The 60,948-nt window shown below is 37.6% G+C and overlaps 1 protein-coding gene across 2 annotated transcripts; it reads left to right on the top strand.

Moving 5' to 3' along the window:
- Window positions 1-36,451: 36,451 nt before the first annotated feature.
- Window positions 36,452-59,353, top strand: LOC127420061 (uncharacterized). 2 transcript variants are annotated; one of them, XM_051662011.1, is made up of 5 exons: window positions 36,452-36,633; window positions 49,560-49,724; window positions 52,480-52,691; window positions 54,004-54,141; window positions 57,245-59,353. In XM_051662011.1, exons 1-5 carry the CDS (start codon window positions 36,552-36,554, stop codon window positions 57,431-57,433), a joined length of 786 nt encoding a protein of 261 aa, XP_051517971.1. In that variant the 5' UTR covers window positions 36,452-36,551; the 3' UTR covers window positions 57,434-59,353. The 2 variants fall into 2 exon arrangements, with proteins under 2 accessions (XP_051517971.1, XP_051517972.1); XM_051662012.1 differs by having other exon boundaries at window positions 49,560-49,709.
- Window positions 59,354-60,948: the final 1,595 nt, after the last annotated feature.

Here is a 60,948-nt window from a genome sequence, read left to right on the forward strand (position 1 = left end):
AAAGGACAGATTGGTATCAAATATAACACCTAATTTCTTTACTGTAGAAGAGGATGTAACAGTACGTCCATTGAGAGTCAAATTATATTTAGCAGCTTATTTTTCGAGGTTTTTTGTCCAATAATTAGTACCTCTGATTTGTCAGAATTGAGTAGAAGGAAATTTCTTGCCATCCAATCTTTGATCTCATTGATACACTCTGCTAATTTGGAGAATTGTGAATTTTCGTTGGGTTTAGAAGAAATATAAAGTTGGGGATCGTCGGCATAACAGTGGAAACTTATTCCATGATTCCTGGTAATATCTCCCAGGGGAAGCACGTATAAGGAGAAAAGCAGAGGCCCTAAAACTGATCCCTGTGGCACTTCATACATAACTTTTGTTTGATTTGACAGTTCCTTGTGTAATGGAACAGTATGTGTGCTAGGAATTAAATTAAACTGTCCGTATATGTCAATTTATAATGGAATTAGCCACGTTCAACAACCATTATAAGAAAGATAAATGACAAATAATTAGTTATTTGTCTGAATAAAATTCTCCACCATTAAAATCATAATACAACATCTTGTTGTATCCGCTCACAATTTCTATTGTAAGGAATTAGCTTTAGTAAGGAAATTATGATTAATTCACTTATTGGAGTAATATTATTCTCATGGCTTTTTGAAAATAATATCACACATATTTTTGTTATAGCTTCAGGGCCGGATCTTTGAAAAAAACTATCAGAGTATACCACAGTCAAATTATCTTTGAATACAAACAAAACTTTATTGCTATTCTATACATAAAAACTAATCTAACAAACATGAAACAGGTTGGTGAATAAAGTGAATGAGTGACATGGATGGAAATTATTTATAAAGAGAAAAGGAACTATATGGAGTCTGTACACAATGCCTTGAGAACCATTAATACTTAATTCAGTCTAACTCGATTTGCAGTCGGTTAACCCGAATAATATTAGAGAGACACCAGCAATTTCATTGTGTTACCTTGCGTTGCTTGGTTCATTGGCTCTTTGTAGAAAGTTCGGGTGGTTCCGTCGATGTTTTGGACATCTGTTAAGATTGTGTATAGTTTGTTGTCTGTTGCATAGATGGATGATAAGGGCTTTGAAGCGAGGCCTTCTGCAGGGAGGACCATCACATGTGTTTCGTAGCGCAGAGAAGCGAAGGGCTTCCTCTGAGCTTTACTCTGAGCCTTCCTGGATTTCTACATTGCATGAGGCTGCAAGCCACGAGGGCAAGAGCAAGGAGGAATGAGGAGCTGCAGAGGAAGTGGAAGAAGCAAGAGAGCCGAAGAAGAGGAAAGAAGCCTTCCTCTCTAAGCCAATCAGAGGTGGCTTTTCAGAGTCGCATGGTCAACTAAAGATTCTAATCATTGATTTGTCAGTTATAAGTGATTACAAATCACTACACATATTTTAAAATGTACATCAGGTTATAATCATTATTTTTTCAGTTATAAAAGTGATCATAGGTCATAACATCAATTTCAGAATTATCTAGCAAGGCTAGATATTGTATATATTTTTGCCCAAACGCATTCTGTGCATTTTATAGGGTTAACTCAGCGAAGTACTGTGACTTTGTGTGAAAAGTTCGTGGAGTAAGATGAGATGTCTTCGTATTGGAATCATGCAAACACGAGGGTCTTTAGCTCTGTGTCTTGGTAATGAGTTTTTTTAGCATGTGACAGGAAATGTCTCATTTTAAGTGCCCGTGTGTTACTAAATGAATGAAACAAAGGGACTTCTTTTTTAGCTGTTGTTTGCAGAATACTGATCAGAGAGGATCTCTCACAAGGAAACCTGCTTGAGCTCTGTGTGGAAGTTCAGAAGGTCATGCTGAGTCTGCCCCATGTCACCGTCCCATGGGTTGAGGGGCCTCTCTGACCAATGGACTTTTTTGTTTTAAATCATGCTGTTTTAGTCTCCTTGACCATTTTATCATTCAAAGGCAGGCCTCCACTAGACTCCTTGGCACCTAGTCGAGTGGAATCTTTTAATTTATAATGTTGAGAAATTCCAGGATTAAAAGGTTGGGTTTTCTGGATTCAAGTCATATTGCATAGCAATTCTTTCTTCTGCACCTAATATACCACACTCATTTACACATCCAAAGTGGTAGTGGGCTGTTAAATAGGACCTAAACCATGCTAATGCAAGTCCACTAATGCCAACATAATTCTCCAGCCTATTCAAGAGAATGTTGTGATCTATCGTGTCGAAGGCAGCACTAAGATCTAAAAGCACTAGAAGAGAAGTGCAGCCATGATCAGATGATAAGAGCAAGTCATTTGTAACTCTGATATATGCAGACTCTGTACTATGATGGGACCTAAATCATGACTGAAATTGTTAATATATACCATTTCTCTTTAGAAATGAACACAGTTGGGAGGACACTACATTTTCTAGTATTTTTGACATAAATGGTAGATTTGAAATCGGTCTGTAATTAGCCAATTCTCCAGGATCAAGCTGTGGCTTCTTAATAAGCGGTTTGATAACTGCCATTTTAAAGTTTCTTGGGACATGTCCCAAGGATAGTGAGGAGTTAATAATATAAAAAGAGGTTCTGAGATTACAGGGAATACCTCTTTTAAGAGCTTAGTTGGTATTGGGTCTAACATACATGTGGCTTTTGATTTTTGATAAGTTTGTTAGCTCTTCATCACCTATGACAGCGAAGGATTGAAGTTGCTCGTGAGGAAAATTATGAGATACTGTTTTCTGAGGTGCTGTGACAGTTGATTGCATAGTTCCAAATTTATTTCTGATTATTTAAATTTTATCAGTAAAGAAATTCATAAAGTCATTACTAATGTGCTGCGACGGAATAGCTGGTTCAGTCGATGCTTTATCCCTAACCAATTTAGCCACAGTACTGAATAAACACCTAGGATTGTTGTGGTTATTTTCTATGAGTTTGCTAAAATATGCTGACCTGGCAGCTTTTAGTGCCTGTCTGTTGCTACAGACACTATCCTTCCATGTACTGCAAAATACCTCTAATTTTGTATTCTTCCACTTGTGCTCCATTTTCAGAGCATGAGTGTGATCATTGTACCATGGTGCAGGGCTTTTTTTCTTACATTTTCTTTAATCAAAGGGGGACGACACTATCAAGAGTGCTAGAGAAGACTGTATTTATATTTTCTGTTATTACATCAAGTTCTTCTAGACTTTTTGGCTTACTGATTATGGGAGACAATTCTGGAAGATTATTAGTGAAGCTATCTTTAGTGGTCAAAAGAACAGTTCTACCTGAACGATAGTGTGGTGTAGATTGAGTGACATTAGCTGATCGCAGCAAACAAGAGACGTGGTAATGTTCTGAGATGTCACCGTTCTGCGGTATAATTTCTATAGTGTGAACATCAACACCATATGAGATATTTAAATCTAGCGTATGATTATGGCAATGAGTTGGTCCTGTCACATTTTGACTGACTCCAAGAGAGTTGAGAATAATGATAAATGCTAATCCCAATGTGTCATTTTCATTATCTATGTGAATGTTGAAGTCACTAACTATTAAAGCTCTACATTAACTGCTAGATCTGATAGAAAATTTGCAAATTCACCAAGGATACCGGAGGATGGCCCGGGTGATCTATATACTGTAGCAAGGGCAAAAGATGACAGATATTTTTTATTTATATCTGACGGTGTCACATTAAGCATTATTTGTTCAGTAGACTTAAACTTATATCCTGTCCTCTGAGTAACACCAAAAATGTCACTGTAAATTGTAGCAACACCTCCTCCTCCACCCTTCAGACAAGGCTCATGTTTATAACAATAACCTGGGGGAGTAGATTAATTTAAACTAATATATTCATCCATTTTAAGCCAGGTTTCAGACAAACAGAGCACATCCAAACTATGAACTGTAATAATTTCATTTACAATTAGTGCTTTGGTAGAAAGAGATCTAATGTTTAGTAGCCCTAACTTTATATGATGTTTATATTATTTTTTCAAGTTTGACCTTAATAAAAAAATGTCTAAATGATTTAGTGAGAGCTTTGCATTTGGTAGTCCGGATAACAGACACTCTATAGTCTCTATATGATATCTAGGTGATACAGCCTCATTTTGTGATGTTTCAAGGCAGCTAGAAGATGTTCAGTTTAACCAGTTTGTCTGCTTCCTGACCTGGGCCCCAGTTAGTCAAATACTATCACTATTAAGACTATGAGCCAAATTACTAGAGAGGAGAGATGCACCTTCCCTGGAGGGATAGAGTCCATCTCTCTTTAGCAGGTCAGGTCTACCTCAAAAACTCTTCCAATTGTCTATAAATTCTATGCTATTCTCCAGACACCACTCAGACATCCAGCCATTCAGTGACATTAATCTACTATAAACCTCGTCACCACAATGAGCAGGGAGGGAGCCAGAGCATATTACAGTGTCTGACATCATTTTTGCAAGTTCACACACCTCTTTAACATTATCTTTAGTGATCTCCGACTGGCAAAGCTGGACATCGTTAGTGCCGACATGAATAACAATTTTAGAAAATCTATATTTAGCATTAGCCAGCACTTGTAAATTTGATCTGATGTATTTCCACGTTCCTTAAAATAGAATCACCAATTACTAAGGCTCTTTCAACATGATTCTCAGTGGGTGCATCACTGAGTGGGGAGAATCGATTGGAAACCCTAACAGGAACAGGAGAGTGGTGTCGCTTTGCTGAGCAAGAATGCCACTGAGACATCACCCAAATGCCCTGCTGCAAGTGCTCTTGAGCCGGAACCAAAGTGTGTGTTTTGCTCACTGTACAACCCGCATCCGAAACAGTATCTACCGGCTTCTCTTTCTCACTGACCTCCACTAGCGTTCGGATGCATACCTCTGACTCATTAACCTTCTCCGTCAGCCTGACTAATTCCTTACATTTATCACATGTGAACTGCTGATGGAAGAAGCTATAGTAAACATGTGGCATGCAATGCAGGAAGAAACCACATGAGTGGATACCATAACTTACTGCAATTGTTTGTTGTTGTTGTGGTTGTTCTTGAGCGGCGAGGGTTTGTTGATCGATGTGGTTCGATGTGGTTCCTAATCAGCAGATGTTTAAGACTGATGCAATAATCCGTGTAAAACACAGTGGAGAAAATGAATGCACACAGTCGAGACGCGAGATATAGACAAGCAGAAAAAAGAAAAGAAAAAAGGAGAAACGGGTGCATGTGGTAAAATACATGCAGTTGAAACAGTAGAAAAGCAGGAAACCCGAAGCACGCGGTAAAATGTCAAAGGATAAAACGATGAACATTAATAAGCAAGAATAAGCAATGCTAAGCAGGCTAGCAAGCTACAAACACAGACTCGTGCAGCATGCCGGCAGCAACCGGAACAGGAAGTCACAACAACATCAATGATTTTTATTCCCTTTCACACAAATCATGAGTAAAACAGCAGAATATAAATTCAGAAACACTTTTTGTCCTGTTCCTCACACAATGATATCTTATGGCATCTAATCACTTTTACTGTAATGCATGTCATGTAAGGTAATAATACATTTTAACATTTGCATAACAAAACCAAGTACATTTACACACTTGTTTGCTATTTAGTTTTGCAGTAGCTTAATTGATAGTGTTGCACTTGCGATGCAAAGAAGTGGTACAAGTCCTGAAGAGCACAATTTTGACACAAGCTAAAAGTGTCATAGAAGCACCATAAATGATGTGGTTGCTTCAACAATAGCATTTTTCATCTCACATTTGCTTTTGACACTATCAGTTACGTTTAGGGTAGTGAGGTAGGTTTTGATGATTTAAAACTCTATAGAGCATTAACCTTAAAAACCTCATCAGTTTGGGAGAAATTTTAACTTGCTTTTAGCACCACACAGTGGACATCTGTCCTCGGAACGGCTGTGATACTTGTAAGGAACCACATAATATAACATTTTACAAAAATGTCACAGCAGTCGCATAATTTTCATGAGATCAGGCTGTCAGGATGTGCAGAGAATGAGAGGCTCAGGACCCAAGTGCAGAGTGAAAAAAACATATGTATTTATAACAAAATGAAACAAAAACCAAACCATAAACGGAGCAGACATAACTGAGAAACCAGGACCAGCCAGACCAAACAGGATAAGGGAAAAAAGGACCATTTTGAGACTGACATGAAACACACAAGACGAACTGACACTGGACAGCACACATGAGGAGACTAATATAGGGAGAGAAATCAACAGTTAACGAGACAGGGCAGGTTTGACTAATAAACTAATAATGGGCAAACAAGGAGGCGGCGTATGACGCCAGACAGAGAGGCATGCGGCAATGCAGAAACAAAACAAAGCCACGTGCTCTCACCAGACACAAAACACCCGAAGGGCATGAGCCCTAGAGTGACAGCTAAAGACTTGAAGGAATCGTTGGAACTGGTTTATCACTGTTCATGAGTCTATTATGGAAAACATTAAACAGGCATGATGTCCATGGCAGGACACCAAGAAGGAAGCCACTGCTTTCCAACAAAAACATGCTGCATGCCTGAAGTTTGCCAAGGACCACCTTGACACTCCACAACGCTACTGGGTAAATGTTTTGTGGACTGATGAAACTAAGTTTGAATTGTTTGGGAAGAACACGCAGCAATACGTATAGCGTAAAAAGGGCACCACATACCAACATCAAAACCAATACCATCACCATCCAATGGTGAAGTACGGTGGAGGGAGAATCATGATTTGGGGATGCTTTGCTACTTCGGGGCCTGGATGCTTGCAATCAGAAGGAAAAATTAATTCCAAAGTTTATCATGATATCCTACAGGGAGGCTGTCAGGGTGGCTGTGCACCGGCTGAAGCTCATTAGAAATTGGGTGATGCAGCAGGACATTGACCCTAAACATTGAAGTAAATCCACTAAAGAATGGCTTCAAAAAAAGAAAATCCACCTTTTGGAGTGGCCCAGTCAGAGCCCAGACCTTAACCCAATAGAGATGCTGTGGAATGACCTCAAGAGAGCCATTCACACCAGACATCCTAAGAATATGGCTGAGCTGAAGCAGTTCTGTAAGGAAGAATGGTCCAAAATTCCTTCTGAATGTTGTGGAGGTCTAATCCGCAGCTACCGGAAATGCTTGGTTGAGGTTATTGTTGCCAAAGGACGACTGACCAGTTATTAAATCCTAAGCGTTCACTTTTTCCACAGCGCTGTGAATTGTTAATGGGATGTGTTCAATAAAGACATTAAATATTATAATTGTTTGTGTTTTGTTAGCTTAAGCACATTGTGTTTGTCCATACTTGTGACTTTGATGAAGATGAGATCACATTTTATGATCAATTAATGCAGAAAACCAGCTAATTCCAAAGGGTTCACATACTTTTTCTTGCCATTGTATGTAAACAGCGCACAAATTAAATATGGGAACTTCAAACCTCATTGGTTCTTGTATCATGACTTTTGGACACAAGGCACTCAAGAACCAAGGTTTGATGTCATTTACGTGTCACCATATTTGATTTGTGGACACAAATTACATCAGTAAGACATAAGGAGTTCATCTGCCTAGATCAAGAGTCTTTTGCTTCTAAAATGCAGCTGAAATAATACAAAATATAGCTGCGAGCAGCAATACAGATTCCTCCTCAAAATGGCAAATCATTTAAAAATTGATCAGTAGAGGGTTGGGGTTAAACCCTCCCGATGGAGGAATCCTAAAAAACATGTCTTTCTGTCTGAATCCTAAACAAAAATTTATGGATATGGTTGGATTTGACCCTTTACATCCCAGCACAACATCTTAGCCAAGTTAGCTATTCACATTGCTGAGTACTTCTGCTTTCAGTTTATGTATAAAAAATAACCAGTGGCTAGCATTTTCAGATTTGGCCCAAGTTCAAACAACTGTAATTCATTCATCTTTTGACATATCAAGGTGAAATTCTGCACGGTACTTCAGAGTGATGTAATCTTGAAGCATGTTAGGTTTGAAAAACCATCAGTCAAAATTACATTTGATTTATTGACACATATATATTGAGGCAATGTGGAAATTTACATAAATATGCCCCTTTTAGCCATTTTGTATTGTATTCATTTTTGCTATGTAACAAATTGAAAGACATCAATTCTACACATGGGTACCAAATTTCAAGTCAATTGGATCTATGGTTTAAGAGAAGAAGATTTTTGTATGTTTTCCCAAATTTTCACTGTACAGGAAAATCCATCATGGCAGACCTTATGGGTCCTTGAGGCTTTTTTGTTCCCCATGAGAAATGAGGCATGTACACCAAGTTTCAGAAGAATAGGACAAATGGGGTGGAAATGCCATCACTTTGAAAATGGGACATTTGGGCGTGGCCTGTAGCGCCCCCTAAGGGCGAATGTGGGCCATTCTTGGTGTGGGGGTACCCGGCGGCCTGTAGTATCAATGTGCCAAATTAGAAAATTTTTGACTGGTGACTTTGAGATATTGGGGCGCAAGGAGAATAATAATATAATAATAATAATAATAATAATAAAACCACCAATAACAATAGGTTTCCTCCAGTAGGAGGAATCCTAATAAACTGTATCTATAAACTGTATCTATTTTAATTAATAAAAATATAATTAAGCAATAAGGTACGAGACTATACTTTTGTGTTATAGCTGTCACTATGCGTATTTTAGCCTGACTGGAGACTGTTCATCCAGTATGGTAACTATCCGTTTTTAGTAACAAAACATACAAGCTACACATTTCTGCTTTTAAACCCTTAAACTATGTCACAGATGATGTTGATAAAGCTTAACTCATTTTGAACCAGGAATATTCCTTTAAAACTCAGATATTAGTGTCTGCATTGTCCCAACATGGTTATGTCACCATTCAGAATGTCAACACTTTATACTGTATACTTGCTTTCTGTCAGAACCACTGAGTGTCAGGAAACCACAAAGGAATTTTTACTAGTTTTACGTTCCTCCCAAGGTTATACTTGTCTCATTAGGCATGTAAGCCATTCCAGTGGCTCTGAAGTACATATGTCAGTACACTAGACTGTACCAGCGCTGTGTTTTGTGTGCCTCTCCTCTTTTCTTCTCGACAGGCAGAAAGAGTGTAAACTAATACACTTTTTTGGCCCTCAATGGACCCTCATGCTCCCACACCATCTGGGTTGTGGTGTAGAGGCAGCGATGGTAGTTTAGGGTGTGGTAAGTTCATGTGCTCATGGATCCATTAGTATTCATCCTCATACATAGTTCATGTCCATATATCGTTCATGGAAATACCTTGCATTTACAGTATATAAGAGCTTTTTATCTGCAATCTTTTTCGTTGGTACACACATACACCCTGGTTTTAGGCATAGATGGGCATTTGCCTGCCAAGTTTGTATTTCTGGCTTGTTTATTAACATATAGCAGATGTTTCCCACCACTAATTCTCCAATGGCAATCATTAATTAAAACCCCTCACACTCCACCTTACACTTCTATACCTAATTCAGCACCTGGCTTCTCACCCCTTCATGACATCTCCCAGCACACCCTTATAAAATTAACCATAGTTTTTGCCAAAATAATGTACTGTAGTATAGTTATTCTTCCCTCTTAAAAATGTACTATGGCATTATCCATGGTAGAGTGATGATATTGGATGGTGATGCAATGCTGTAATCAAAGGTATTTAAAAAATATAATGGTATTACCATAGTATTAACATGGTACATGTCCAAACCCTTACAAAGAGATTGAGAGAACATTTGCACACTAAAAAAAAGTCATGTTTTATAACGCTTTCCAGAAAGTTCTTATAACAAGTATTTTGGGTTTAGAGAACATTGGCACAATGAGAAAATGTAATGTTCTAATAACGTTGTCCAGAAAGTTACTTAAATCAAGCAACGTTCCTGGGAGAACAAATAAACAAGAATTAGTTCAGAAGTAATCCAAAATTAATATAAAAGCAATACAATTATATTACCTTAAAATGTAGTACAAGACATTACTTTACTGACTACAATTTTAGTCATGTAATTTGTAATCAGTACCAGATTGCAATTCAGAAGTAATCTATCCAGAACTGGTAATAAGATATTCATCAACTGGTTTGATCAGCTGAAAGGTCTCCCTTGACCTGGTTTAAACCTTCCTTGCAACCTGCAAAACTGTAGTTTTATAAAACTAACTTGTGTGGAACATTCATTCTTAAAAATAATTGTTTAATTCAAAAGGGCATTTAGAAGTAATTGAGAGTTATTTGTTTATTATCGTATGAATAAAGGGATTTTTTTTTTTTTTTAATAATACTTAAAATGAGATATTTTGAAGATTCTCCAAACTGCTCTTTTCCAGACGATGAAAAGATATGGTGACCAGGAGTTTTCAAACTCCAAAAATGGCAAAAAAGCATCATAAAAGCAGTTCATTCAACTCGTACACTATATTCCAAGTCTTCTGAATACATACGCCAGTTTTGTTTGAGAACCAGACCGATATTTACATCATTATTTACTGAAAATCTGGCTGTCTGCTGTAGCTCTCAAATCTCATTCACACTTGTGCATATTCAAACCTGAAACGTGAAGATATGTTGTCAAGATATGCAACGCAGGTGACTCGTATTCTTTCACAACGCGCCAAGTTTGCATATCGCGTAAACACTAAATTTGGGGGGAACTATTCCTTTAACGTAAGGAATGTTAAAGAAACAAGTTTCTTTTTGTACCCATATGATCCATCACACATGAATGCAAATGTCAGTTAACTTTATTACGACCACACAGAGAAGTCTCTTAAACCTTAAAACCTATGAAAGATTTTAGTTTAGCTGAAGACATGCCATACTAAGTAAAGCATATATGCCTTAGTATACATCAGTTCTGTTTTGTTTTGTTTTTTCAATATACCATCTATTTTTTCTTCTCTTCTTCACTCTTTCTGCTTCCTTGAATCCATTGTCCAGGTTGAAGCTTATCTAAGGTGGTAAGGGCTTTCTTTTGGTGCAGTTCTTTGAGAATTATTTAAGGCATATGTTACTGCAGGATAAATATTTGATACATAGAACCTGAGAGTCTATGCTCAAGCCCAGAGAAAATACATCAGAGGCAACCAACACACACACACACACACACAAACACACAAACACACACACACACACACACACACACACACACACACACACACACACACCTGAAACGAACAAGCTTATAAACTCCAAAGGCATTCTTTGTGCATTTCGTGTCTGCTAAAACAGACTTGGAAGCATATATAAAGAAAATATCAGTAGCATAGAGGTTTTAGTGTCTCTTTACTGTCTCGCTCAAGCTCAAAGCTTTAAAATATGTCTCATGCATATCTAATGTATATTGAAAGTGACCATCTATTGTGCGCTATGAAAAATCTTAAAGGTGAAGTGTGAAATATCTAAGCTTCTGAGACACCAAACAGAAATGCAAAAAAAAAATAAAAAAAATAAAATAAAAAATAATGATTTTCTCGAACAGTCCACCTGTCTTCCATCATTTGGCCAAACAGTTTAATGTTCTGAATATTTTGCTACAGAGCCACAATATTTAAACTTTTTGGGGTGGCTTACTTACAGTTGACTTTGTATATTAGGCTAGGGTAGGAGGAAGTATTTCCACATTAAAAAAACGACACACTTCACCTTTAAAGAAATACTTTTGTGATGTTAAATTGGTTTTAGTGTATCACATGGTTAAGCAGAGTTTTATGACACATTAAAAGATTATGAATGGTTGGGAATCAAAGAAACAATCTGTTTAATGTTTCCCCAGCAGTCTTTGCTATTTGCTATTGCTTTCTTATTAAATATGGGGTGCATGACAATTAGTCTTAACATCAAAACATGAGCTTGTGTTTGAAGACTTTAGAAGATATTCAGTCTGGCCATTAGAGGGAGCCATTGTAACATGGTACAGCTTCAATGACTACTCTAAGAGTTCAGACTTAAAACAGGTCTTATGTTGCCATCAAGTGGCTGAAAGCAAAACTGGCACTAGGCTTGTGGGGCCTGTAATTGAAGTATGCTAACATCCAGTTTCCAGACACAATTATTAACTACTATTAAGATTATTCTTAACATTTAAGATACGTTTAGTTTTAGTCTTCTTGTAAATAAAATGATGCATGAGTGCTGCTTTGCTTTTGTCATGATACTTAGTAGGCTTATGTGTCTTGTTTGCGTTTAGCTGTGCGCAACACCTTCTTTATGGTATTTTGCAATTTGAATGAAAACTAGACTTAGGTTGGAGTGTTTTGAGAGTGAAGTAGCCAGTCAGATCAGCAAGTGACTGTTTGCATATTGTCTCATTTTAAAAAGGCTTTCATCCTCAAATTAATGGCACTAACACTATGTACAATGTGTACAATGCAACAACTTGCACACAACTTTGTCAACAACTCCATCATATACTATACATATACACATGAAATTAACCTTACTTGAACAAGCACAATGCATTTTCAACAGAGAGGCTGCGGTTGCTTGCTAGCTAGTCTTTATAACTTTAAAGTTAGTAGACAAACGTACCTTCAGTATCGGTGATGAACGCCGGTTGTTGCTGTATCCTTATCCTTTAAAAACAATATTGCTCTTTAAATTTAACATACCTGCCAATTTTTCACATCAAAAATAGTATATATTATGGTAGCAGCTTCACATCGTTGGTCGAAGACATTGTTGTTTACTTCCGGGATTTTCCCTCCTGAGCCTAACACTGGATTTAAAAATGGCTGCCATGTGAAATTGGTTAGATTTTGAATAGTGAACTTTCCAACAGAGTAAGGTCACATCCACACTAATATGCTTTAGGATAAGAACTCAATTTTCCATTTTCTAATATCACCTTTTTTCTTTTTTATGTATGTGGATATTGAGAGCATTTTTAAAGTCTCTGTTTTCAGTGGAATACTAATGTGGATGAGCGTAAAAATTGCAATATCAATACGTTTTCAACCAAAAACACAGTGTGGGTGAATGAAAATCGTTGGAAGATGTTTAAACTATCTTGTATATCTTAAAATGTCATTTGTATGGTAAGTTTATAAAAATGAAAATGTGCAGCACACCTAAGACTGAAATTAGGGCCTGGGTAGCTCAGCGAGTATTGACGCTGACTACCACCCCTGGAGTCGTGAGTTTGAATCCAGGGTGTGCTGACTGACTCCAGCCATGTCTCCTAAGCAACCTAATTGGCCCAGTTGCTTGGGAGGGTAGAGTCACATGGGGTAACCTCCTCGTGGTGGCGATTAAGTGGTTCTCGCTCTCAATGGGGCGCGTGGTAAGTTGTGCATGGATCGCGGATAGTAGCATGACAGCGAGCCACGTGATAAGATGTGTGGATTGACTGTCTTAGAAGCAGAGGCAACTGATATTTGTCCTCCACCACCCGGATTGAGGTGAGTAACTGCACCACCTTGAGGGCCTAGTAAGTAGTGGGTATTGGGGAGAAAAGGGGATAAAAAAAATTTTTTTTTTTTAAAAAAAGACTGAAATTACATTCAAAACAAAGTCTACATGTTAAATTTAGAGGTTTAAGCTCAATTAATTGCAGAAAATTGTGTAGAAGATATAAGAAAAAAGGGAGTTTCAATACAGTCAGAATTCATAAGAGTTTTTGTTGAGTGAATTCTATTGTTTATCAGATTGCTATGGTTGAATCACATTTCTCAGGATATCTGTACTGGCAAAATGCTTATGTGAGAAATCTATCAAAGCAAAACAAGACAGTCCAACATTATGAGCTTAGTTTAGATATGATTCTGATATAAATACAATGAGAAACATCTGCATGCCTTCCATAATGCATCAATCTCATGAGCCTTTGCTGACAAAACCAATTTTACCCCATTCATGCTTTCTCAAGCACTTCCGTCTCTGTAAAACATACCCAAACACGCTTCTAAAGATTTATGGTAAGAAGAGATTCTATAACCCTGACATGCTTAACAACACAATGTCAGTTGAAGCTGAAGTGATTGAATTTACATGCAAAATCCCTTGTTTGCTTTTCCTCAATTCCTTTCCAAGTACTGTCTCATGTACATTTCATAGACAGACCTCAGTCTGATTTATTAAATCAACCATACATGGAAACAGAAAGAGAGAATGAAAGAGATAGGCAAACCAGACCGAAAACCACAATTATGTAGAATAACATCAGTATGTGTAAAAATGTCATGGTTTTCAGCAAAAAGCATTTCTGTGAAAAGACTGCACTTAAAGGGTCAGGAATTACTCTTTATTCTTCTTAATATCTCCCCTAGGTCTCACTTTAAGGGTTTTATTGATGTCTGAAAGGGGGTTAGAGAAATTTACAGGGATGAAACAACCATTATAAATCACTTCAAGATGTCTGCCAAGCCACCCAATCAGTACCAATTAGGACTGGTCATGTGCTGAATACTGTCCACTTCAGTCGGCTTGTTGTGCTAAAGACAGTGGGATGCATTTATAGAAATGGGTTTAGAGACAGTGAGACAGAGAGATGAGAAGATGATGAAATGAAGGATGTGGTTATATATCCATATTTGAGTATATACAGATAAATGTAGTGTGCTTTGCTCCAATATGCAGCAACGTTAATACAGAGAAAAACGCAGTCAATGATGAGAGAATTTGTATGTTCCCTATCTGTCACTCACTCGACGTTGTGTCGATGTAGTGACACTAGGTGTCACTCTTGGGAGCCCGAGACACCTCTGGTCTTTGATAAAAGCCAATGAAAATTGGTGAGTGGTATTTGCATACCACTCCCCCGGACATATGGGTATAAAAGGAGCTGGTATTCTCATTCAGATTTCCCTTCCGTTTGTGTGCTATTCCTGGTTGCGGTCGTTTCCTCTCAACTTCAGACGGTCACAATCGCTGTCTTTCATGTCTGGGCATGACCCATGCGGAGACAGCGTTTGTGGATGGATCATGTACTCACTGCGAGAACATGACCATGGCAACGTTGCGGTCGCGGCTTGCTTTCGTAAGAAATGAGGGGTATGAGGCCAGCACGGCTAGCACTGGGGGCGATATGGGGACCCCAATGGGACCACCTCTGCCGGGTATCCCCCCACGGACCTCCCATTCCCCAGCACGCTCATCTGCCCCGATCATGTCACGGTGAGTTTGACCTCTTGTTCGGAGCCCGCGAAGCTGATGAGCTCTCGAGCGCAGCATCGGAGGACGGGCTCGTCGAGTCAGACGCAGAAGCCTCAGCTGGGCTCCCCCCCTCAGTCACAGGCTGATGCGGAAATGACGGACATGCTTTCCCGGGCGGCCACACCAGGATCTGACAAATTCGTGGGAGGCACCTTTTACTGCCCAGTCCCGATCTTTCAGCTCCCCCGCCATCACTACCCTCGATGGTGGGGCGGCCAAGGGCAATTCTGCGATTCCCCTGGTGGATAAGGCACTCGCGGTGCACCTATGCCCGCAGAGCGCCGCCACCTGGCGTGAACGCCCAAAGCTCCCGTCCAAGGCCTGTAGGTTCATGTCGTCCCTTATGGGGGAGGTTACGTGTCAGCCCGGTGCGCTGGCTATGAGGCACACAGTGGTCTGCCTGTCACACACCGCCAGTTCACGTAACACAGTTCAGCCAGTTGCACCGTTTTGTATAGGGACCCCTAGTGTCACTACATCGACACAACGTCGAGTGAGTGACAGATAGGGAATATCCTGGTTACTTGCATAACCTCCGTTCCCTGATGGAGGGAACGAGATGTTGTGTCCCTCCTGCCTCAATGCTGAACTACCCGCTGAAATGGCTGGGACCTTGTCTCGGCTTCTCAGCATAAAACCTGAATGAGTCGTTGAATACCAGCTCCTTTTATACCTGTATGTCCGGGGGAGTGGTATGCAAATACCACTCACCAATTTTCATTGGCCTTTTATCAAAAATCAGAGGTGTCTCGGGCTCCCAAAGAGTGATCCCTAGTGTCACTACATCGACACAATGTCTCGTTCCCTCCATCAGGGAACGGATGTTACGCAAGTAACCAAGACATTTGCTGAGCAAACTGTATTTTAATGGTTTGGAATTGTTTTGAGTAAAATTATCTCACTGTTTACTCACCCGTATTACTTTATTTCTTCTGTGTATAAAAAGGTGAAGTTTTGAAGAATGGTCGTTCTCTTTTCAATACAATGCAAATGAATGGGAATGAATGCCATCAAGCTCCAACAATGACAAAAAAAGAATTATAAAAGCATACTAACAGTAGGCTACTCCATACGACTTGTAGGCTATAGCCTATTTCATGTCTTTTGAAGCCATTCAATAATTTATGTGAGGAACAGACTGACATTTAAGTCATTATTTGCTGAAAATGTTATTGTTTGTGTAAATCCAAATATGGAAATCCATAGCCATAGAATGGTTTTGTGTGAGAAATAGACTGAATTTTAAGATATTATTTGCTGAAAAATTATTTTGTGTATATTAAAAAATGGTGGGACATTTTGATGACATCAAGCAGCATTTGTTATCACGAATCTTGTAACGGATTGACCGATAAACAATTTTACTGTAGTTTTTAACCTAAATTTGCACTTTTCTGCTAGTTCTGTTATCATTTTTTTTTTTTTTTTATTGAAATCTATAGATAAATGGTGGCATCTGTTGGGTGTGTAAAGAATAGCGACTAAAACACTATAGAGCTTTTCAAGTTGTAGTCCACAAACACAGAAGATAATTTGCCATGGGTTCCCTCTGGATTTTCCTATGGGTTTTTGTAATGGGGTTTTTCAACTTATGAGTAAACTAAGGTCTGTGGTAAACATTACTTGACAATACGTGGACATTTTGTTCTACAATATAAATTACACACAGTCATTCTATAAATGTGAATTTTGAAGCCATATTGAATTGCATACTTAAAAAAAAAAAACACACACACACACATGGTGGCTTCAAAATTCATGTTTGAAGTATGAAAGTGTGTAATTTATGTTGTAGAACAAAATGCCCTAGTATCATCAAATCATGTTTACCACAGACCTTATTTTAATCATAAGTTAAAAAAACCCTGTTACAAGAAGGCATGGTGAATTAGAATCCTGGGTTCACCTACAAATAGATGCCACAACTGAACAGCTCTATTCCACTACCGTTTGTTCAGCAGGAAACAGCTGTGTTAACTGGCAAAGAAGTTTTAATGTTACTTAATGTTAACTTAAGTTAATTTGGTCACCGTATGCAGCCAGTGCTTTTAACAAAATCCTCTTGTGCAAAACTCACAACAAAATATGAATTTACTTTACCATTTACTTTTTTGGCATTTTGTTTTTGCCAGCAATCATCATGAACTTAATCACAACTTTGGAAAACAGTGTAATCTCCATATATATATTTTAGTTACTAAAATATATTTTTAGTTACTAGTGTGCAGAAAGGCATAAATATTTATAACAACTACAACATCAGGAAAATCAGACCATTCCTGTCTGAATATGCTGCACAGCTCCTAGTCCAAGCTCTGGTCATCTCAAGACTGGACTGCTGTAATGCTCTGTTGGCCGGCCTCCCAGCTAGCACGAGTAAGCCACTGCAGATGATCCAGAATGCTGCAGCATATTTGGTCTTCATTCAGCCAAAGAGGGATCACGTCGCCCAACTCTTGATTTTTCTCCACTATTTACATGAAGCTGCCTGCATCAAATTCAAGGCTTTGACTCTGGCCTTCAGGACAGCCCGTGGAACAGCACGCTCATCAATTCACTCCTCCAGGTCAATGTCCCAACTCACTCTCTGCAGTCAATGAACGAGTGGCACCTGGTGGTCCCGTCACATATAGGCACAAAGTCTATTTCACAATCATTCACTTTCTCTGTTCCTTTGTGGTGGAAGCAGCTTCCAACCTCCACATGATGTGCAGAAACCATCTCAACATTCAAAAACCAGCTGAAAACACATCTGTTTAGAGAGCACTTAATTAATCAACATTAAATACACTTACTTAATATTTAATAATAATAATAATTATAATAATAATAATAAATCTTGTCTGTCTCTCTCTTCTATGCTAGCTTTGGATAAAAGCATCTGCTAAATGACTAAATGTAAATTTAAATAAAACAATAATTAAATATTATTCCTGAATGAATGACTCTTATCAGCTGATTCTGTTGAATCTACAGCGTGAAACATACAGCGTGTCAAGTGTAGCCCAATTCCCAAAAGAAGGACTCTTATGAGTCGGTTCTTTTGAATCTATAACGCTTTTCTATCGAACAAATCACTTACCTGTATATCAGCCTTTTCTTTTTATTAAATAAAAAACATACTGAACTCCAAGTCAGGGGCGTCGGATGTGGGTAATGATGGACCTGAGTAACAGGGGCCCTCACTGGAGGGGGGCCCACAGAAAGGCTTCATTGATATTCCATTATATTATCATTTGTTTTATATATATATATATATATATATATATATATATATATATATATATATATATATATATATATATATATATAGTAATAACATGCCATTGATTGGAATAAAATGTCGCAAGACTCTGTTTTCCACCTGTAAAAATGGGGAGTTCCCCTATAATCTGCCTTGTCTCCTCTCATCTTAGCAACCCCCACCCACAACCCCCACCCCGCTCAACAAAAGTGAAAGTGATCTGGTCCATCAGTGGCGCACAGTCCAAACTGAGTACATGTCATGATGTAATTTGCTTAGTCCGTTAATGTATCAACAGAAATTAATCCAAAATCAGGATTTAAAGGAGTATTCAGTAGTTCTCTAGCATTAGCATTGCTCTTCTTTGTGTACTTTAAGTACCGATACGACAGTGGTGTTAGACACTGTTCTGCCATCTATCGATGTGGATAAGCATGATTGTCTCTGCTGCCCCCACCAGCTTTGGAATATCATTTGCTTTTGGAAAATGTCGGAGTTTGAGGTAATTTTTTGAGGTAATAAAGTTATTTATTACTACTATAATATAACTGCTTTGCCTAAAAACAAATGTCAGAAATCAAGTGAACATGCTTCTACTGTTAAGGACAGATTATTATTGTCCCTCATATCAGTAAGGTGAGTAACCATGCCACCACGAGGACCTACTAAGCAGTGGAAATTGGGCATTCCAAATTGGGAGAAAAGGGGATAAAAAAATAAATAAAAATGAATAGGAACCGGAATCATTAAATTGCTTACCTATCCCTAGCCCTTTTTCCTTCAGTTGACCTGGTTTGTTTTTAGATCTCCATGTGATAAGAGAAAAGCACATATACAAATGCATACATGAGAGACATGTGGGTTCTGTTATGTTTTCACATTAATATTGTTTCTTAACCCTGCAGAATATCAGTCATATGTTTTGTTTCTCATACTGTTGAGGTTACACATTCAGTTGGGTGTAGTGAAGATGTTTTATTAGTACATAGAGAGTCCTCCCTCCTGAGATAAAGTCTGCCAAAGTCAAACATCTGCACACGCTTGACTCAGACATCATGCTATAAAGAAAAAAAAGAAGGTTAGAAGGAACAAGGGAAGGCTTTAGAACAAATGGAGGGGATTTTGGACAGAGCAAGAAACGCAAAGCCTTCTTTTTCACTAATTTTCACCGCAGTTCAGCAACAATTTAGCCTGATCACTAATAAATCATTGGAGACAAACGAAAGGCCATTCATTACATCTGTAACTGGTCTGCTAATATCTATTGGTTGCAGTGTTAGGGAGTAGCTAACTACATGTAGCGACTCTACTAACTTAATTAAATTTTTCAGTAGCTTGACAGTAGCTCAGCTGCTTTTAAAACAGAGTAGCTTATCCAGTAACAAACTACTTTTTCCAGCAAGTAGCGGTGTAGCGTGACCAAACATGTTGGTCAGATTATAACTAATAGCCTTCCTTATTGCATAGAAGCCAAACTTTTACATATTTCAATCTGCTGATCAGAATCAGGCAGCGTCGTCTTCTTTTTTTGAAATGGCAGATCACAAACAAAAAAAGTGAATTACCGCCATCTACTGGGAGCTTATTACAGCTCACTTGGATAAGAAGAGATTGTCTGATGGTTATGTAAAGCAAGCAACCACAGTTTGTTTTCCTTTACAAGACATACAGGGGCAAGTAAATCTTAAAATGATAAAAGAACACCATTTTATTCTTCTATGTAACAAAGAATGTTTCAGAGACACAACAGCATATTTACCTTTACTATTTAAAATAAAATAATTCAAAAAGTTATTATTGCCTTTTGAGGGATTTTGTTTCTGTTCTAAATATGTTTATTTCGCTTCTCATCATCTGTGCGTTATTGGGAGCAGCGAGTGAATTATTATTATAATATTTATAAATATACAGTATATATTATTATAATAATTACTATCATACAGAACTATTTGATTTCTCCATTTCTTAGCATTTAATTAACTATTATTTTCATGTAAAATAAATCAAATGATTGGTAAAAGAAATAATTTATGGCATGTATTATTATGCAACAATCTAGGATGACCATCCGTCCACTTGTTTTGAACCTGAACAAAGTGAACAAATATTTGTAGAGCAACCTCTGTATGTGACCTGTAAAGCTGGCACTTGCATGTCAATGGCAAAAAAGTTAGAAAATACAATGAGCATGAGGGGAGAAACAAGCCCTGAGTCTTTATTCACATATTATCCACACTAAATATTATGTGACAAGAACAAAAAATGCCAGCCCAAGGAGAGTTTGTCATAAAAATTTGATTTTTAGGGAAGTAGGCTACACTTGGCTACAGCAGGACTGAAAAGTGTGAAGTATAGTATAAAAATGATTTTTAATGGTGTCTGATCTTTATTTCATACTGTTGTATTTTGTTTTATGGCCATTATTAACTATATTAATGTTACTATTCATTAAATGTATTAAATACATTTAATATATTTAATTAAACACATTAAATATATTTAATTAATACATTAATTAATAAATGTCATTAGTGTAAATTTTGTTATTAATTTTATTGGTTTGATAGTAACATTAAAAAAATATATATTGCCTCATTAAGTAGCTTCAATGTAGCTAGCTACTTTTTTGATAGTAGCTTGTAGCTTGTCAAACTACAGTTTCAAAGTAGCTTCCCCAACACTGATTGGTTGCTAGTGAATTTGGCCAGAGAAGTGAAAGAAATTCGGTGAGAGTTGTTGAACGTGTCGGCAATGCTGACGAAAGTCATTGCTGATTTGGAGGATCTTGCTGCAGTATGTCGATCGATCAAGGGCATGGAGACAAAATTTACTGAGGTGGTTATAAGAGTGGCGGATGTCATGAAACGGATCAATTATCTGGAGTCATCGGAGAGGGAATTAGCTGCTAATCCACTAGCGACCAAGGCGGATTTGGAGCGCGTCTGGGAGAAGCTGGAGGATATGGAGAATCGTAACCGGTGGAATAACGTCCGAATATGGTGGAATTCCTGGACGGGCTCTTTCCGAATCTGCTTGACATAACAGGCCATAAGCTGGAAATCGAGCGAGCTCACAGGGTCCCGGCTCGGCGATCCGCTGAGGGAGACAGGCCCAGATCAATTCTGGCCAAATTTCTGAGATCATCTGATAAATATCTTGTGTTTCGCGAGGAGTAAAGGAAGGCTTTCTTGGAAGAACCATAGCATTTTCTTGTTCCCAGACTTTGCTAATTCGATGAGTGAAACGTAATAAATTCAAGGAATGCAAGAATCTCTTACATCAATGGAAGGTCGCTTTTGCATTGATGTTCCTGACCAAACTGAGAATAGATACTAAGGATGGCCATAAAGTATTTACATGTCCTCAGCAAGCAATGTCCTTCATAAAGTCAATGGACTGACTAAATTATTTTGTGGTTCTCACGTTGCAGCCAAGTGAACTGACTCATTGAACATCCACTTGATCGTCCGAGGTAGCTAAGTGCCTTATTTGTTTCTTTTTGTGCTGGTTCTGCCGAGCGGCTGGAGTTTGTTTTGTGTAGCAGCACTCCTTCAGGACAGTGTTGTGGATGAATCTGCATGTTCTTTGTGCTTATGCCTCCTATTGGTTGGAGTTTGTTTTGTTGAGTATTTCTTGCAGGACATTGGAGTGACTGTGTCATTTGTTGCACTCATGTAGCAGTTGAATGGACCGGCTCACTGAACATTTGTTTGACTGTCCGAGGAAACTGAACAGACTTTTTTAAAATATTTTATTTATTTATTTTATTTTATTTTATTTATTTATTTATTGTTTTTATATTTTTTGTGTGCTGGTTCCGCTGGAGGCTGGAGTTTGTATTGTGGAGGAACACACCTTCGGGACAGTTATGTGGATGAATCTACACATTCTTTGTGTTTATTCCACCTGTTGGCTGGAGTTTGATTTATAGATTATCTTCTGTTGTGTAATTCTGTTTTACAAAATTTGTATAGAAACACCGGACTTGAGCAATCCGATGGTAAAGTTGTTGCAGGGCTCTCGTAGGCGTACATGGACTGTTTGAGTTTAGAGGGATGGACGCCGGTTGGCACTGTCGCATATGGGGTTAATGCGCACGTTTTTCTTTTTTCTGTTTGTTTGGTTCGGGGGGAAGTTTGGGGTTTGATTGTTGCACTAATGTGGAATGTGGTCTTTATAATTTTATTTTTGACACAATCTATTTCTTCTAATATGTCAAAATGTCAAATGTTAATATGAGTGAATTGTCTCTCTCCACGTGGAATTTGAATGGGTTGGGGCACCCCATAAAAAGAAGGAAAGTTATTTCTCTTCTTAAACATAAGAAATATGATATAGTGTTTCTTCAAGAAATGCATCTTTCCTGAAAAATTTAGGAAGATATGGGATGGACATGTTTTCTTCAGTGCTGGCTCAAGTAAGAGCAGGGGAGTCATTACACTGATAAGTAAGCATCTACAATTCAAATGTCTTAAACAGATTAAAGATAAATTAGGAAGAGTCATTATTGTTTTAGCAGAAATTCAGGGGCAAAGGTTGATTTTTGTTAATATTTACTTATTTATGCTGCAAGCCACTGGCACCCCTCATGATATAATATTGGGAGGAGACTTTAATCTATTGATGGACTCAGTCCTTGATCATAGTGAAGCAAAAGTGTGTAAGCCCACTACAGCAACACTGACGCTTCACAGGTTGTGTAAAAATCTTGGTCTTAAAGATATCTGTAGACTTTAGGTAGGGACTATACATTTCTTTCATCAGTCCATAAGATTTATTATGGAATTGATTTATTATATATATATATATATATATATATATATATATATATATATATATATATAGATAGATAGATAGATAGATAGATAGATAGATAGATAGATATAGATATATAAATCAAGTCCCTCATTTCATCTGTTGTTGATTGCTCAGTTGGAAACATCTTAGTCTCAGATCACACCCTGGTGAGTTTAGAGATGTTGCCACATACGGAGAAAAAGAAATCATATAGTTGATGCTTTAATGTATCCCTTTAGCAAAATCCTGAATTCCAACAAATGTTAAAGGCTGAAATCAATGTTTATATGGAGACCAACTGGTCCTCTGTGTCCTCTGTGGGCGTGGCTTGGGAGGCACTTAAGGCCTCGGCCATTGATATTAATAATGCTTTTAAAGAACTCTATTGTGATCTCTATAGTTCCAGGTCTTCGTCTACTGATGAAGATATTAGAAACTTTGTGGAACCATTAGAACTCCCTAAACTGATGACTGAGCAAAATAATTCTCTTGATTCTGAGATAACCTTGGAGGAGTTTGGCAAGGTAATTAAGGCCTTGCCCAAAGGCAAGGCTCTGGGCCAGACGGCTTTGCCGTTTAATTTTTTAGATCTTATGCTACAGAATTGGCTCCACTTTTGTTAGAATTTTACGGAATCATTAAAGAATGGAAAGCTTCTGCCAACCATGACACAAGCCTGGATCAGTCTGATTCTTAAAAAGGACAAAGATCCAAGTGAGTGTAAGAGTTACTGTCCAATTTCCCTGATCCAGCAAGACATAAAAATATTGTCCAAAATTCTGGCTAACCAATGAAGTAAAGTTATGACATCTCTTATACATATAGATCAGGTGGGGTTTATTCGGGGCCGCAGCTCTGCTGATAATATTAGGCATTTCATCAATATCATGATCAGACTCCAGTCACTGCCATCTCACTTGATGGTGAAAAGCTGTTTGATATGTTAGAATGGGATTATCTTTTTAAGATTTTGGAAATATATGGGTTCGGGAATACTTTTATTGGATGGATTAAGTTACTTTATAGACACCCAGTAGCAGCAGTACAAACAAATGGTTTAATTTCAGATTATTTTACTCTGCAAAGGGGCACCCGGCAGGGTAGCCCTCTTTCCCCATTATTTTCCAGGGGTGGTGGCAGGAGGTATGGCGCATAAGCATTTGCTTTACGCTGTTGATCTATGCCTTGCCTCCACATAATTATTAATTCCTTTTCTAAGTTCTCAGGATACAGAGTCAATTGGTCTAAATCCGAAGCTTTGGCTCTGACAGCGTACTGCCCAGTAACGGCTTTTCAGTGGGGCACCTTCCAATGGCTCAAACAGGGCATTAAATATTTGGACATTTTATTCCCAGCAACTTTGTCTGATTTAGTTAGAGTTAATTTTGACCCTTTAATAAAAAGATTTTCGAGCAATGTGGGCAGGTGGGCTTCATTACATTTATCTATGATTGGGAAGGTTAATGTTATTAAAATTAATTGTATTCCAAAATTTAACTACCTGCTACAGTCTCTCCCTGTAGATGTCCCCCTCTCTTATTTCAAGCAGTTTGATAGCATTTGGAATGGTAAGCGTCCTAGAATACATTTCAGTAAGTTACATAGACTGATTGACAAAGGTGGGCTAGGCCTACCCAAAAAAGTTTTATTATTATGCATTCGGTCTCAGGCATTTGGCTCATTGGTCGTTTCCACCTGAGAGAGCCCCTCCTTGGTTTTGTATTGAACAGGAAGTTCTTGCCCCTATTTCGCTATTGCAAAGCCTTTCTATCAAACTAATCGGAGAAGTTAAGTTTGCACTCGGTATGGACAAATGTGTCCAGAGTGTTTAATTCGGACATTTATTTAAATGTTGCCTTGAGCAACATATGGTTGAACCCCAAATTATGTATTAATAAATCCCCTTTCTGCTGGTCAAAGTGGATTGTGAGGGGGTTACTACACTGGGTGACCTATATGAGAGTGGAGTGTTGAGATCCTTTGAAAATTTGGTTCAACATTTTGGGATTCCCAGATCACAATTCTATAGGTATTTACAGCTGCGCCACCTTCTCTGTACTATTTTTGGGAGTTGCACACACCCCCTAAAGCGGCTGATACTCTGGGAGAGGTGATTACTGCTTTTGGAAAAGGTCATGAGGCATCACTGTATTGCTCCCTGCTAATTCAAAGTCTGGGGGACGGAGCTTTAACTTCTATCAAGAGATTATGGGAGAAAGATATAAACTTGGTATTGGATGAATGAGTGTGGGCCAGGTTTCTTAAAAATGTCAATTCTGTATCTAGAGATGCAAGGGTGCGCCTTAAGATTTTTCATAGATTCTATTGGACCCCCTCTAGATTGTATAGGCTTGGTCTTAAAGACACACCCACCTGCTGGCGATGCCAATCAGAAGATGGAGACACAACCCATGTTTTTTTGGTGGTGTGTTAAGATCCAAGAATTTTGGTTGAAGGTTCATAGAATTATGTGTGACGTACTGGGTACTCAAATTTCATTTTGCCCCTGACTCTGTATTTTGGGCGATGGGGCGGTCATCAATATGGGGGATAAACACATACAAAATTGTGTTCTGACCAGTGTAATGATTGGCAGGCAGATTATTTTAAGAGGATGGAAGTCAGCTGGAGTGCCCTCATTTCCGGAGTGGTGTGCGTAGATGGGGAGGGTGGCAGCTTTCGAGGAGGTGTCGTGTTGAAGGCTGGGGTTTTGGGATTTGTTTGATAGGAAGTGGGGCAGTTATTTGCTGTTTTTGAGGGACTCTCGGGGTGGGGTTGTGGAGAGAGAAGTATAGTTTTAATTATGTATGACTGTTATATTTTCTTTTTTGTTTTATTTATTTTTGTTTTGTTTTGTGTGTGTGTATTCTTATATGTTATTACAGGGGTGTTCGTTGGGGGTCAGGTGGGGTTGATGATTGGGGAGGTGGAGGGGCAATAGTGGGGGCTTAAATGTTGATTCAATGTATATATGTTTTGTTTTTCTTTGTTATATATCTACGAATCAATAAAAAAAAAAAAATTTAATTGAATAAAAAATAATCATTCTGTTAGTGGCGGGGATGATTTTGATTCAACTAAGTCACGCCAAAAAGATTTTTTCAGATTTGCTCACCGATTAATTCAGGGACTCATTACATCATCACGCTAGTAGGTGGTGACCAGTGAGTTTTTAATTTTATTTTTTTTATTTTTATTATTATTAGCGAATCATTGAATCATTCACTCAGATTCGTTCAAAAACACTTCCGAAAACAAGTCTTATTATTAGAGCTTTTAGTCATTTAACATTTTTAATTGTGATTAATCACAATTTTTCATAGTTAATTGCGATTAATCTCAGATTTTAAATGTGTTTAAATCTGACTCTACAGTATACATCCTACTTTTTCTGTCAAAATGTTTTTATTTCCTTCTTAGGAAAGACAACAAAACAATATGTAACAATAATGCTTTATTAACATTTTCCAAACAAAGCATTCCACAGTATAAAGATAGAAATGTACATAAATATCACCAATCCAAGTAACATTAAACGTTTCACAAATCTAAGTGAGAGTTTGACTAATTAAAAGACCTAGTCCCCATAGGTTGTGTTTTCATTGCAATGCACTTTAAATCTCTTAAACCCTTGTCCACAATATTATTCGGCCAGGAAACTGTTGCTATCTGCTTTGCAATAGCAATCTTGAAGCCGCATTCATGATTCTTGTCAGAGCATCAACGCCATCGTCAAGCACCGCTTTGAACTCCACATGAAATGCGCTGCAGACATCTTGTTCTACTTTTAGCTTGGGCACTGCCCACGTAATAATACTTAATCCAAATATTTGGTGATAGTTAAGACTTGACGTGCTTCTATGATTATTAAATTGCACCCAAAAAGGCAGCAAAGTACTTAATTTCTGTCAAAAGTCCCGTGTGGGTTTAGTTTGTACATGAAAAGTGTTAAGAGGTCCTTTCCCCATCACTTGATCAATGATACGTTTGTTTGTGGTGTGTGCGTCAGTGTAATAATATCCCCAGATACATTGTCGCAAAGGTTCGCCGTACTCCAGCCATTGTTCAGAACTCACACAGGAGCTGAATAAAATGTCAGAATCTAATGTCAATTGGTAAATGCATTAAATTAACATGTTAAACTTTTTTAATGAATAGCATGTGTTTCCCTCAGAGCGATGCGTGGTGTCATAGCAACCATGATAAGTTCTGTTTCCATTTGTCCTACAAAGTCCATCTCATATAAATTAAACTAATTCTTAGTTGAGGATGTTCGGTATACCACTGCCTACAGAGGACACATCCTACCTAACAACAACCTTCTTAATTAGACACACCATATATTTTAAAACGCAGCCTTTTAAGGTTTAGTAATTGTGCAAGAATATATTGCGATTTAAATCTTTAATCAATCATGCAGCATTAATGAATATAACACTGATGTCTCAGAAGTCAAAGTCTGCTGGTTTCAAAGTGTTTTAGATGGTTTTCCTCATCATGTAACCTATAGGCAAGTGCCGCTTTCACAACTGTCATGTCAAGTCATTTATGGCTTTTTTCCACATTATCTTGAGAACGAGAAAGAATACAAATTCAATATTACATGTTCTTAGGAGTGCCAACCCTTCAACATACTGTGGCTATTATTATTTCTGGAGTGTGCATTTGAATTCACAGAGTTTTTACAAAGTGTGTTAAAAATTCATTATAAATAAATCATCGTTTTTTATTTTGCCATTTTCATGCTTATAACCGATATGCTGATGGTTTTTAATTTGGTGAATAATTAGCTGATAAATATCGGCAGCCGATACATCAGTGCATCCCTATATTAGTGCATCACCCTAATATTTTTCCTTCAATTTGTCAACTGCTTGGCTTGACTTTGATCAAGCTATACAAAACACAACAATAACAATAATTATGAGTTTCAATGATGTCCTTACATCATTTTTATTGTGTGTGGTCATCTGTTATTTTTACACATTCTGAAATTGAGCTCATTTTTCGGCCCCTTTTTTCTCCTTGTTAAACTCATTGGCCTTGAGATCTGCATGATGTATGGACCCTCCCTCCAGTTAGGTCTCATTTTTTTCATGTTCAAAGCATCTTTGCTACGAAATCTCACACATATACACAGATGCTTCTAAATTGCAGCATGTAACTTTTATACAACTTCAGGCTTTGTTTGAGCTGGTCTGTCTTACTGTGTATGATCTATGAATGAGAGGCCCCACTTTCCCAGAATATATGATACAACCAATTCACTGATGGATCTGGCAGGGACCGTAATATATTCCATCTGGATGCCCTCTGAATGGATTGATCTTTAAAGACTTCAGAAATAAAACCAGTTCAAATAAAACAGCCATATCTCAAACCACCATGACCCTTTTCACTAAAGTCATTTTCCTCCATGATTCCCAGTCAAATTACCCAAATGGAAAAATGCCCTCTTTTTCACCAGCTCTGGTGGCTATATGTTGTTTCAGGGTATGTCTTCTTTTCCGTGTGTCTTAGAGTGAAATTGAGAATTCCACTCTAATAAACATGGAAAATCTTAGATAGGTATGTAGAATTTCACTTACATTAAACAGGGGGAAAAAACAAATGTCATCAGTGCAACAAACTGAACGTGGGACTGACTGATCTGTCTTCTCTTGGACATGGACCACGAACCCAGGGTCATCTCACAGAGCGATGTCCACATTTAGTTTGATGACAGGGGGTCCACACACACACACTCATACACACAAACACCAAAGAATGAAAGGAAGCAGGCAGTGGTTGGAAAAGGAAGAAGAGAATTTTGAATGTCACACTGGGCAGAACAGGGGCTCCCTGTATTGTTTCCTTCTTTTCCTGGCCAAAGTGAGCACAGTCTCAGTTTTATGGACCTTTCTCCAGGTATGCTGTCCAGATCACTGTGAGCTTTTCTGTCTCCACCTATTTTCAATTGGGAACTTGATTTTCACCTCCTGAAATGTGTTGATAGACTTGGCATAAAAATGGGAACTGGGACTGTCAAGCTCCAAAATGACAAAAAGCACCATAAAAGTATCAAAAAATGGTCCATATATGTTGTGCACCATATTCCAAGTCTTCTTAGGTCATATGATAGCTTTGTGCAAGTAACAGACTGAAATTTAAGTCGATATTCAATTATAATCTTCCCTTCCATTGACCCGTTATCCAATGCGACTGTATCAATGGCTCAGTGAGTTGAATTCAAGAACCGAATCAGTCTGATTTGAGAATGAATCATTCAGTCCATTTTTGTGAACTGGATCACCCAGTTCATTGAAAAGATCTAACTCAAAAGAACGAATTATACAATACATAAATTGGACATTGGACATACTTCTCTTATGAACTCTTATTAATATTATTGAATGTCAAGGTTTTCTGTTAATCAAGACTTAAATTGTGGTCTTTTTCCTCACACTGAGCCTATCGTATGGCATCAGAAGACTTGGAATATGGCGCATGAGTTGTGTGGACTACTTTTATGATACTTTTATGGTGCTTTTTTGTGATTTTGAAGCTTAACAGCCCAAGTCCTCATTCACAGGATATAGAGTGGTCAGGATATTCTTCAAATATTCATATGACTATATTTTCATTTTTGGGAGAACTATCTCTTTAACACAATGCTCGTTGGCTCCACTGATTACTCAACAGCCGCCTTCCATTGTTTTTGTTTAGTCACCTTGATGTTTGTTTGTCTGTTCTGTTCTAGGGCTTTTTTTAAAGTCTCCATTGATGATATCAATGTCACTTTTGGCATCAGACAAGAGCAAAGGCCTGGTCTTGGTCAGTCTGATCGCTGCTTGTTTAAACAGGCCCTAAGTTGTTGTTTGGACAGACAAGGAAAGAATTTAGTGGCTATAATGCATGTGTCGTTTTAGATTATTTATAGATTTCAGGAGCTTTTGTCAAGACAGTTGCTTAGAGGATGAGCTAATGTAAGAAATGTTGCTATTTAAAAACATTTTGGGAATTTTTGTCTCAGTTGTGCTCATGTGAGCATTATTTATTTGCAATTCAATTTAAATACTCATTAGAGATCGACATTTCCACATAATATTTACTGTGCATTTCTGACTCTTGTTAGTAGTACTTGCTAAAACAAGCATCACTATTATTTTCACTCATACTTAAAGTTAGAGGTTTGAACAAACCCCTTACCCTAAGAATTAAACTTTATGGGTGTTACTCATCCCACACCATATGTGTTACTAGTTAGGGGTTTGAACAAACCCCTTACCCTAAGAATGACACTTTATGGGTGTTACTCATCCAAAACCATATGTGCTACAAGTTAAGGGTTTGAACAAACCCCTTACCCTAAGAATTAAATTTATGGGTGTTACTCATCCCACACCATATGTGCTACAGACATGATTGATACCTGAAATTTTGTGGCTTGTTGAGGAGAGGTGTGCTATTACTTTTCTAAGCAATCAGACATTCGGTTTTTGCCTGGCAGGTGATAAAACTGGCAAAAAATCCCATAGACTTACACTGAAGGAGGGATCCAAGTCATATCAAGAGAACAGAATATCATAGAGACTTGGGGTGGGCTTTTTTGTCTTGGGCCAGAAATCAACCACCTAACAACCACACTGAACACCCTAGCAATACCATAGTAATAACTTAGCAATCACCCACAACACCCCCGGCAAACACTTTACATGTGAAAGACCACCAGACCAATTCAGATTGTACACTTTTTTGTTTTACCACTATAAATTAGATGTCTTCAGTAAAATATTTTTTGTGTGGATTCCACTTAAATTTTTTGATCATCAGAAACCCTTCATTGACTTTCATGTGTTTAATTTCTTGGCTTTTTTCTACAGTTCCATCCACTATACCAAACAGCTCATTCCTGTTTAACAGGAGCACAGGATCTCCCTTTAGCCTGTTAGGATAATACCATTGTGAATTATAAACACCAGACAGATGTAAAACAGCTTAACAGGCGCGTCTCCGCATACAAACCGCAGAACATCAGCCGCTGTTTTCTCTGCCCTTCCCCACTTCCTTACTCAAGGGAAGCTTGACGCTCTTCAACAAGAGTTGAAAAACATAAACACACAACTAAATTATTATAATTATTGATATTATTTATTTATTTATTATATCAAATTTCTATTCTACTTTGCTAAAATATCTGTTTGGTCAAAAAGTTGGTTCCTCTCATCGAAATAAAAATCATCCTATTTAGCCATTTCAGAGAAAATACACAAAAATGAAGTTGTATATTGGTGTTCTTTTGTTTTCTTTACCATTTCAATGTAAAGCACTTTGAATTACCACTGTGTATTAAATGTGCTATATTAATAAACTTGCTTTGCCTTGCCTGTATACAGTGTGTTTGTATATATATATATATATATATCAAATAAAACAGCCATATCTCAAACCACCATGACCGTTTCCACTAAAATCATATACACTAGGCAGAACATACTTTCTATGAGGGAATCCCTTTTGAAAATCCCCCGAGACTCAGAAGGAAACAGAGAAGGAGAAAGAAAAAGATGATTAGCCACCTCAATAGTAATCTAAAACAGGTGTTTGGATGTGCTTGTATGTGCATTTGAGTCAGAATGCTTTTGTTGTGATTGTGTTTAAGAATGTGCCTCAATGCTAATGTATATTTAGTGTTTCATAGACTTTGAGATGTATGTTATGTAAATCAAAATGACAGAATAAACTTACAGCACATTCCACAAACAGGAAATGACAGGAAGCAGGAAACATTACAAACAGGAAATAAGTGCACTTGTCATTTTTATCTCTCTAAAAAGTTTTTAAAGGAATGTTCGGGGTTAAGTTCTATATACATTAGACCTATCTGTGGCATTTTGTTAATTACCACAGAAAAGAATTTAGACTTGTACCTCAGTTTGTACTAGGGAAGAGCAACAGAGTGACTTAAAAATATTTAAGACCAATTAAAATCCAGTAACAACCATATGAAAATGTGCCAAAGAGGGGCCTAATTTTTCATTTTATGATTGGTCAAGCCATTTTTTTTCCGGCAGTACCTTGTGGTCTGATTCATTAAACATCAATTTACATCAACGGTGTATGCGATCACATTCAGTCCGTGGCAGCAACAGTGATTTACAGTCTTTTCATAGAGGATTAAACCTTACGAAAATCGAGAGTTCATGGCAAATTTGCCGCAAATTCGCCACTGATAATTTTCACATGCAAATGAGCTTTGCAGCAAACTTGCGGCAAATGTCCATTGTTGACAAAGGTTTGCCGGAGGTTCACAAACTTCTGGCATTGCGGCTAGTTTAGATTTTTTTGTAAGGGAAGCAGCATTCACACAGGACATGTTTGTCCTTTCAGAAACAGCTAGACAAAGTGCAACTGAATGGAACAGAATGCAGGGGTCTCAATGTCTCGAGACATTTTTTTTTTTTTTTTTAGAGTTGAACTACTTTTAATTTGAGATGCTGTAGAATACTCATGCAAAAGAATACTCATGCAACCGACAAAGATGTCCATCAATTAAAAGGCAGACCATCATTTAAAAATACACCACTACCCAACCTCCTATTTCTGAGTATTTGGTTGATATATCTGTCGAGTACTTATGTAAACAACATGACCAAAAAGCATAAACCTAGTTTGGATAAACTGCATAACATAACAGTTATGCACTTACAATAGAGGTCTATGGGGAAAGCAACTGCATTACAAAACCACAGCCCCAATACTTAATTTACAGATTTGTTCCTCTCATTTAGATCATAGATGCTACATCCAAGAGACCTATTGACCATTTGTAACAGGAGTTCACTGTATGTTATTTGCATACTGCAGAATAGCTCAGTGGACATGTGGTTCAATATGTGGAGTCTTGGCTGTGCTGTTAGTGTTCTACCTTCACCTGCCCCTTTCCCACTTCTGCTGGCCGGAAACCAGAGGGCCCAGGTGGATGTTGTGTGCTCAAATCAAGAGAGGGTCAATCAATCATTTTATACCCACTCCTCCAAAAAGAGAGAGAATGGGAGAGAGGCATGTGCTCTGAGAGAGACTGTATATGTTTCACTGTGTGTGAATGTACAGGTGTCTTTTTAACTATGAGCACTTTTGGCTCGGTAGACTTTTAGATATTAAACTCCCTAAACACTTTTAAAACACACTAGTTTATTTAGTTTTATTATATACAGTAGGAAAGCTATAGTCCTCGAATCTGATATGACGAGAGATGTTCCAAGAGTGCTGATGTCATTCACTTCAATTGTATGGACCTACAGAGCTGAGATATTTTTCTAAAAATCTTTGTTTGTGTTCAGCAGAAGAAAGAAATTCATACACATAAATGATGAGAGAATTTTAGGTGAACTATTTATTTAATATTATAATTAAATGAAAAAGTTTAACTTACTTTTAGCACCACATAGTGGACATATCATGCCGGGACTGCTACAAGACGTGTAAGGAACCACGTAATATCATTTTGCAAAAATGTCGCCACAGTCACGTAATTTTCATAAGATCAGGCTGGTAAATATTGATGTTAATCAATTTTCACATAACATATATTGAAATGGTTGTTTATTTCAATATTTCACTTGCTGCGTAGATTATCATAGTTTAAAAATATGATGGACTTTCATTAAAATTGAAAGTCTTGGGCTGAGACAAGGACAAAACTAAATCTATACATACAAATCATTTAAAAAGTAGCAAAAATAAATGATGAAGGAATAGTAAAAAGTGACCTTCATATAAGAAAAGGTTAAAGTTAAAAAACTTACAGAAATCTGTTACTAAAATCAACCCTGTGGAAAAAAAAGAGCCTGTAGTTAAAGAAACACGTTTCTTGATAGTGTGGTCAGGAATGGGCTACAGTGAGGGGTTCACAAACCGCACCTCCAAAAGTGAGGGAAACTGAAATCAGGCTTGTGGGACGGGAACACATGTTCTCTGCTCTCCCCCATCTGGCCGAAATGTTTGACAAGTAATTTTGCGAATAGTCCCCAAGAACACACAAAGCCGCTCACACTGCACTGTTTCCAGATGTTCATCTGCACAGGGCCAAGACACAGATACATGTGAACCATTCCTGCCCAGTCACACCGAGGAGGAATGAAAGTTTGTCAAGAGCAACTGGGATTATATGAGTGTGTGTGTAAGGGTGTGCATATGTTTACTGTATGATGCATCTGCGTGTCGGTTTGTCCATATCCTACCATCCTGCCATTCCGTGTGTGCATGTGTGTATGTGTGTATGAGTGTTGATATTTTTGGGGTGATTAAAGGGATAGTGGAAAATTCACATTGTTGCAAACCCATATAACTTGGAACATTAAAGGAAACCATTCACTTTCATTGTATGAAAGAAAGATACTAACATTCTGCATAACATTTCCTTTTGTGTTCCACAGAATAATAAAAGTCAGATAGGTTTGGAACAACATTAGAGTGAGTAAATGATGACAGAAGTTTCTCTTTCAAATTTTTGGGTGAACTACCCCTTTAAGGGTTAAAGCTGACACACTGTATTACTCAATAGTCCAGGGACACACAAATCCAGTGCAGGTGAGTGTGTGACTCTATGTGTTTTACAAGGTGATCAGCTATGAACACAGTCTACTGAGAAGTTTTCCTGTTTAGCAGATGCATATGTGGAGAAAGGACATTTCATATCACATGTCTGGCACAATTAAAGGACAAAAAGGGAAGTGGTGATTGGTGAATTCTAATCAGACATGCATGACTCATTTAAAGGGATAGTTCGCCCAAAAATTAGAATTCTGTCATCATGTAATGTTATTGTTTTCCGTGGAACACAAAAGGATTTATTTTAAAGAATGTACATGCTGCTCTTTTCCATAGAAACATTTAAATCTGTCGTGTAACAGCGATGATGTAAAAAGTGTCTTTTTTAAAATTTGCTCATGCATGGGTGAAATTTGAGAGCTACAGCAGAGTGGATGTTGGATTTAAATGTAATTGTTTTCTCATACAGAGTTGTTGTATGGCTTAAGAAGACTTGTAATGAGAGTATGAGTTGAATGGACCACTTTTATGGTAGTTTTTGGTCCATTTTGGAGCTTGAAAGCCAGTTGTTACTGCTCTCTATTGTTGCATGAAAAATAGCAGCGTGAACATTCTTCAAAATATCTAATTTTGTGTTCCATGGAAGAAGTCATACAGAAATACAGAAACATGACAGTTTTTTTTTTTTGTTTGTTTGTTTTTCAGGGGAGCTAATTCGTAATAACAGTAAAAGATGGCAAAATCGTAAGAAATAAATTTGTTTCATACAAAAACGTACAACTTTTATTCCCTTAGAGAAAAATAAACAAACCAACAAACAATGTTATAAAGACTTTTTCTTAGATTAACCCCTAGGATAAAACCTAAAACCTAACCATGATTTTAATAGAACAATCACTGTTGTGTACAACAGAAGAAAGAAATGCTATGGGGTTTAGAATAAGTGGTCTTATGACTTTTCCTACATTTAACCCCTTACAAAAACCCAAACCTAACCATTAAGTCTAACCCCTTAGCAAAACCCTAAAACTAAACCATAATTGTAATAGGAAAACAAGTTTTGTGTACCACATAAGAAAGAAAACATTGGGGTTTGGAACGAGAAGAGAGAAGCGTATTATGAAATGAGTAACCAAATTTGTTCACACACATTTCTTGTCTTAAATAAAGTGTTATATAAGAGGCTAGCTAAAATGTTATGCCTGTATTGTATCGATTTGAAATTCTGTTTGTTGATTGGTTAGTCTCTATGGGAAAAATGTCATACGAGCCAAGTTGTACAAAATCACACGATTTCGCCATCTTGTCCAAAGTTGTCATGAGACAAAGTTGACTAATCCTTTAATTATGCTCTCTGAATTTGTAGTTAGAAGTGAGATTGGTGGTTACATTTGTTTTTTCTTTTTTTTTCTTTCTTTTTTTTTTCAGCTGCAATGACACTCTTGAAACACACAAGATAAACTCTTACAACAAATAAATATACAGCTGCACATTCATGTATCTGTTCTAACTGTTCGTATACTGTTAACACACATAAAGTGAAGGAGGTGGCCCAGCCTGCAAGAAGAGAAGAGAGACCGTTAAGACAGATATATATATATATATAGAGAGAGAGAGAGAGAGAGAGAGAGAGAGGGAGGGAGAGGGATGCAGAGGGAGTGGAGCGGGGCCATTTAAAACCCCTAGAGCACAAGCAATGCTTTATCCTGTGACCCGCTCATTTCTGTCTCAGGCACAGGAAACCCTTAAACTCTCTCAGCCCAGCCCCAGTGCCTGCAAACACACTCACACACACCTTCAGCGCGCTCAAAGAGGAGAATGGCTGTGCTTACACCGAGAATGAATGAGCTCTGGAAAAGGATGGCTCTGGTTTTGGTATTTGCCATTCTTTTGCTTTACAGTAAGTTCTGACATTGCTTAATAAGATGCAGGTTACACATATTGTTCATTTTTGTTACTTAAATGCCATATTTATTAATTATTTAATAATTTACACACTTTCTTTTGCTGTATCATTCTCGTAAGGCTTTAGGAATGTGCTTTTTCCTCTGTTTCAGTAAGTGGATATAACATATATTGAGTCATATAAATGTGTTAATTACATAATTTATATAATATAAATTTAAATGGGTTTGGAGCAAGTTTTTTTTTTTTTTTTTTTTTTTTTTTTTATGTTAGTGGCTTTAATGGTAACATCAATTTTACTCTAAAACAGTCCCACCTTGAATGATATGACAACCTGCAGCTTGTAGTGTTTACTCAGAGGAAACGTTAAAAGTTAGCGGGAAACTAAAACAAAGGGGTCTGGCTTAGAGTGGAAACTATTGGAAATTATGGGCTGTATCCTGCCCTCTGTATGGGTAGAGCTGGCCAGGGGGTTGAAACATTGGAGTTTATGTATGTGTGTGCATGTATTTGGGTTTTGAAGGGGTTGGAAAGCCTAGAAACTGTCTATGTAGTCAGTTGAGCATCTTTAATGTCTACTCTATTCTATTATCTACAGTTCAAGTTGATTTCTAAGACCTTATTTGGCATAATTGTAATTTGAAAGAGAGGCTTACGCATGAATATATTGCAAGCTGAGATGTGGACCTTAGTGTTTGGTTCATATTCTTCTGAAAATAGATAGATGTTTACATTATCAGCAGCTTGGATGAAGACAGTTGTGCGTAAACTGGGATCTCCATCCAGGGAGGTTACTCCAAGTCCGTTATTTTAAAAAGGAGTAAATAAAAGACTGGAAGTGATGCCCATGTGGGATGGGCAGACCCGCAATGAGAGTAGGTCTAACGGTGTGAAGGTAGAGTAGGTCTAACGGTGTGAAGTCTGGTTTGAACACAGCATGTGTGGGTTGTAAGTTTAGTCGAATGGAACAAATTCTCGGTAGCTTGGTTGTTGAGCTGGGTAGACATTTAGTAGGATTCTGGCACTGTTATATTTGTGGAAATATAGCACCAGACAAAAAAGAAAAGGAAGTACAGAAGTTTAAGGGGTTTTATGTAAGGAAAAGTTTGTTCAAGCTAAGAAACACACATCCACACCAAGCAAGCTCTCGCACAGCAACCAACCAGTTTTCGAGCTAAAAGAGAAATTAAATTAAGCAGCCCACCTCCCTTGTTAGTGAATGAAAGCCTGCATAGTTTGATAAAGCTTGTGTGTAATGTGAAATGTATAGTTAATTTTGCCCTAAATTCCTTGAGCAAATGTCCTACTCAAAGGTTGTAATGTGTAGTTATGAAATATTGTAAACCAATTTAATATGCTGCAACAGTCAAACTATCATTGATATCTCAGACTTTGGTTTGCAAGGCACTGTTAAAATGCACCCTCTGCCCATCCCTAGTTACAGACCACAAAGCACCATTCCCACCAGTCTGTTAAATGGTTGATACTTTAGTGCAATTGGCACCCTTGTGAGACTTCACCAATGGCCAATATGAATGAAGAAGCACTTTTCAGCATACCTTGGAAATATGCTGTGCTTAATTTCCCATGATCTCCAAGATACTGCAAGTTAATTTGATTAGAAATTCATCTGTGCAGCCATTGAAAGTATGATATTGGCTGCACCAAACAAGTTGGCATTAACACAGACATGGATCTATTAAAACAAGATAAATAGCTTCTTAGGCAATCTTTTAGGTTCATTGAAATGTCTACTGCCTCAAAGACAATGTATGTTGTTTATTGACTGCAATTGCTGTCAAATTTAACCAATGGCACAGCGAACCTTGTACAATACTATTGGAATCGTTCTATGTGTTTTATAAAACATATTTGTGTTGGCAGAAGAAATCAAAGAGCAGGTCTGGATCATGTATGTTTGGTATACTGATATGGTACATAACATTTCAAAAATGAGATACAAAATGCATGACCTAACTCCTGGTGGTGGTCAGCTGTGTAGACAGTCAAGCCATTCACTGCTGTTGCAGCTAAATTAACTTCAGGCTGAAATGTGTAATTTCTGTGACACTAGAGCCACTGAACAGAATTTCATAAATAAACAATGTTTTCAAAAAAGCCTTCTGAATACACACCTTGCCTGCAGTTGTTCAAACAGTCAGATAGTCTCGCCATTGGTTGAGTAACAATGTTGGGGCGGGTCTAAGAGGGTCGTTCAAAACAAACAGCAATTTTTAAAGCACCACAGAGATGCAGTGTTTAATGCTTTCGAGAAAATTAACCTATGAATGGCTTACTTATAGTTGTCTCTGCATATTAAGCTGGGATAGAAGAAAGTATTTTAATGCTGAAAAAGTTACATACTTCAGCTTTAAATTAAGCTAAGTGACTGATAAGGGTAGAATTACATGGTATTTGAAAATGTTTTCCAATGAAAGACTCAAAGCTTAATCAGGTGAAAGTGACCCGCCAATGCAAGTATTGCTCTTACACAGGTGTTACCTCTCTGCTCCGAAGATGGAGGGGATGGAGGAAGGGCTCGCTATGACAGCCTGTTGGCAAATGTGTTTAGCTGAGCTAACATTCTCCCCATAGTTACGTTAGCCAACTAAACGGCATGTTTAATTTCAGTTATCACCCTTTCCCATGTTGTGAGTTTAGCCATTATAACCCCTGGTGGCTATCTGGCATTTTGGTGGACAGCTGCCAAGATGACGGTTGGTGCCGCCCAGGCACCATGGAATGTTATTGAATTTGGCCGCTACTGAATTTGAGCTCAGTGGCAAGTGAAAAAACACCTTCATGCATCTTTAACTCCTTGGCAGACTTAGAGTGTCCCTGGAGCAGGTCTTTTCCCAATTCAAAAAGTGCTTCTGCGGCATATTATTGTTAGGTATTTAGGTTTCCTGCTGAAAAGACCAGGTTAACCACTATGCAGTTCCAATGCTGGTCTAGCTGGTGGAGCAGAACAGTTCATAAAATCCTTTAAATTAATGATAATAACCTTACAATTAGGACAAAGGTTTTATTAACTTAAGAGATTTGTTGCAGCTGAGGCCAATTCATCCACCCTGATTTGAATCAACAAATAAGAATTCCAAAACCAGCTTTCTTACATGACCACTGGTCACTATTTTCACACATACAATGTATGACTGGCATTTTTATAGCATTGGCCAGCACAGCAAAGCTATATAGTGCACAGCAGATGCAAGCTTTTACATGGATTTAGCCATACAAAGACATACAGTTATGGGACAACGGAAGTGGAGTTCATGCATGCCGGTGCATCTTGCAGACTTGTGCATGCCGTTATTCTGAAGTAAAGGTTTGTCTTTTTGTCTATTTACTCACCCTCATGCCATCCCAGAAGTGTATGGCTTTTTTCTTCTGCAGAACAAAAACAAAGATTTGGAAGAATATCTCAGCTCTATAGGTCCATAGCAAGAGAATAGTGACCAAAACTTTGAAGCTCCAAAAACACATAAAGGCAGCATGAAAGTATCCATATGGTGGTTTAATCCATGTCTTTTTAAGCGATCTAATCGATTTTGGGTGAGAACAGACAAAAATGTAACTCATTTTTTACTGTCATCTTGCCATCGCAGTTAATTTTGGTCACCATTCACTTGCATTGTGTGGACCTACAGAGCTGAGAAATTCTTCTAAAAATCTTAATTTGTGTTCTGCAGAAGAAAGAAAGTCATTCACATCTGGGATGGCATGAGGTTGAGTAAATGATGAGAGAATTTTATTTTTTGGTGAGCAATTCCTTAAAGAAGCCTGGTAGGGACACCAACAAACCAGCATTAGCTGGTTGAAGTTAAAAAGTGCTTAAAAACCCCCTAAAACCAGCTAAAAAAACAGCCCAGCTAATCCACTTATGCTGGTTTTATCTGTTGTTTTTGCTTCAGTAAAGTAAAAAAAGTCAGTCTGGGATCATATCAGCATTCTTTGTTGTTATTCTTCTGCTGAGTGTGTTATTCTGTAGTTCCCCTAGCATTCTAATGCAGTTTTACTATTACTGCATGTCTCACAGCTGGCGTACAGCTTCCAGCCACTGATGCTGATTTTGACACAGGCTCTGGTAATATGAGAATCCAAAGACCTGAGTCCAAACATTAGTGTGTAATTAGCCTGTGGTTATACAATATCTGTAATGAGCGGAAACTTCAAGACACCAGTTTGGACCGGTCTGCCGCTTGCATCATTGTATTAGTCTAATAAAAACTTAACAAGTAATGGTTAAGTTTCAGTTTGACTGAAACTTTGTCTCTAACTTTCAGGATGAAATGTGTGTCCACTGTAATGATGAACTCCTTGATGAATGATGAACATTAACACATCAAGGAATCAAGTACAAAGTATTAAGTACAAAGATAGAGTTAAGTTATTGTCATGTTTTCATAATACTTGTTATAAGCATGTGAGTTTATGGCTACTTTTGTACTTCTATGGTGGCTTTTGCCATTTAGCCTGAGGACAGTCAATGTGGCTTGGCTGAGCCCCTGTAACCGATGGGGTACTTGCCGGGGCAATTAATGTTCAGCAAGCAGCACAATACTTGGGGCAATTCTCCCTAATGTCCCCTAATTGAAAACATAAGATTGCATCCCTTTCTGGCCATCAAGAGCACGAGGACATTCTCATGGCAGTCTTTCCTCTTTAACCACAACAGAGCCCAGGGGATTTGTTACGGTTAGAAAGAGTGGGCAAAACCCAGCCCCAGTTTTTCTTTTGTGTGAAGTGAAGTAAGAAAAGCAGAAAGAGAGAGATGGTCACTTCACATCCCCTCCTCTTTCTGTTATAGCCTTTTCTGCAGGAATTGTATGAGCTGAGCATGGCAGTGGATCAAACATTTACAGTAGATATCCAATTACATTGTCTGAATCAATCTGCACAATGCTGTCAAAGAACAAGAGCTTGGAAATTGTCCATGGACATCTGCAGACACGCAGTGCAGTTGGTGTTGACAGTGGGCTCCAAAAGAATCAGGCAGCTGGCAATAGGAGAGGGCTAACAAGAAGAAACCTTTCCATCTTGTACAGTCATGGGTTCTCTGTAAAAGATAAGTTCACCCAAAAATGAAGATTCTGTCGTAATTTCTCACCATCATGTTATTTCCAAGCCCTATAAGTATCTTTCTTCCATGGAGTCCAAAAGATGTTAGGCTCAATGTTAGCCTTATTACATAAAACGTCTGTAAGATTTATGATACATATCATTCATCAAACTCAGGATTTGTATTATTAATATATCCTTTTACAGGTGGTTCTGGGTGGTTTTTGTACAGTATATGAGGCTGTATTTTGAAAGAATTCTTCAACTATTTGTGGGTGGTCTGTATATTAAATATTTGGCCAACATTAGGTCCAAAAGAGTCAGGAATGGGATCATTACTGGGTGCATGGTGCATCAGTCTTCAGTTCCTAGCTGGGATACTTACATCCTGTCTGGCAAGACAAACATTCCACACCTGACACTAATTTGATCAATTCCTTCACCCTGTTTTTGTTTTGTCAGAAAACAACTGGGCCATGGTCTCATTGCTAAGTAAACTCACAGGATCACAAACGGAAAAAGTTCTCCCATTGTTGGGATGGATAGAGTGACCACTGGATTTCTACAGTAGTTTCTCAGTTTGAAGTGCCCATGATGAAAGTTATTCAGCCTTCTGAGAAATAATATTGTGATTGCACCAGTTGGGCATGACAGGAACTTCCACTAGAATATTTTTTGTGTTAACCAATTAAACAGTGGAGAGATTACAAATAAAGTCAAAACATGTGAGAAAATGGAAAACCTTGTGCAGAAATGGGCCAAAAAAAATGACACAGAGAAGTGTTGCATACTCATAGCACAAAGGTCCACTATGTCTGTCCTTATTTCTCAATCCTTGCTAAAAAAACAACAACAACAACAACAACAACATTTTAAACCAGCCTAAGCTGGTTGGCTGATGTTAGCTGGTTTCAGCTGGTCTTACAGCCTGGCCAAGCAGGTGCTCAGATGGTTTAGCTGGGAGGCCAGTTTTTTTTTTTTTTTTTTCCAGCAAAGATGCTAGGGTCAATAGTTGGTCTAAAATCTATGTTAAATAGTAAGTGGATTCCACATCTCCTGCTTGAAGCCATGTGACCCATCTAGGCTCCAAAAGTAATCCTAAACTCAGATTCGATAGTGCAAGTCTGTAGGACAACCCAGGCTCAGGACTGGTTGTGGGCTGTTGTAAAAGAACATATGAAGATCTGGGCTGCTGTAGGGAGGAGATACAGCTGCAGCCGTCAGCCATCAACACCAAGAGACATGGCCTCTATGGCCTGGGTGGAGAAGCGGTGAGATCCAGGCTGCCATTCAGCCAAGCCGGCTGCAGACGTCAAGGCCTGATATTTTAGCACAAAGTACACTGGGAGGAGAGAGCTTCCCTAGAGATCTGTACATCTGGTGATGGAAGGAGATGGACTCCACCCTTCTGGACACCACATTTGTGATTATTAGAGTGATTACCAGCCCTTTAAGGTCGTCTTCATCCATCACCATACTTTTTCAGTTTTATCTAAGCTGTTTATTTATTTAGGTTTCTCCTCATCCCCTCCAGACCCAGAGGTCAGAGATATGAGATCTTGGGATGATCATCTGCACTGCTTAGATAATCATGCCATGGCTTAGAACCTTGTGAGTGAAGGAAAGCAAGAGTAAGTTTTTGTTAGCAGGATAGATACTGTCTCATAGTTCAGTGGATTTGTCATTTAAGTATTAATGTGGGTGGGGGGATTAAGGATGCACCCTTATGAGCTATGAAAAGGCAATGTTAAGATTGCTTATCACTGCATTCCTCTTTGGGATTTAACTGAGCATACAGTCCAGCAATTTTCCAGAGGCTTCAACAAACTCAGAATGAAAGTAGACATGCTTTTAGATTCCCAGAAATAAGTGGGCAAGTTACTGACATAATTTTTAAAGTCATGAGACATGGGATATTTAAAGAGACAAAGATTGGAAAGATTGCTTGACCAAAGGGCTTAAAGTTTTCTAATCAAGACCACATGCATGCCCATAGGGAAGATTAATCACAAATGTGACCTCTTTAATATCTCAACAGATTCTAAAAGACAAATGAGATTAAATGGAAAGAAAATGGAGAATTTTGCTTAGATCTCCGGCTTCTCAGATGTTTATCCTGAGATAAAGACCCCAGTAACCTTATATTTGTCTCCTCTAGAGTTCCTCAGAAGTAATCTGAACAGTGTCTCAAATACGCTCAGATTTGCAAAGATCACAATGCTGCAATCAAAAGTCTGACATTTCCAAGGCCAAATTATCTGAGCTTTGCTTTTGACATTATTTTTATAGCTTTATACTCTTACTTTATGTAAATGATAATCTGATTTGTATAAATTTGTATTTATCCTAATGCATTTTTGGATCCAACACAACTGAAGTCTATAAAAGAGCAACATCCGAGAAATACAGTTTTCCTCTGGATATTTTTAATGAAAAGAAGTTTCTATGGCTTTTTGAGGTTATAGTTTTGTGTATCTTTCTGGCTCAGACCAATTTCATATAGAAGAAAAACAAAACAAAATGAGGCTCAGTGCTTGAAAACTAAAGCCTGCAAGCAAGACTTAATGAGGTACTTCCTTTCAAACAACCTTAAGTATTTTACAGGCATTTCTCATGTTCCCTGGGATTGTGAAAGAAGAAGGAGGCTTTAGGTCTCAGGTTTATATAAGAGCTCTCAAGACGTGTCTGGCTTAGTTTATTGCCGTATGTCCATTCAGGAGAACATGGGGGATTTTGAGAGTCTTTGCCTGAGATGGTCTCATTACATCAGAGCTGATGTGCCAGAACACCATGGAAAAAATTAAGAGTGATTCACAAATCTGGAGAGCACATTTAGTGCCTGTTTGTGTCACTTGCCTCAGAATAACAATGGTTCTGTTCTGGCTGGGACATTACTCTTATTTCACTGGATAAGGAACATGTATGTACATACTTTTAAGTACTGGGTCAGGCAGTGTGCCACTTTTGGGACGAACTACCACATCATTAAATTTCATCTTGATAACACACACCTCTTACCATATACAAATAACAGAATTTTTACACCTCTCATTTGTAGAAATCACACAAATACAAACTATACAAATGAGTTGGAAGAAACAGGTCATGTTTATGTGGAATTAGTCGAAGGAGGAACATTCTTCCTAACAGTTATTGTATCAGTAAACATGTCAGGTTTTGGCCTGCATAAGTCTGCTTAAGTTTTATTAACATTTTTAAGAGCTGTAGGATGCATGCCCAGTTCAGCCAATTAAAATATATGGCCAGCCACGCACAGTATATAGCTAGCTATCCCTATGAGATACAGGGTGTATCTAAAATGAGAGAGGGGTGCTTCATGCTGTGAGTGCTCAGTCAGCCTATATGGTGGTCATGTACCTTTAAAATCACAGAAGGCTAAGAGTGAGTGCAGTACTTTAGGACAAAAAGAGAAAGTGAGCTGTTACTGGAATCAAAATCTGTGGAACACAAAGAGAACTTAGCTTGACGGATCACAGATTTGTTTTTGTTTTCAACAGAAAAGGCTTCTATCTGTTCTCCAAAATACTTCTGATAACACATTTGCTTTTGTCCCTCAGAAAAAGTACTGTGGTGGTACCATTGGTACAGTGATTATTTCAGATGGTAACACTTTGATATATACAATGGTACTGAATGATTACGATATACATATACAGAGGAATTTAAGATAGGATAGAATAATACTTTATTGATATCCATTAACATGGTACTCCAAGACACACAAGTGTACCATTGTATTACCATGGTATTTGGTAACATTTGTATGGTACATGTCCAAAAATGATGGCATCTACCATGGTACAGTATAATGCCCACAAATATGGTATTATCATGGTACATGTCCACAATATCATGGTATTATCATAGTACTTGGTACCATTTCCACAAAAAAATGGTATTGTCATGGTACATGTCCAAAAAAAATAAAAACATAAATATTTACTCTGCCATGATGCCATGCCCCCAAATCATGGTTTTAGCATGGTACCAAAGAAACAGTAATACCATGGTTCTTTTTGTAAATGGTATATGTGAAAATCATTGAGCAGAACTGTCCTTATTGTTCCTGTACAGCTGCCTTACACTGTATTGACACTGATGATACAGTCACACCTGTTAAACCAAATGTGGAATCTTTTTAGTAGCCGGGTGTGGCAGATTTGTTTTACTATAGCTAGTTAGGACAACACAGACCACCCAGCATGAGTTAAAGGTGGCGTTCTGAAGCCTAAGTGACAATAAGTTTGATGTCGACACTTGCTAGGGTCCTTAATGGCACCAGTAATTGGTCTAGATTTAAAGCTCAGCTGCTCAAATTCTTAATGCCAAGAAATCCTGGACTATCATGTCAACACACGTTTAGCAGTGGGGCATTTAAATGGGGAAAGTCTGAAATCCCCAAAACTGTTTAAGTTTACGTAAAAAAAATAAAAAAAATAGTGTTAATGAAAGAAAAAAAATCTGCAATAAAACATGACAACAGTGGTATCATAATTGTGCTTCTTTAGCTACATAACTCTGGTCCAGCCAATCCGCATACATGGTCATGAGTATCACAAAACAGGCAATCTGTCAAATCAAATCAAAGTTCAAATAAAGTAAGCATTATATATCTCATCTTTATTTAACCAATTAAATTAAAAGATCAAAGAGAAAATAGTAATCTCCTCATGTTATAGTATACATTTGGTATATTTCCAAGATTGTTTCTCTCAATCTTTGAAATAGTTTTAGTAATGGGAATTGGTTTGAAATTGAATTGGGCTCTGATTTAATCTGATCAAAGCCATTATTCTTATCTAAAAGTATATTGCTCTATGTTTTCTAAAGACAGAGGGTGTTTACCCAAAGTAAGGTTTTTCAGATGGACTTCTAGTGTCCTATATTAAATATTAGTTTTGTCTGTCTAATCATCCAGTATATTTTTATTTTAGGGGATACATATAGAGTATGACTATAACAAGCCTTATTTTCCCTACAATTTTGACGACAAATCCCTTTCACCAGATTTTTACTGTATAACTGGTGTAACAAAGAATTTAATCTGTATCTTCCAAACATCAAATCATATCAAAGAGGTGATCGGCTCTTTCACTGAATGGCAGAACTTCCATTTCTACAGCCACAATATTGAGAGTTGCAATGCCACAAAAAGGCTAAATGACTAAATGTAAAATGTAATGTAAATGTGTAATTGTCACTGAGGTGTCAGTAAAAGGGCTTGAATAAATCAAAGGTTCCAATGTAACCTCTTGACATTTCTATTCTTACTTTTGACAACAACAAACATTTTTATTTTTGTGTTCCCATTTGCTCCGACAGCAAAAGATAAAATCCACTATTTCCAGGACTTTTCAAAAGAGGGAAAAAATAGACAACGGAACAGTCAGAAGAGAGAAAGGTGCCAAATTTACTGTCACTTCCTCAACAGCTGTATTTGAAACCCCATCGCAGCAGTGGTGACTAGTTTTTTTCAGTTGGGAAAAAGAAAAACCTTATACTGTAGAGGTACATTAAATAAAAAAATAAAAAAATAAATGTCAAAGAGAATATAAAGAAAGTTTGCTAGATTCACGCTACCAAATTAAGGCAGAAATGCATAACCAAAGTCTGTGAAAAGGGTCCTTTCCTTTTGTAATATCTTGACTTGTGCTTTGGTACACTCATGGTTTTAGCAAAAAGTCAAGATCTGTAGCTTTCAGATATGGCATAGTTTGTTACACAGGCACCAGAGGATGCAACACCCAATACAAATGGGTTTTAGAGCATCATTTCCATTTCCTGGATACCACCTCTCAAGAAAAATGCTTCCCTGAGGAGTGTCGTAATTTACTGCAAAGCCAAAGGTTGTAACCTTTTTGGGGTGATTGTTTATTTGCTTAGTCTGCATTGTGAGCATTGCCCTCCTGCCTAAGCTATTAATAAAGTCAAGTAGCTGTGCAAACAGGACACATTTTTGGAGAGGGTGGAGACACAAGGGTCTTGAATAACAGTCAGGCTTTTTAACCTCCACACAACCTAACAGTGCACCTACCACCCTCATGCTAGCAAACACAGGGAGAGTGTGTCAGGCCCTGGATAGGGAGGATCTGACACTCAGGTCAAACCCTGTAAGCCCCCAGTGATTGTGTGATAGAAGAGAGAATGTTGACACGAATACCCTGGATGAAATTCAAGCTCTAGGTTTTTGCATAACTGTCTGTCCTCTGTAATTAAATTTTAGCACTGTGGATTTCTAGAGAGTAAAGTTTTGTTAAAACATTAATCACACAAATATTTTTTTTATTTATTTGTCTGCTAACAATGTCCTACAGTGTAGTAACATGCAACACAGGAGATTTATGTAATTTTTCTTTCTTTCTGAAAGTTATGAAAATTCACACTACATTGTAATTTCCAACACATCTCAAATTCTGTTTCGTGTTTAATAGAATTCTGTGGTGAAAATGACAGTGATGGAAAAGACATTTTTAACATTTCTGAAATAAAATTGCCCCCTCCTGTGTCTTGCTAAGGCTAGTTTCATAGCTACTATTTTGCGCACCCTATTCCTAAACACACACAATTAAATAATATTTTCACACTTTAAGCATAGTAGTTTGATTGGAAATGACGCTAAAAAAAATCTTGAATTTTCTTTGTTTTCTTCAGACATCACTTGTCTCATAATTCTTCTTAAGCATGCTCTTCAATGACACTTTTGCTGTATATATATATATATACAGCAATATATATATATATATATATATATATATATATATATATATATATATATATATATATATATATATATATATATATATATATATATATATATATATATATATATACAGCATATATATATATATATATATATATATATATATATATATATTATGGGCAAAATTGTTTGGTGTGGTGGAAATGATACCACAACTGTATTAATTGTCACAAAGTATGTCATTTTAACACAATAAGCATTAAAAAGGTTAAAAAAATTTCAGTCCTTAGATTATCGTAGTTTTAAACATGTTATATTGTTTGATTTTGAAAGTCTGAGTCTGGGACAAGGCTAAAATCTATACATAAAAGGCATTTGAAAGTACCAAAAACAAATAATAAAGGCCTGTTAAAAGTTTCCAAGTTAGCTTTAATCTGACCTTAATATTAATAAAAAGAAAAAGTTGAAATCTGTTAGTTTAAATAAAAATCAACCCCTGGGACATTACTGTTTTCAAACAGCTTTCTTGAAGACTCCCCCTGTTTGTTATTGGCCAAACAAATGTATAATCCCACAGCAAACTCATGCCATTGGTTGAGTCAGTGTGTGTGTTGGGCTGGTCAGGATGCTTAAACAACCAGAGCAATGTTTTGATAGTGTCACTGTCTTTCAACCTATGAATGGCTTACTTATAAGTGTTTCTACATGATAAGCTTGAATAGGAGAATGTATTTTAACATAAAAAAAAGTTTGCTGCACATGTTTTGCAGAAAAACTGTTAATTGGCACAACCACAAAGATTTCTTAAAGAAAAAGATGAAAAATATTATCATGAAAAACCATAAGTGTCTACAGAGCCTCTTAAGGTTTGGGCATGTGGCCTTAAATATGTGCAAAATAAGGTGCATTTTCAGTGTGTTGAGGTGGTCCACCAATCGAAATTCTTTTCAGAGTGGAATGAATATGATCAAAATGAAGTTTCTGCTCTGAGCCAACCTTTGTTGAGGACCGCATAAATTCTGCAATATTATTCATTATTGATGTATAACATGAAGCTATATAATTCCTCAAGTTGAGATGGGAGTGCAAAGCTAATTAATGTCCTATTTGATATCTTGATCATCTATGTCTCTTTGTAGGTTGTCAGGCCCAGGATCCCCAATTGACAAGTGCACCTGCGCCTAGTACCCCTGCAGAATCAGATCTAGCTAGCACCACACCCAATGTTTTAGGAAAAACAGAGCCAGCACAACAAAGGATTGCTAACCTTACTGAAAGTCCCATCATAGGTACGAGCCCTCTAGGTAAGATCTCCCTACACTAATCTATGATGCAGTTTTCTTGTTGATGTTATTGTTGCTGTGTTGATTGAGAAATCTCACTTTTGAGATGATATACATACATAAGCATATTCTGTTTAGGAGGCTCATTCAATTCAATCAGAATTCATAGTATTGCAATAATGACATCCCTTCAATACAAAATATGGGCATCTATATATATATATACACCGATCAGCCACAGCATTAAAACCACCTGCCTAATATTGTGTAGGTCCCCTCATGCCACTAAAACTCAGAATAGCATTCTGAGATGTATATTCTTCTCACCACAGCTGTACAGAGTGTTGTCTTAGTTACCATAAACAACCACTTTGTCAGTTCAAACCAGTCTGGCCATTCTCTGTTGACCTCTCTCATCAACAAGGCTTTGGATAAAAATGTTTGCCATCCACAGAACTGCCCCTCACTGGATGTTTTTTGTTTCTGACACCATTCAGAGTAAATTCTAGAGACTGTTGTGTTTGAAAATCCCAGGAGATCAGCAGTTACTGAAATACTCAAACCAGCCCATCTGGCACCAACAATCGTGCCACGGTCCAAATCACTGAGATCACATTTTTCCCCATTCTGATGGTTGATGTGAACATTAACTGAAGCTCCTGACCTGTATATGCATGATTTTATGCACTGCACTGCTGCCACACGATTGGCTGATTAGATAATCGCATGGATGATTGTTGGTGCCAGACGGGCTGGTTTGAGTATTTCTGTAACTGCTGATCTCCTGGGATTTTCATGCACAACAGTCTCTAGAATTTACTCCGAATGGTGCCAAAAACAAAATACATCCAGTGAGCGGCAGCTCTGTGGATGGAAATGCTTTGTTAATGAGAGAGGTCAACAGAGAATGGCCAGACTGGTTCGAACTGGCAAAGTCTACGGTAACTCAGATAACCATTTTGTAAAATTGTGGTGAAAAGAATATAATCTCAGAATGCTACTCTGAGATGCGGGTTGGCGCTGTTTTGGCGGCACGGGTGGGACCTACACAATATTAGGTGGTGGTTTTAATGTTGTGGCTGATTGGTGTGTATGTATGTATATATATATATATATATATATATATATATATATAACGTCCTCTCACTTTCAACTGCTTTTATTTTAAGCAATCTTAACATATGTAAATATTTGTATGAACATAAAAAATTAAACAACTAAGACATAAACTGAACAAGTTTTGCAGCCATGTGACTAACAGAAATGGAATAATGTGTCCCTGAACAAAAGTAACAGTCAGTATCTGGTGTGGCCACCAGCTGCATTAAGTACTAAAGTGCATCTCCTCCTCATGGACTGCACCAGATTTGCCAGTTCTTGCTGCGAGATGTTACCCCACTCTTCCACCAAGGCACTTGCAAGTTCCCGGACATTTCTGGGGGGAATGGCCCTAGCCCTCACCCTCTGATCCAACAGGTCCCAATGTGCTCAATGAGACTAAGATCCGGGCTCTTCGCTGGCCATGGTAGAACACTGACATTCCTGTTTTGCAGGAAATCACACACAAAACGAGCAGTATGGCTGGTGGCATTGTCATGCTGGAGGGTCATGTCAGGATGAGCCTGCAGGAAGGTTACCACATGAGGGAGGAGGATGTCTTCCCTGTAACGCACAGCGTTGTGACTGCCTGCAATGACAACAAGCTCAGTCCGATGATACTGTGACACACCGCCCCAGACCATGACGGATCTTCCACCTCCAAATCCATCCCGCTCCAGAGTACAGGCCTCGGTGTAACGCTCATTCCTTCGACGATAAACGCGAGTCCGACCATCACCCCTGGTGAGACAAAACCGCGTCAGTGAAGAGCACTTTTTGCCAGTCCTGTCTGGTCCAGCGAAGGTGGGTTTGTGCCCATAGGCGACATTGTTGCTGGTGATGTCTGGTAAGGACCTGCCTTACAACAGGCTTACAAACCCTCAGTCCAGCCTCTCTCTGCCTATTGCGGACAGTCTGATCACTGATGGAGGGATTGTGCTTTCCTGGTGTATCTCGGGCAGTTGTTGTTGCCATCCTGTACCTGTCCCGCAGGTGTGATATTTGGAAGTACCGATCCTGTGCAGTTGTTGGTACACGTGGTCTGCCACTGCGAGGATGATCAGCTGTCCTTCCTGTCTCCCTGTAGCACTGTCTTAGGCATTTCACAGTACGGACGTTGCAATTTATTGCCCTGGCCACATCTGCAGTCCTCATGCCTCCATGTAGCATGCCTAAGGCACGTTCACGCAGATGAGCAGGGACCTTGGGCATCTTTCTTTTGGTGTTTTTCAGAGTCAGTAGAAAGGTCTCTTTAGTGTCCTAAGTTTTTATAACTGTGACATTAATTGCCTACTGTCTGTAAGCTGTTAGTGTCTTAACGACCGTTCCACAGGTGCATGTTCATTAATTGTTTATGGTTCATTGAACAAGTATGGAAAACATTGTTTAAACTCTTTACAATAAAGATCTGTAAAGTTATTTGGACTTTTACAAAATTATCTTTAAAATACAGTGTCCTGAAAAAGGGACATTTCTTTTTTTGCTGAGTTTATATAACTTAATTTTCAAAGACACATTTTTTGGAAGTTGCATTCAAGATCTTCCTGGCTCAAAAATATAAGGGGTTATGTGCAATGGGTGTGTGTATTTGGGTGGGCTTTTGCATGATTTCAGGAACATGGCTCAGATCTTTGCTGTATTTAAATGACAACCTCCCCTTAATTTCTGGCTTTTACAGTAATCACGACAGTCCCCTCTTCTCCTACCGTTGGTGCCACGATCATCTCCCAGACATCAGCAGCACCTTCGTCAGTCATCACTGCTATGCCCAGGCCTCACCAATCAGAAACCCCTGAAGTGGTCCAGTCCTCAGGCTCCGCTGAAGCTGATGTGAAAAACAAATTAAGAATGGAGAACAGCCCCATCTCAAATCAGGAGTCATTTTCGAAGGTGATTGATTTTGGGTCACTGAGCTCATGGATTACAATTCTGGGTCGAAGAAAAAAAAACGGAAGGGTCCAAAAAATGTGGCATGTTGATCTGATCATTTGAGAAATAAAGAGCTGCATAGTGAATGTTTAGCTGAGTTCTGCCTCAAACTGCATTTTTCTGATTTAATAAATGAAAAGAACCATAGACAGATGCAAAAATGTGTTTGAAGTGAACAGCTCCTAAACACAATTTAATTTACACTCTACTGTATCTCTTCAGGTAAAACTATAAGTCAAAGGCTACTTGGCAACCTAAACCAATGGACAGAATGACTTCAGTTTTTATATTCTCAGTCGCTGTTGTCTCTGTCTGTGAGGAAGGAAGAAAGCTTTGTGTCTGAAAGGATGAAGTTTAGCAAGGCAGTTTTGAGCTGTTGATGTCTGTGCAGTCAGATTAAAGAGATCCTGTTTTACCTTTCACTATAAATAATACCGCCACAAAAAATATGAATGAGTGGGAGAAAAGTTGGGCTTTCTCTGAGTGTTGTCATGCGGTTATGAACCCAGGACAGAGGTTAGAGACAGGAAGTGTGGGATGGGATGATGGGTGCTGCCGAGAAAAGATCTGAGATCAGTGAATGTATCTACAGCCAGTCAGGGTTTTTATGGTTTTTAATTTAGTTTTTAAATCAATTTTATTTCAGTTAAGTTTAGTTTTTAGTTCGTTTTTTTTTTTTTAGTACATTATGTTTTTAAGTTGTAAAACTTTAGGGTCATTTTTAGTGGCTTAGTATTTTTACGTTTAATTAAGTTTTGACATTTTATGATACACCGTGTATCAAAAGCTTAAACCTCAAATTAATTCATGGTCATTTTTATTTTATTTAGTTAGTGTTGGAGTCATGAAAATGTGTTTTAGGTTAAAAAAAAATGTTAAAATTATGTTAAATTATGTTAGTAATTATTTTTATTTCAGTTTACAAAAAGGTTTTTATTTAGTTTTCGTTATTGCTAGAGCCATTCTGATATTGGATCAGTATATGGGGAACAATTTATATTAATAATAATAATAATAAATAAACATTGTGACATCATTATTATTACCATGATGGATAAATACTTAATACGTAATAATTTATCATTGTTTTTTCACATTACAGTAATGAGAATGACAACTGGGGGAAGGTGGATTAATTTCCTTTTTGCCTGCTTGTTAGGGGACACCCAAACTAAATTGACATTGCATGATCAGATATCTGCAAAATAGAAACAAAACTTGTTTGTTTTTGATATCTGTGTTAATATTTTTGTGTTTATGTGTTTCTCTATAGATAGACGAAGACAGAGCAAAGTCTTCTCCCGCTGTTTTAGTGTCTGTGCTGATCACTGGCTTACTTCTTGCTGCCATTATAGTTGGCACATACTATTTTAAGTGCCATCGCAGAACCAGTCCTAAAGGCGTAAAACTGGTGAGTACCAGCACAAAAAGACACATTTATTGAACTCCAGATGCCATTAAAAAAAAACGTACAGGGACCTGATCGTTAATGTAGCATATAAAATATGCCCACCATTTTATTGAAAAGAAAGCACCCATATTATGGTAAACATTAATAAATTATGTTCTATATGAAATCTGTTTAACCTCATCTTAAAGCTTTAGTAATTTTTATTTATTTATTTGTTTGAACATTTTGAGGCAGGACTATCTGTTTTTCTTCCAGTGGTAGACAGGGAAGTGTTCAGGAAACCTGCTTGAAAACAATTTTTTCGTTTGATGACACTATGTAGTGGTGAAGAAATTACACACTTCAGCTTTATTACACACTTTATACACACTTAATTTATTGAGCATGTGTTTATTTATTAAAGAAAGTAATGTACTATTCTTGAATTGTGATCAATATCTGTTAGTCTTGGGTGCAAATTTCAACATTTAGGGTTAGGTTAGGTTTAGGGTTTAGTGATCCTCCAAAGCTTTTCCTGCTGTCTAAAACCCCAAAATGATAACTTCACCAGTAAATCTCCACCAAGTGTTCCCAATCAAATTGCTATTTTGAATGTGTTTGTGTGTGCTCATTTTAATTATAAATTTCAGAATATTTGGTAGAGAAGTGTTGCCAAGTTCGTAATTAAGAGGGAAACAATTGGCAGCATATCAGTCCAGTGCAGTTCCTCTTGCACACGCCCCATCTAATGTTAAGAACCACAACATATGCTTGTGAAACACTCACTGTTTCATCTCCCTGCCAACACTTTTAAGCTGTTTTTCTCTCTTGTAATGTCAAACGATGAAACTTAAAAAAAAAATGTATACAATAAAAAAATAGAAAGTGTTACATTGATCCATATATTCAAAGGGCAGGATTTCATAAGCCAAATGATGTTGAAAGCACAAAGTGGATCAGCAAAATATATTTGATGTTTGAGCTTTGAAGATGCATCAGAATAATGTATGTCCAAAAAATTTCAGAATTCACGTACTGTCAGAATATGTACTGTATTTGATGAAGGACACACTTCTCAGTCGGTAAAACAGTATGTTCTTTATGTATGCAGGCAAGTAGTATGAATAGATTCCGGACATACTTCATGTGGGTTTTGACCCGTGAGCCAAAGGTATGACGTAAAGATATCAACCACGAAAATAATCTACTCTGGTTTTGTTAAACAAGCACCATTTAAGCACAAAGAACAGCTTTCTTGGTATATAGGTCACTTACAGTTGAAATAGCCATCTGACTCGCAGTTCACCGCCGTTATTTTAAATCCAGCATTTTGAACGTGACATACCAAGGCAGTATGGGATCATAAAATGTCTAATCAATCCGCAATTCAGAATCTCACCAGAAATAGTAGGTCATCCGGGTATTTCTCACTTACTGTTTTATGAATACTGAGGATTCAGACAAACTTCTCCATTGGCATACTGTTTTTGGCATTCTATATAGTAGGGAAGTATGGATATTCGGAAACAACACGTTTATGTCTTTAATCTAGTTTTATAATCGCATAAGACCATATCGCCATTTTTATGTTATTTTGATTAATTGTGCAGCACTGAAGGATCATGAAATTAGTCTACTGATGCACTCTTTATGAAAATTAATGGCCAAATAAAAAGCACATTAAAATCATCGCAATATTTTATATCATCAGCAAAATCAACCTGATTATATTGTGAATATTCGATTGATTCCCCCAGCTCTACTTCTAAATATATATATATATATATATATATATATATTTATTTTAATTTGGAATGCCCAGTTCCCAATGTGCTCTAAGTCCTCGTGGTGGCGTAGTGACTCGCCTCAATCCGGGTGGCGTAGGACAAATCTCAGTTGCCTCCGTGTCTGAGATCTTCAATCCGTGCATTTTATCACGTGGCTTGTTGAGCGCGTTACCGTGGAAACATAGCACGTGTGGAGGTTTCATGCTATTCTCCGCCGCATCCATGTACAACTCACAACGCGCCCCACCGAGAGCGAACTACATTATAGTGACCATGAGAAGGTTACCCCATGTGACTCTACCCTCCCTAGCAACCGGGCCAATTTGGTTGCTTACGAGACCTGGCAGGAGTCACCTTCTTCTAAATAGTCAAATTATCTATGTAAACAATAAACATGTAACAATATACAATATATTGTATACAATATACACTCAGCGTGCACTTTATTAGGAACACTATGGTCTTCTGCTGTTGTTGCCCATTCACCTCAAGGTTCGGTGTTGTGCATTCTGAGATGCTATTCAGCTATTCAGAGTGGTTAACTATATTACTGTGGCCTTTCAGTCAGCTCGAACCAGTCTGGCCATTCTCCATTGACCTTTCTCATCAACAAAGTGTTTCTGTCTGCTGACTGGATGTTCTTTTGTTTTTGGCACCATTCTGAGTAAACACTAAAGACTATTGTGCGTGAAAATCCCAGGAGATCATCAGTTACAGAAATACTCAAACCAGCCCGTCTGGCACCAACAATCATGCCATGGTCGGAATCACAGAGATTGCATTTCTTCCCCATTCTGATGGTTGATGTGAACATTAACTGAAGCTCCTGACCCGTATCTGCGTGATTTTATGCATTGCACTGCTGCCACATGATTGACCGATTAGATAATCACATGAATATGTTGGTGTACAGGTGTTCCCAATAAAGTTCTCAGTGAATGTATATGCAATATATTAAATTCAGTTTCAAGACATCATATTTATTGATGGAATACATGGAATTTATTCATTTTAAAAAAAGCTAATGTGACAAAATGATGAAAAGCTAATGATAATGATGATTAATGGTTTTATTTGATTAAAATGATTAAATGATTAAAAGTTTAAAAGTTTAAGATATGAAAGAACCACCTTTGAGCAATACAATTTTCCTCTGGAAATAGTCCTGGGATTAAGTGCCTTACTCAAAAGCACAGTAGAGATTCATTCATCAAATGGAAGTTCATTGCTTGCCACTTGTGGGATTTGAACCTACAACCTTTTAGTTTCCAATTAAGAAATTTAACCACCACTCCACACCCATAATTTACACGTGTGTGTTTCATGTGTTCCCACAGGCTGAGTCATTTATAGCTGATGAGGAGAACCAGGGCAACACTCTTGTGTCCATGGCACCTCTGAACCAACCTGAGCTCCAGCAGAAGCCTAGTCTTAATGGAGAGTCCCCAGAGACAGTGAAGACCCAAACCCCTCCAGCTGCCACCAATGGTCACTCTACTACCAAGACGGCAGACACTGAGCTTTGAACAACCATTTCTACCATGGAGGGTCTGAGTGACATGCTCAGTCCCTGTTACTTAAACCCTCAATATACTGCATATTGTATAGCCCTTGGCCAACAGCAGGCACAAAGGGAGACCAAGTGAAGACTCAAAATCCCTAATTTTCATGTAAATACAATCAAAAATGTTCATACAGAACAAGTAAACACTTCAAGATACTTAATGGAGTTAACATAATTGGTCAAGTAATCATCCTACCTATCCAGCAAATGTCCAATATATGAACACGCTTAGTTTCTAAGTATATGAAAGATCGTTGTATGTTATACCGTAAAAGCAGAATGTTTAAATGAGATTGATGATTGGTAATGATGCCAGTTATGACAGTAATGAATACGATTATGATAGCAATGACATTTATAATATGAACATCATGTAATTATGCAAAAGAACCATTTTAGTCAAGATGAGTTATTGCTGGCTTCAATGAGCACAGCCAGGGCTGGAAAAGAGGGAGGAGTCCTGATTCTGTCCCAGTGGTCCACAGCTTTCAGCTGAGATTAAATCAAACCACACCATAAAGGATCACAGTGGATGGGAATTGTGTTCTTGTTTGTGATGGGTTGTTTGTGTTTCTAGGCTGTATGTCTAACGAATCAAGTATACTGAAATGACTATGTTCTATATGTTTGTCTTTGTGTACAATATTATATGACTAGTTAATAGTCTTGTAAAATGTTGTTAATATTATTGTGTGACAAAGTAATGAATTTTGGAGTTTTTGAGCAGTTGTAATAGTCCCTGGTGCAAAATCTAAAAAAAATAAATAAATAATAAAAAAATAAAAAAATCAACGATAACTCCATTTCATTGCTGCAAACAACCCACAAAGTAAAATCCAACAGATTGTTAAAGGGATATTTCACCAAAAAATGAAATTTTACTCCCAAAACCACAGGACTTTCTTTCTTCCATGGAACAGGAAGGGAGATGTAAGGCAAAATGTTAGCCTAACTCATCAATGCTTTCATTGTATGGAAAAAAAATGCAATGAAAGTGAATGATGGCTGAGGCCAACATTTTGCCTAATATCTCTTCTAACGTCTAAAGTGACAGAATTTTCATTTTTGAGTGGACTATCTCTTTAAATATATCGCAAAGCCCATTAGCGCTCAGGGTGACAGCTTAATGTTATCTGAATGATGTTTGGAATTTGAGACATTTCTGGATCGAGTTATAGCTTCGCCATTCTTTGTAAACCAGTATTATGCTCTTTTGTAATATTTTTGTTATGGATATTTAGATATAGTGTTTATGGACTGAATGACTGACTTAATTGTTTGAATGACCTGCAATGATTATTAATTTTTTTTGGGGGGGGGGGGGCGGGTGAGAGTTTTTGTATCTACATTTGCTACTACACTGTAGTAATAAGACTAAGAAAAACATTACTAGTAACAGAAAGTTGTGACTGGATTCAGCCATGTGACCCTGGACCAGTTCCATTAGTTTTTATTCTCCGTTCTGTTTATTACTGTATATCTTAGTAGATTTGCTCAATACATTGAGGAACCACTGAGACAATGGAAACATTTTTCAATTGTTTCAGTTTTTCCACCCCAATTCTTTTATAATGACTTCAACTCCAGAATGTTGTTCTTTAACTTAAAATTTGTGGATTACAATTTGGTGCTAGAATGACTGTACTTAAATTAAAACAATACAAAGTGGAATTATATATTTAAAGGCTGTTTATTAATTTATAACTATATATGCATATGAATATGATTAATTTTAGGGAAAAAAGTTGGTCTACAAGGAAGTCTTTACTCCATTTTCCCTGTTTTTTAACATTCCGGTGTTCCGTCATATTTTGGATCAGTGTACTAGCATTGTATTAAACTGATGTATGTTTAAGATAGGAATAAAGTTTTAGAAAATAAATGGATGGGCTTATTATTCATTTCTACTGTACACATACTTTGTGTGCCTGGGATCCAGAAGATCCACTTTTTTATTTAATTGGCAGAGAGGTTGTTTACTCAAAATATTTGTTTGATATGAAATGCACACATATGCTCTATTTCTATAACTCCCCCTTTCCCTTACACACCTGCAAAGATTTGGCTGGTATCTAAAGGCGATTTGAGAAAACAGCTGGTTTGCATAAGAAATGCTGATGACATCATAGTGCAGGGATTTGGGTGGGGCTCTGAAAATCTCCCTCAGTTGTACTCTAATCACTTTAAGAGAAAGCAAGTCAGCATTTATTTGGTATTACTGATTGCTCTCTATATTTACCCTGAGATAAAATTATGATCTATGGGATAAACTATACTATCATATTACAAAACATAATGTACAGGAACTAAAGCTTTACATTAATGTTAAACATTCTAAACCAGCAATAACCTTATCAAAATGGGAACACTCAAAGCTAGAGCTGGAGTTAAGACCAGATCCAGACTAGATGTGTAATGGTTCAAATTTCTGACAGTTCGGTTTGTGTCACGGTTTTAGGGTCACGGTTTCGGTACGGTTCGGTATTTGCTTTGTTCAGAAAAAAAATATTACTGCCAAATCCAAAGTATACTCTATTTGGTAAACACTTCAACAGGTTTGCCCTTAAATAACAATCATGGTTTTACAACATTAACCATAATAATAATAATAATAATAATAATAATAATAATAATTAGCCATACTAATCACAGTAACCACAAAATCAACATGATTACTGTCATGGTTACAATATATAGTAAAATCATGGTTACTATATGGAAACTACAGTATTACTGTTATAAAGCCATGCTTAATTGTATCAAAACCATGATTTCTGCTCAGAAAACCATGGAGACAGCAGTCATGGTTACTACAATATTACTGTAGTAAAACCATTGTTAATTTTCAGCAGGGTCCTTAGCTAAATAAATAAATAAAACATTTTCTCTAATTACTCAATCAACATTTTAACTTAATACCTGCACTATTATGCTACATGCATCAACATAAAGTGCATTTCAAACTCATCTCAACATATATTTAATATTCAGAAGCTTGCTATTTAAATGCATACGAGAAGGGATGTTGTGATAATGCTGCTTGAGTATTTTAATCATATGTGGAAATCCCACATACGGCAATGAACAACCCAAGCGCTTGTGTGCAGAACAGTGATGTCTGACAAAAATACACAACGTAAATAGGGTAACAAAAAAACAAAAAAAAAAGCTTGCTGGGTCATGAAAAGATGTCACTTTGACTAGTGTTTAAATAAATTAAATTCTAACTTTAAGCTTAACCATAACCCTAACCTAATCCTGAACCTAATTCTAACCCCGAACCTAATTCTAACCCCAGCCTTAACCTTACTAAGCCTAACCCCACAGTCACTAAGTTCTGTACTTGTCACTAGACTACAATAAAGCAAAATGTTTGTCAGTGCTGGTGCTTTTCAGGAAAATCTGACCCTGCCCTAACAAAAAAAGCACTGTGATGGCACAGTTGCACAATGATGGTATCTAGTGTTAATACCATAG

Source organism: Myxocyprinus asiaticus, chromosome 29, assembly GCF_019703515.2.
Source record: "Myxocyprinus asiaticus isolate MX2 ecotype Aquarium Trade chromosome 29, UBuf_Myxa_2, whole genome shotgun sequence".
NCBI lineage: Eukaryota > Metazoa > Chordata > Actinopteri > Cypriniformes > Catostomidae > Myxocyprinus > Myxocyprinus asiaticus.

Bases quoted from the DNA above. Each gene is read 5' to 3' on its own strand.
- LOC127420061 (XM_051662011.1), top strand. From the start codon at position 36,552: ATGGCTGTGCTTACACCGAGAATGAATGAGCTCTGGAAAAGGATGGCT. The intron at 49,725-52,479 runs GTAAGATCTCCC...TGGCTTTTACAG, and splicing joins CATAGGTACGAGCCCTCTAG to TAATCACGACAGTCCCCTCT. The intron at 54,142-57,244 runs GTGAGTACCAGC...GTGTTCCCACAG, and splicing joins GTCCTAAAGGCGTAAAACTG to GCTGAGTCATTTATAGCTGA.